The sequence below is a fragment of the Engystomops pustulosus genome, chromosome 1, assembly GCF_040894005.1.
Source record: "Engystomops pustulosus chromosome 1, aEngPut4.maternal, whole genome shotgun sequence".
NCBI lineage: Eukaryota > Metazoa > Chordata > Amphibia > Anura > Leptodactylidae > Engystomops > Engystomops pustulosus.
The window spans coordinates 108,199,937-108,260,884 of record NC_092411.1 but is presented as its reverse complement, the minus strand read 5'-3'; the positions used below and the strand labels follow the sequence as shown (position 1 = coordinate 108,260,884).

General features: G+C 42.2%; 1 protein-coding gene across 3 annotated transcripts; it reads right to left on the bottom strand.

The window, feature by feature from the left end:
• Nucleotides 1-1,105: 1,105 nt before the first annotated feature.
• Nucleotides 1,106-47,150, bottom strand: SLC35D2 (solute carrier family 35 member D2). 3 transcript variants are annotated; one of them, XM_072150828.1, is made up of 12 exons: nucleotides 46,736-47,146; nucleotides 43,423-43,456; nucleotides 42,575-42,661; nucleotides 34,302-34,369; nucleotides 32,927-32,998; nucleotides 25,699-25,767; nucleotides 21,518-21,620; nucleotides 18,972-19,064; nucleotides 17,430-17,497; nucleotides 10,103-10,181; nucleotides 8,950-9,032; nucleotides 1,106-1,658 (listed from the first exon to the last, which is right to left on the bottom strand). In XM_072150828.1, exons 1-12 carry the CDS (start codon nucleotides 46,852-46,854, stop codon nucleotides 1,520-1,522), a joined length of 1,014 nt encoding a protein of 337 aa, XP_072006929.1. In that variant the 5' UTR covers nucleotides 46,855-47,146; the 3' UTR covers nucleotides 1,106-1,519. The 3 variants fall into 3 exon arrangements, with proteins under 3 accessions (XP_072006929.1, XP_072006931.1, XP_072006930.1); XM_072150830.1 differs by lacking the exon at nucleotides 17,430-17,497 and having other exon boundaries at nucleotides 46,736-47,150; XM_072150829.1 differs by lacking the exon at nucleotides 25,699-25,767 and having other exon boundaries at nucleotides 46,736-47,147.
• Nucleotides 47,151-60,948: the final 13,798 nt, after the last annotated feature.

The following is a 60,948-nucleotide window of genomic DNA, read 5'->3' as shown; positions in this document are numbered from 1 at the left end:
TTTTAATATATACAGAAAATGACCCTTTGTGGTGCAGCGTTTATCTTTCTAAGTTTCCAGCTGCCATAAAAAAAAATTCAGATTTCCTGAGGAGTACCGGGCAAAGCCGTTCACATCATACAAGGAAAAAAAACAAGATATTTTGTTCCTGGTTTCCCAATCTTGTTGACTTTTCATGATGAGACTTTCAGTTGTAGTACTTTTGGGACTACTTTTGCTGAGATTTGTTCATTTCTTTCCACTGCATATAATAAGAGGTAATGAATCTTACTGTGTTTCTATCTGTTCTTAAAGCAGTGTTATAGGTAAGCTTTATTAGCCTATTGCTGTAATTCCTTCCACGTAGGTATTGTTTAACGTCCTTTGTACATTTCTTAACCTTCCAATGGTGCAGCAATTTCTTCTGAGGCTCGAAATTGCTCTTTCTATATACGCAGTGTTCACATAACTATTTGTTGCTGTTTTTCTCCTGTATAATTCAGTTTCGATTTCACCCTTTGTATTTATCAGGATGTTCACATCTAAAAAGGGAATTGTAGTTCTACTACATACTCATTATTTTGTGAAATGACTGGTAAACTGAGAAAAAAAAATCCAAATTACAAAAAAGCTGTTACAGTTTTTTTATGCTTTTAATGTGTGGTTCAGATTTCACATCCCCTTTATTATTCTGGTCAGTATGCTCTTATACCTTAATAGATGAAAAATCTTTGCATTGCCATATACTCACACTCAGAATTTGTATTTATACTTCCACGTATGGAGCTGTGTTAGGTGTCATTTTTTGGACAACAAAGCTGTAGTTATTATTGAAATCATTTATGGAAACGTTTGACACGTTGATAACTTTTAAATTTGATTGCTCAAACAATACACTGCAAAACTAGATTAATGCTGTCAAGGAAACTGACTGCCATCCCCTAATGCCCAATGCCCCGCTACTGTTAAGTTGCCGCACTTAAAAAGGTCAACAGCCTGTATAATAAAGTAAACACCCGCTCATGAGCATGAATCCTCTTCAACAATGTGATGTAATAGTATGTCATGTGTTGTGAAAGAGATTATTAAACACATTAAAAGCAGATTTAAGAAGTAAATTAGAGCCAAGTTTTATCATTTTATTTATAATACTGTCTTTATAGCTTGTGGAGGATAGCAAACATTAAGATATTATCCATTATTGTACTGCATTGATGTTAGGTTTTTTTTTCTCTAAAAATGTCTTCTCTGATATGACATGTTTTTTTATAAACATAAATTCCTAAAGTCCTGATAATTCAAGTCATTAAATCTGTAGGAATTGTTGACAAAAAAAAAAGGATCAGAAATTATAGACCCTTTGACTGTAGCTGGAATCTCTGTTGCATCTTTGACTGGCAACACAACATTGTCAACTGCTGATCTTTTAATAAATCTTCATGTAGTCAGAATATTTTATTTCAGAGCCCTGTTAGACTGTGTACCCTTGACCTTTGCAGACAAGTGTTTAAAACAATGTTTTATGCAACACTGTATTGTTTTAGGATTCAATAAGTGTTTTTGTGTTTGTGACCTGTGATAAAGTAGGCTTTTGCTCCTCCAAACTATATGGCTGATTGTCTTTTGATGGTGACACTTCCCATAAAGTTACAAAAGAATATGCTGCTCCACCGGCCATGCTGTAAAAAAAAATAAAAGCTTTATTAAAAGCAATCTCTTAAAACAATCTGCTCATGCATGAACCATATACTCTAGACATGCGTTCAAGAGAACTAGAGCACTGGACTATTTGTCAATGTTTAGAAAACATTATTAAAATGTCATTTAACAAATGTACCTTTACTGTTACCTTTAAAGTAGATGCGATCTTCATTTAGAGCACACATGGGGAATAGGAAAGAGCAACCCCACAATTTTCTTCTTACTATAGTTTTTATAAACTCAAAAGAGACTATAGTAGAGATATAGAAATATCACAGAACTGCATAATATATAATATTAGGAACAACGACAATGGGCCAGGAGGTAAAAAAAACTTTCTTACTACAATGGATTTTTTTCAATCTGATAGAACTGCAGTATCAGAAGGGTAAATCAATGAGCTACAGTGGTATCAACCAGTATCATGTCCTGATGCCACTATATATTTGATAGAAGACTAGGGTTACAGTTTAGGTATACAGCCAAGATTTACACATCTGTGTAATACATGTTAGCTTAGTCATCCACTGGTCCGTTAACCTACACATGGGTGGGTGCAGCACCTTTTGCACTAAGTAGCTAATTTACACAAGTATAAAACCAGAATGTTCTCCAAAATGGCAGATTCTTGGGAAACTTATAAAGTGCCCTATAAAATGCTGTTTTACTTGTGGGGTGATCTGGGAGCTGGTAGACTCCCATGAACTGTAAAAATGTACCATGGCCTAAAGGCAATACTTGTGAACTGTGTGCCAAACACTAATGCTAACAAGATAATTAACAGCAGCTTTTTCCTGGCAACACTCATGTTTTTCAAGGATGTCTGAGAAAAAAAAAAGATATAAAATATAAAACAACATGTGTCTGATTCTTTTCTGGCTAACCATGGCAGAGAATAATATTGTTAAATTCTTTTTTTATTAAACACTATCCTTTGAGAATCTTTTTGTTTTAGGACTTTCCAAATGGCGGAAAAGTGCAAAGTGGTCCCATATTTTGTGCATCTTCAGTATCATTGTAAAGAGAAATATTACACAATGCTTGACATAATTATGCTATTTTTACCCTCCACATCCCATTCCCACAATGAAGACAATGTGAAACATAAAATGGGATGACCTTTTCTAAAATGGGAAATGGATACTGCACATCATGCACAAAAATGGACAGTAATATGTTACCCAGGACTAAACTGTACACTCACCGGCCACTTTATTAGGTACACCTGTCCAACTGCTCGTTAACACTTAATTTCTAATCAGCCAATCACATGGTGGCAACTCAGTGCATTTAGGCATGTAGACATGGTCAAGACAATCTCCTGCAGTTCAAACCGAGCATCAGTATGGGGAAGAAAGGTGATTTGAGTGCCATTGAACGTGGCATGGTTGTTGGTGCCAGAAGGGCTGGTCTGAGTATTTCAGAAACTGCTGATCTACTGGGATTTTCACGCACAACCATCTCTAGGGTTTACAGAGAATGGTCCAAAAAAGAAAAAACATCCAGTGAGCGGCAGTTCTGTGGGCGGAAATGCCTTGTTGATGCCAGAGGTCAGAGGAGAATGGGCAGACTGGTTCGAGCTGATAGAAAGGCAACAGTGACTCAAATCGCCACCCGTTACAACCAAGGTAGGCAGAAGAGCATCTCTGAACGCACAGTAGCAGAAGACCACACCGGGTGCCACTCCTTTCAGCTAAGAATAGGAAACTAAGGCTACAATTTGCACAAGCTCATCGAAATTGGACAGTAGAAGATTGGAAAAACGTTGCCTGGTCTGATGAGTCTCGATTTCTGCTGCGACATTCGGATGGTAGGGTCAGAATTTGGCGTCAACAACATGAAAGCATGGATCCATCCTGCCTTGTATCAACGGTTCAGGCTGGTGGTGGTGGTGTCATGGTGTGGGGAATATTTTCTTGGCACTCTTTGGGCCCCTTGGTACCAATTGAGCATCGTTGCAACGCCACAGCCTACCTGAGTATTGTTGCTGACCATGTCCATCCCTTTATGACCACAATCTACCCAACATCTGATGGCTACTTTCAGCAGGATAATGAGCCATGTCATAAAGCTGGAATCATCTCAGACTGGTTTCTTGAACATGACAATGAGTTCACTGTACTCAAATGGCCTCCTCAGTCACCAGATCTCAATCCAATAGAGCATCTTTGGGATGTGGTGGAATGGGAGATTCGCATCATGGATGTGCAGCCGACAAATCTGCGGCAACTGTGTGATGCCATCGTGTCAATATGGACCAAAATCTCTGAGGAATGCTTCCAGCACCTTGTTGAATCTATGCCACAAAGAATTGAGGCAGTTCTGAAGGCAAAAGGGGGTCCAACCCGTTACTAGCATGGTGTACCTAATAAAGTGGCCGGTGAGTGTATGTTTGAAGCTCTATTATTTCAACCAGTTCCACTAATTCCACATTAACCTAGCAGCTTTGGGTAGGTTATTAAATGACTTATTTATGCAAATGTCCTCATTTATAGAGAGTCTCCAACAATGTCGTGATAAAATGAGTAGAGAGGAATTCTATCTGCCTGAAATGATTAAAGAGACTGCAGCTGAAAGTGTCACTTCAGATGACCCCATCTTCGGTGTCATTCTACTGTCATATTAAAATAATCTTTCACATTTCATCAGGATTTTAGTTCTGTGATCTACAGAACCAGAGATGCAGGCAGTTAAAATTGGAATTGGATTTTGGAACTGAAAAATTAGATTCTTTTCGCATCAACAAATTGCCTTTGGAACATGGGCGTAACTACAGTGGTAGCAGCCATAGCAACCGCAATGGGGCCCTCAGTGTCAGGGGGCCCCACCACCCGACCTGAAACACTAAAGAGTGGAGAATGCGCATCATTATATCCATATTATGCTACACATTGTACATCATAATATGTATATAACATATGTGATGTATATATGCTGCATCTGTGTATATGGTGTATGGCGTCTGCATATACTGTATGTGTGTATATATGCTGTGTGTTTGTATATGTCACTGTATGTATGTGTATATACTCTATATGAGTGTGCGTAAGTGTATAAATTTGTGATTGTAACTTGCATGTGTGAGTATACAAATATGTAAAAAAATTTTAGTGGGAAGGGGGACCCATGCCTAAGCCTGCTATGGGGCCCTGCCACCCCTAGTTACACCACTGCTTTAGAAGTCATTTGATTAGTAATAAGAAATAGTAAACATCATTCATTTTTATTTAGGGTTTTTAGCTTTTTTTCTGTCTGTTCACCGTACCACAAAAACAATATGTTACCTTTATTCTATGGGTCATCAAGATTATGGAGATAACTCATTTACATAGCTTTTCATGGTTGACTTGTTTTGCTGAAACTCTTTTTGTGATAAATTTACTTGTTTTTACATCGCTGTATATTTTGCATCGCTGTATATAAATGGAAATAACAGCTGTACTTATTCTTTGTATCATGTCGGGGTAACTTTTTATGAGGTTGGATGTAAAAATATTTAATGTATTGTGAGTTTCTTTTTACTGCGTTTATGGAGTTCAGTGACAATATTGTATTGTACAACTTGTTACGGACATGCAGATACCCAATTTGTAGGTTTTTTTTTGGTGATTTACAATTTTTTATGTATTTTTGCGATTTTGATATGGAATGGAGGCATCAGGGGACTTTTTAAAAAAAATTTATTTACACTTTTTTTTTCCTGGTTTATTTTTTCCCAAAGGTGGCGGAATTGGCAAAAAAAACTAAGTTGTGCCATATTCTGATGGACTTTACCTTTAAGGCTTTCAATGTGCGGTTGAGATGACACCTCTCCTTTATTTGTTTGGAACAGTACAATCTCAGGAATACCAAATTATGTAGTTATGTCTATATAAGTATAGGTTATGTCTTAATACCTTTAAAAAATGTTTTGATCTAAAACAGTCCATATTCATATGTTGTCACACAGGTGAACGACTTGTTATATCAGCTATAATTTCTTTGATGTGACCCGAACGAGTTGTGCACATGTGCGACATGACATGACATGACCATGGACTGTTTTTTATATTCAAGACAGCAATCTTTCTGATAGATTTTCTTGGCAGCCAGAGGAATGAAAAAGGGTCCATGGTCTGCAATGGACATGTTTTATGTCTCACTGATTGAAACAGAGGCAATAATGCTTTGCGGTACTATGTATTACAAAGTATTATTTCAATGATTACCAAATGAAAAAAAGCTTTTTTAAGTAAAAATAAGATTTTTTAAGCCATAAAAATATATACTACAACAAGCTTAATGGTTCACATATTTACAATATACCATTTTGTTAATGATGCTAAATAAATAAAATGAAGCCAAAAAAAAAAACATTAGTAGCATTGGGTTTTTTTTTTGAAACATTTAAACAAATTATTTGTGCTCCCAAAATGTTGGCAAAAATAGAGTACAGAAAATTATTGGCGCTGCCTCTTCCCCGGACCTCCCCGCCCACTCCATAGGCCGGCGATGACTGTCCCATTTCATGCGGCATCCCTCATGAATACTAGCGTTTCTAGTGTACAGCGCAGTAGTGTTTGTTAGCGCTATCGGAGGTTTCACTGCTGTGTCTGTTTTAGCACTAGGAGCTGCTTACTTTAGTTGTAAAACTTTAGTAAGCTGCTCCTAGTGCCATTTTTGAGGGTGACAGGTCCTCTTTAATATGGTATTTGAAGATCAGAAACTATGTTTATATGGAATAGCATCACAGCTCCATGAATATTTAGTCTTGTGCCACACCAGACAAAACAATTCTACTACTGGTACTTCTTGAGGTCAGGGTATTGATAGAGCAAGAAGAAACTGTGAAATTCATCAACAAAAATTGCACAAAACATTCTTGTGTTGGAAACTTTCAGCTTCAGAGAATGCAAGCTGAGATATATCTCACGTATATCATGGTTCTGTCAGACATGGACCTTTCATGTTCAAGCTACTGAATACACTTAATCTGACAGCTTTAGAAGCTGAAGAACATATGCACTACTTGAAAATAAAGTGGACACTAAAATACCGCAGCCTAGATTTCAAAAAATGAAATATTACAGTTGCAATTCTTTATTCATTACAAAGTGGAACGTGTTCAGAACAATAAAATATGAAAATGATCAATGAAAATTAAATTTCCCATGGAGGTCTGATTTGGAATGATACTCGAAATCAAAGTGAAAAATGAAATTTTAGGCTGATCCAATTTTAGTGGAAATGACAAGTAAATGAGGCTCAGTGGTGTGTGTGGTCTTCACGTACTTGTATGACCTCCCTACAACATCTGGGCATGCTCCTGATGAAACAGTGGATGTTCTCCTTAGGGATCTCCTCTCATACCAGGATTAAAGCATCTGTCAACTCCTGGACAGCCTGTGGTGCAATGTGGCAACCATCAATAGAACAAGACATGATGTCCCACATGTGCTCAATTGGATTCAGGTCTGGGATATGGGCAGGCTAATTCATAGCATCAATGCCTTCATCATGCAGGAACTGCTGAAATACTACTGTCACATGAGACTTGCGTTGTCATGCATTAGAAATATATCATCAGCATATGGTCTCACAATGGGTCTGAGGATCTCTTCGCGGTACCTGATGTGCTAGCCAGAGGTACCCTGGTCACCAAGTACAGCTGCATGGCTTTTCAAAGGAATGCTTCTCCAGACCATTACAGACCTACTGCCACACCGTTCATTCGGGAGGCAGCAAAAAGTTCTCCCGAGCATTTTCAGACTGTCAAATGTGCTCAATGTTAACTTGCTCTCATCTGTTAAGAGCAGAAGGCGCTAAAGTCAAAGCCATTCTTGATTTAAGTACAACACGGACTAGTAAACATCCAGCCCTCATGAAGTCAGTTTCTGACAGTTTGAGCAGACACATGGATATTAGTGGGCACATTTCCACATTGTCTGGTGTACTGGTCTAACTCCTGGTATCTGCTCCTTGCTCTGAACACTTGTTGACAGACACAGCTAACCTTATGGCCACAGAAGGATTTCACAGAAGTACGATGGACTTAAAGTTACTTTGGGGCTAATTTACTAATTGCTCGCGGAGCGCATTTTCGTCGGGTTTCCAGTCGATTTCAGAGTTGCAGCACATTTAACAGGGGGTTTTGGCGCACACGATCGGTTTTTTGCGCGCCGGCTTGCACGCGACTGAAATTAGGGAGCGGGCCGTCGGACAACCCGATGGATTCTGACTACGCTCGGGATTTAACATTTCAAATTGTGTCGCAAGACACGCCCCTTACAAGCACCGGGAAGAAGGTAAAATCCGGCGGACCTCGGCAGGGAAGCAACGGATGCAGAAACATCGGGCGCACGAGCTACGTGAATCACACCGGACTTTATCTTCATCAGACCGTCCAGATTGGGGATTGCGACAGGACCGGGTAAGTAAATTTGCCCCATTGTGTTTAAGGGATTTCTTTTTTTGTAAGCAGCATATGAATTAGAATAAGTCTACACCTTGCCTTGTGCAACATTTATTAAGGGTTTAGACCATTTTTTAGTCAGTTTACCAACTTGTCCAAAAAAAAAAAAAAAAGAGGGAATAGACCCTGTGAAAAGAGGGTGTGGTCTAGCCTGTGCACCAGAAAATTCAGTTCAATCCTAAATTACACCAACTAATAGCTGGTCTACACTATGATTCCACAATCTTAAACTATTCTACTATTCTAGATTAATTATCCAACATCATTTATCTAGCGCAGAATACTGTGGAGTCTAACTCTGCACTGGTCTATTTCATGACACTTTGCTAAATCTCGCCCAGTGTCAATAATGTATAAAAAAAGTAACTTCAAAATGTTTGAAAGACCAATACTATTGAGTTGGTATCTGAACCCTCCAATAGTTAACAAAGATGTTATTAGCGACCTGCCAAGTTTTTGAAGAGTTTCATGTTAGATTTTTAATTTAAAAACAAGATTAAACCATTTTGATAAATGTTAATTCCATAGAAGGATAAAATATGTAGGAAGTGGATTCTTTGACTACAAACTAGCTTCTTTCCCAGACTAGAAATGTGGAAGCCAAATCAACACTACAGTTCACATTTAAATGTCTATGGAATATTTTTTGTTGTTTTCTTTTGTTAAGAAAAATCTGCCCAAACGTTACAAAACCTACCAAGTATGTATTATAGGGAGTCCATTATCAAATGTTACCTTAGATTTTATTAAAATACATAGATATAAGAAATGCAATTAGTTACACAATATAGCAATATTAAATCTTGCATGATACTTACCAAATATTTAAGCCTATGAAGTTTATCCAAGAAAACATATAATCTCCTCCAATAAAAATTCCAATGTAGGCAATTGATACATTCTATATAAAAGAAAAATAATACATGTGATAAACTAGGCTATTAAAGAGTAGTCCTATTGCAGGCATTTATAACTAGTAGATGTGGGTCCCCCCTATATGCTTTCAATTGTTGTAGGGAAACGGTGATCAGAAATTCACATGTTTAATAGTAATTACAAATCTTATTTTATAATTAACATTCTTGCACAGAAGCCTCCATGACTCTATCCTCTTGGTTGGCAGGGAGCCAGGTTAAGGTTTATTATAAAAGAAGATGTGCAATTAGTATTAAAAGGAAATCAACCATGCAAAAAACAAAACAAAAAAAAAAAAACTACAAATATTGATCCCGGGAACAGTCTTTCTTAAGTCACCTAGAAAACAAACTTATAATTTGCAGCATGGGGGCAGAGATGTCCAGTGCTTCGGGTTCCTTATTATGCGTATCTCTCGCTCTGTTCTGCTAATTATACGTTTGTCCTCTGTACGGTGATCGCAGCGTGTCAAGACTAGAGACAAAACCGGACCAGGATCAAGATGAAGAGGAGCGGAGTGGATTATTTGTAGGGTTTTCTTCTATTTTTATTTTGCATGAAATCCTGATGACAGGTTGCCTTCAAAATTGTTAGTCTTATGTTTAAAGCAAGATGCAGGCAAAGGGTGCAGCCGTGGAAACATACCCATATTTTGGTCAGATCCAATGGACTTGCATTATACCTTGCATCATACAGAAATAAGATTCAAGGACTCCCTTTTTGCTGTTCAAATTGCAGCGCCAATGTGTGTCAAAGAATAATTTCAGTTTGCATAAAATACTCTATGACTTGTTCAACCATACTGACTGCAGATGTCACTAAGTGGTTTAGCCTTGCTCTCTGAAAACTGGGAAGGATATCAGATATACAATATTTATCTAAGCTAATACTGGTTAAACTTTTTTATAATAACTTAGGTGGGACATTTATGTTTCATAGATTAGCTCTACTGATATTCAATACCCAAACAAGTCACATCTGGGCCTTAGTAGCTAGCCAGTGATCCCTCTATTTCATTTACATTATAAAAATATAATAAGTACATAGTTGAATTACCTTGAGGGCACCCACAACTGTAGTTGTAAGGGCTGAATTGTAGTAACTGCAGAGTACTATCGAATAAAGTAGTATAAATCTGCCATGAAGAAAAGGGTACAATTTTAAAGTATGGTTGTAAAAAGAGATAAGCAAAAAACTGATCAATGCTTACTAAATAATGTTTGACTACATCAGACATGATAAAATCATTAAGATGTGAAATTAAAGGGGTATTGAGCTGTTAAAGGGGTTATCCATGTTTTAAAAAAATACTGAGGGCAGTGCTGGGACGGGCAATTTAAACATAATAAACATGTACTCACCTTGTCCGACGCTACCGATGTCCCGCGCCGCGGCCGGTCTTCTCTGTGCGCCGGTTTCAATACAAGGGCGCACAGGGAGCTTCTGGGCGGCCGGAAGCTCCCATCCGACACCATCTCCCAGCGCTTACAACACTGGGAGATAGGGACGGATGGGAGGACCCGGCCACATCGCGGACCGGAAGCTCCCTGTGCGCGGCTTCCTGTTTATTTACTGGGGCACAGATCGAAGGGACAGCGGCGCGGGACATCAGCGGCGCCGGAGGAGGTAAGTGGATGTTTATTATTTTTAAATAGCCCTCCCCAGCCTGGCCCTCACTAGTTTTTATAACCCAGATGACCCCTTTAAAGTTCATCTTCCATCAAAATCGAGCATGATAAACCAGGGGCACTTACTATATCTTTTATCCAAATCTCATATTGGCTTTGCCAAGATAAAGCAAAAGCAAAAACAGTAATGATGACATAAGGAAAGTCTTACCCATGAGTCACTCCACACTGTTCAAGTACTGGGGATAACAGCGCCCCTTTAGACCACCCCAGACAAAAGCGATTCTATCCGAAATGCGCATCGGGGGAGATTGTTATCCCCGGTACTTGAGCAGTGTGGACTGACTTTTGCTTTATCTTAGCAAAGCCAATATGAGATAACATTATACATGTGAACCTCTAACGTCTTCTCTTTTGAACTTTTATCATGCCCTCTATATGTATTCCATTCTTTGAATCAGTATAGGAACATGGCAGTTTATTAACTCTTATGCTAGTATGTACCAAAAGTGATAATTCCTTTTCTGTGTACCATTACCTATGGCCTTATGTGTAACTTACATGCTATATTAACATTCTTTGATTATGAATAAAGATTCATATTTTATACCCTATGATTGTCTTGTCTCGACATCCCGTCGTCCATTGTTTCATAGGGGGTTATGATCAGTAATATATTAGCCTTCATGTCTATGACATTGAAAATATTGTTTTGCTTCCTAATTCCTATATAACTACTACCCCATGTAAGTATTTGATCACATGAAATCACAACAGCCTCACTGGACTTCTATTCCTCCCTATGCCTTCCTGGACTAACCCTCCCTGGCCTACATGTGGACCTGGAGGAATATTGCCTTCTTTCTGGGTATATAATAATGATTGCTTATATATATTCTATAAGGAAACTCCCCCCACATACTGAATGTTTGGATATCCTTCTCCTGGATCTCGCTTCATGCATATAACTGTTTAACCCCTTAACGACTTGGCCTTTTTTAGTTTTTTCACTTCCATTTTTCACTCCTCACCTTCAAAAATCTATAACTTTTTTATTTTCCACATAAAGAGCTGTGTGATGGCTTATTTTCTGCGTAACAAATTGCACTTCATAGTGACGGTATTTAATATTCCATGGCGCATACTGGGAAGCGGGAAAATTCCAAATGCAGTGAAAATGGTGAAAAAACACATTTGCAATGTTTTCTTGTGGGCTTGGATTTTACAGCTGTCACTGAGCGCCCGAAATGACAGGTCTACTTTATTCTTTGGGTCGGTACGATCACGTGGATATCAAATTTGTATAGGTTTTATAATGTTTTCATACATTTAAAAAAATTAAAACCTCCTGTACAAAATTTTTTTGGGGGATTTTGCCATCTTCTGGCGCCAATAACTTTTTTATACTTTGGTGTACGGAGCTGTGGGTGGTGTCATTTTTTGAGAATTTTGATGGTGTTTTCATTGCTATAATTTTTGGGACTGTGCGACCTTTTGATCGAAACTTAACGTGTTTATGATTTTTACTGTTTATTTATATTTATATCAGTTCTAGGGAAAGGGGGGGCGATTTGAATTTTTAGGTATTTTTATTACAATTTTTTTTTTTTTTTTTAACTTTTTTTTATTTTTACTATTACTATTTTTCAGACTCCCTAGGGCAGTGATGGCGAACCTTTTGGAGACCGGGTGCCCAAATTACAACCAAAACACACTTGTTTATAGCAAAGTGCCAGCAATTTAAGTAGTAAATTTATTGCTACCTGTTCTACCACAACTTTCAATAATATCATAATAAAACAGTTAAAAGAAGGGCAAATTTGGACTAATATTATAGCATCTTGCCATGGTCCCCTTGTACAGGAACAAATGTAGGATCAAGAGGAGCTCTAAAGATAATCCTCCCCTTTGCACATGTTCTACCTCTTCCTGCAGCCCCAGGCAATCAAGAGAGTGTTGCTTTAAAATAGCACTGCATTTCTTGAGTCGTTTGGGACTGCAGGATGATTCTTTGAGTTCTATGTCGAGTGCTATGTCGATGGCTTGGGTGCCCAAAAATAGAGCTCCGAGTGCCACCTCTGGCACCCGTGCCATAGGTTCGCCACCACTGCCCTAGGGTACTCTAACCCTCGGTTGTCTGATCGAACCTACCATCTACTGCCATACTGCAATTAGCACATTGTTATGAATGGGTTAAAACGAAGTAGCCTTGGGTATTCGGAACACCCGAGGCTACCATGGCGACGGATCACCGCTCCCTGTGACGTCATCACGGCGATCCTTGTTTTTGAAGCCGCCGGCAGCATTGCCGGCGGCGATCGAGGAGGAAACACCCGCAATCGGTGCTAGCACCGATCACAGGTGTTACCGGTAAGCCTTTGCTGCAATATGCAGCAAAGACTTACCGCCTATGAAGAGGGCTCGGCCCTCTCCATGCACCGGGACCCACACCTGGATCCTGCCCACTGCTTAGTTATTGGCTCCGATGGCCTATACCAGTGGTGGCGAACCTATGGCACAGGTGCCAGAGGTGGCACTCAGAGCCCTTTCTGTGGGCACCCAGGCCTTCACCCCAACACAGAGTTTGCCAGCTAGGACTCCTGTGATCCAATACAGCCCAGGACGCAACATGCTCAGCACTATTTTAAATCAACATCCTTGGCTGCCAGGACTACAGGAGGAGCGGGAAGGGCTGGTCATGTTGGCACTTTGCGACATACAAGTAGATTTTGGTTGTAGATTGGGCACTCTGTCTCCAAAAGGTTCGCCATCACTGGCCTATACTAAGGATCTCTGGCAAAGGTGTTGCTTCTGGTTCAACTTAGCGACCATCCATTCCCCAATTACCCCTTTTCTATACATCCTACTCCTTCTCAGGAGTACTTCCCACCTACTTTGTTAGTCTTTGAAGACCTTTTGTATCAAAGATTTAGTGCACCCCACTATCGGGCAGCTTTTGACCTTGGGTTTACTTCTAAACTGCTTGCTCCAGCCTCCTCTACTTAACCGCAAATCATAGCTTACTGACAGTCAATAATGGTCTCGTCTACAATTCCAGATCTCATATCATTTGAATGCATAGCCCTTCGCTGCTCTATGTCGAAATGGCTCATCTCTGACTTGTATTACTTTCTCCTATATTGTGAATTCCCTGAGACTAGCAAACACTGTTACATGTGCAACAACCCTGCCAATGCATAGGGTAGGTAGTTGTTGCGAATAGCGCCCCCTCCATTTTAGGAGCTGCTTAGAGAGACTGATCACCTTGCTAGAAGGTTAACATATCTATTGTCTATAACCAATGATGTGCTGTATTCTTATTGTAAAGCAAGCTGGAAGCTGATTGGAGAGTGCTGCCATCTCACTTGGGGAGAATAAAAACCCCTCGTGGATGGGAGCACATGGTCAGATTAAGTCTGCGGGCTTAGTTAGCATTCTAGAAGCAAGTGTGTATCCAGACACAACACCAGGAAGCAGAGGTGTCTCAAGACTGCAGCCTGACACCTGTATCCAGTCAGGAGACTAGGCTAGTGCAGAGGTCCATTGTCCAGAGTCGGCTCCATCTTACCCAGCCCAGTCTGAAGTTATTACCAGGCTGTGAGTAACTCTTCCTGCGGACCAGCTATCTCCTACCAGCTTTCCAACCTGCTGATGTTAGGCTGTTGCCTGCCATTGAAGTTTCAAATAAAGAACTGTAAGTTGATTTGCACAATGAGCCTCCATGTGATCCCTGGATCAGGCTGCTTCACCATCACAATTCCCCATCTTCCATCACCCAAGGATCCCTAGGATCCCCATGGAGAAACTTATTCCATCAGCCTTTCCCTCCACTTTTCCTGCACACACCACCTACTGGAGACCTGCCAGGCTGTAGACCCGCCCTTCGGTCCCAATACCAAACACCTTGACCATAGCGTGCCCAAGGCCACATAAGCCAGCCACTCCGGTATTCTGGGCCCCAGCTGTCTACAACCATCGAAGAAAGGCTAGGATGGGGGATGTTACACATAGACATATGGGAAAATTGGCTAGGTAGAGAGATTCTGTTATCTGTGAGGAAGATCGTGTAGGAGAAAATCCCTATTGGCTCTCTTTGCACAATCAATATAAAATCCTGATAACATAGTAACACACAAGGGAACTCCTTCACAGCCCCTCTATCCCTGACCTATGCTGGAGGCGCCACTGCCCTGGAGCTTCTTTGTTTCATATTCTCTGGGATTGCTCTAAGATTCTGCCCTTTTGTTCCACAGTAAAATTATTTCTTGAGACAGTCCTAGAGGTCACAGTGCCCTTACAGCATTCCTCCTAGGTCTTCCTCCAGCTAACTTAGGCAAACTTAGCTACACTTTTCTTACAATTACTTACTCCAGCGAAGACTTTGTATTTGCTCTGAATTTGAGATTAGTGGCTCTGCCTTCAGCCTTGAATCTTCACTCCGGAATATCAGATATGAGGAATCTGGAATATCTGCCTGCCACACTCCATGACTAGAAATTTAGGCCCCCTGGATATGCCAGGGAATAGATAATCACAAGCCTTAAACCCATATTTTTACTACCCTAGAGACCCTTTACCCCCCCGCATCTTCCCTCCCCCTTTTACACTTCCCCATGTTCATTGATACAGTACTTTAGTTAAATGCCAAGTATACTGCGTATTTATAAGCCTTTGTATTTCTGCTACTTTCTTTTCCCTATCCTTAGATCCAGGTACAATGACTGCGGTAGTCTTCTTATATTTGTTATCCGTTGCCTCCTTCCTTCTAAGATCAACTTTTAAAATTATTCTAATGAACCAGAAGGGCTATGGGGGCGTTACCAGAACCCTTCCGGTTTGTAGCTTCACAAGTTGTTATAAAGTGCAGGAGCACTTCATCTTCCCACTGTGTGCTGAAACTTCCTCTGCTGCCATGATAATACAGCAGACAGAGCGAGAGGGAAAGTGGTGAGTGAGCAGTAGTGAGGGAAAACAGTGTAACAGCATGTGAAGCCAGTGAACAGAGGCGCTCTGGTAACGTCCCACCATAGCACCTCCGCCTAATTATTATATACGTAAGAATAGAATGCCTAAATTTAAGTAGGATCCATGCAAAATCATGCTTCAATTTGCTCATTGATTACCTTAGATAACTACTTGGCAACCAGCCAGTACCTATAAAAATTAGAACAACTTACTCAAACTGCAGTACCATTTTTAAATAGCACTAAAGAGTAAGAAACTAAATATGTAATATATTAGTGATAATAAAATTGAGGGAAAAATAAATTGATAAATTAAAACAAGATGTATACTGAAAGAAATGTATGATTGTATGACATTTAATAATGATAAACAGTAAGAAACCATAGTGAATTAAACTATTAGGTAACTACGATGTACATACAACAATTGACAATATATACTATAAAGGCAATAGTTTAGCATGGAACGTGAAATCGATAAACGTCCTATCTGTCCATCTGTGACTATTGCACTGGCTCTAGAATGCTAGAACTTCCCTGCACCCCTATCAATCAGATTGTAAAGGTGGTCCTGGCACTCCTGGAAGAAATGCTGTCCGCAATTCATCGTGTGGCCTGTGTGCATCTCAGTCACATTCATGCAAAGACAGAAGAGTTGCAATATCAAGCACAGCTGCTATACTACGATATGGGTATGTACGGTGCTAGGTAGGAAGTCCACATTCTGGGCTCAACTAATGCCACATAACCCCATTTAATGCAATAATTGATTCAACAACTGTGAGGGGAATGTGGCGTATGATAAAGACCACAACCCCCTGCCTCGGAAGATACATCATGATATCTTAGCCAATTGATGTATCTGTTGGGCGGCCCCGCCGCTGGGCAAAACTGCGCCACTTTTCCATAAAAACCTGCAAATAAATGGCGTGGACTATGACGTGGGCATGGCGTAATTAAAAAACAATCACAATTTCTTGCAGTGTGCAAAGAATTGTGATTGAGTACTTCTTTGCCCGTTTTCTGGCACTGATGATTGTGCCCCTTGTCACAGGTGCCCCTACGTATCTGATTGCAGGCACACCCTCTCCATGTCGGTGCCCCGTCCCTCATTTAAAGGGCCAGTGCACCGCTGATTGGCGCTGGCCACTTCCGGGTTTTCCTTAAAATCCAGCTTCTCCCAGAAACCCCCACCGGATCTTAGTGCTCCAAGCCTAAAGAAAGCTATTCCTCTGTGTTCCTTGTGTTCCTGCTCTGACTTCCCGTTGTGGCCCCAGACTTGACACTGACCTAGCACCTCTGCCGCCTGCCCTGACTAGCTGCCTGTTCTTGACTCTGAGGCTGCCTTCTGTTCCTGTACCTCAACCTTTGCTGCCACCTTGGGCAAGTCGCACCTGTGGAACGACCTGGTGGCACCACGTCACAGTAAGACCATCCTGCTTTACAGTTCTGGTGAAGACCAGGTGACACTTAGATTCCGGTCTGAGGCGTCGGCTTGTGTCATCGTCCACAGTGGCCATGGGAGTTCACTGACCCCGAGCCCTGACACCCCTCTTTTTTTTTTATTACGTGAGCTTTTATCTAGATAAATGCTTGACAATATTTTTCAATATAACTGCTAGCAGAATATAGGTCTTAAACTCAATGGCTTGTTTATTTAAAGCCACAGGGGAGAGTTTATCCCGCTGATGTAACAGTTAATAGTTATGACATTAAGCTAATATGGTGTTGCTGGATTAATGTTACATCAAGTATATTAGTATATCATTAAAGGAATTTCTTACTACTTACCCCATCATGCAGGCAAGAAGAAATTGGAAAGCAAAGTAAACATTTGTCCACTGCTTAAAATATACAGCCTAAGGAAACACAACACACATAGAGTTAACCAGAACAGCATAATGTAGTGGTGTTATCAATAAAGAGGAAAGGAATAATGCTTCCTTTGATAGCTTAACCCTTGCAGGACCTCAAAAGCCATTACTTTTTTTAATTTTCCGTTTACAAATATGTGTGTGGGCTCCTTATCTGTGGAACAAATTGTACTTTTTTAGTGGCGCCATTTACTATTCCATGTAATGTACTGGAAAGCTGGGATAAAAGGTTATATTATAGGTGCAACCAAGCCTCTCTCCTCTGCTGTAGTATCCAACTAGAAACCTTTTAATCACATCAAGGTGGGAATGTGCAGCAGACTAGTGAAGAGATCTCATACACCCAATGTTCATGTTCAGATATAATCCTGGAATATAAATGCTTTACTGCTATTTACAACGCACACAAAAGGTTGTGTTACACACCTAAGGGTACATTCACATTAATGTGTGGTTGCCCGGGCGAGCACATAGCAATGTGCTGTATAGGACACAGGCCGTTCTGACAAGCTCCATCTTACAAGAGCTATCTTACAAGCTCTATCTTTTTTGTGGCCACGGCACTGAACTGTGAGCACACACCATAGGTGGCTATGGGGAGATATATCTGGCCGCACATTTGGGGCCAATTTTACTCATAACATACACTCTATTATGTGCTTTTGAGTTTTCTTGGCTATAAATATTAAAAGGTTTCCATAGAATAGGTCCTCAATATGAAGAGGGAGAACAATAACCAGTACTTTGATCAGCAGCTGGAAAAGGAGTTTGGAAAAGGAAGCAGACAGCTCTGTTTTCTGTGTAGTGGTAACACCATGTTACTGCTGATCAGCTCTCATTCGACTCAATTCAGCCACTGCACAGGGAACAGAGCTGTCTGCTTCCAGTTTCATTCTTTCTCAACTGCTGATAACTGTTGGACCCCCACTAAACTGATATTAATGACTTATCCTTATAATAGTTTATTAATATGTTTGGCCCAGAAAACCCCATTAAATTTGAATATAGTATTTTTAATTGGGGATTGTCAAGATTTAGATTCTACACATAAATTAATAATAACAAACATTTTATGAATACTGAGTTAAAGAGTAAGAGAAAACTTGAGTCCTTGAGCACTATCTGCACTGTATCAATACAGACTTCAACGCAAGACTCCAGTGTACTGGGCAGGGAACATTGGCAGGTCTATTTTTTTAGGCACATTTTGATTACTATAAAAATAAAACTAATTCTTCAGACTCCAAAAAGTTATTGTAATATAAATCTTGCCAAAAAACCTCAACTTGCACTAACCCTTATGGGTTTCATTGACCGTTTTTTGTGACGTTTTGAAATGCTGAAAGCTTGCTTAAATAATTTTTTGCCATGTAAAACTTATGCAAAAAAAGGTGCAAAGGAAAACTCACCATGCTTACAAATATTTACATCTATAACATTTAAAAAAAAAAATCATTACCTCCTTAAACTCCCCAGTCCATATGGTCAAAATCAATGTAGGTAAAATCATGAAAGCAGCGTTATAAAAAAGGACACCATATTTACCCAGCTCCTGTAAGACAACAGAAATATTATGTCATCGGCAAGGATGCATAAAAAATGCCTAATTTATTAAGTTAAAAATATCCAGTACATGCAGCAGCATAGAAAGCATTATGGTAAATGGACTTTACAATACTCATTTCTAATATGCGTCACGTGTATTCAGCTGCAAGGGACAGCACACTGGTGCAGTCAGCACGCAAAGGAAAGCGGTCATCTGTTCTCTCTCTTATTCTGACCCAACTCTCTTTTAGAGCAGCTCAATAGGATTCAATCCCAGCCTTTATCATGTTGATCCATACATCAATTGTTGGTAAAATCACCTTTTGTCTATTATGCAAACTGCTTTGGTCATTTTTATTTCTTTGGTTTAGCTGCTGCCTGTGATAGACACAGATAAGGCAGCAGTTACCCCTGAGCTCTCTTTCCGTGTCTACACTACTAACAGGAGAGTGGTGGCCTATGACCACCTGCTCCTCTCAGTACAAGGAACAAGCAACACTACGTGTGGGGTCATCATATGGGCTGTCATTTTAGAACAGCTGTGCAGGAAACTCATGAATAAGCCAGACTCCGCTTCAGGGAAGATGCCGATTGGACTCAGGGCATTTGCATTCTACTTTAGAAAATGAATGTTTAAGTTAATGGACATGGAGAAGGATAATATAGTTATAGGGGCAATGCTTTCTGGTGGCAGTTTATGAAAAAATATATATATATATATTACACTTTTGGAGGTTAATTTGACTCACAGATTCCCTACAACAATTGTCTTTTAAAGGAATAGCATGGACTACTCATGTGAAGCCAGCCTAGCTGACCATTTCCACTCAGATGTAACTGTGTAACAATGAAAAACAGCATAGCAAATGAATGTAGACTCATAAGTCTTCTTAGAGAGCCGTGGGATTCTCTGCCGAGTTCATTCTGTGCAGAATAACTTTTTGCATCATTGCTGTATCCACATGATCAACTCACTGGTACCTAGAGGGCCTTACTGCTCAATCAGAGGGGATAACGAAAGGGTCTTCATTAAGAACGAAAACAACTGGAATCAAATTGTTAACAAGGTGCATTGGTAGACTGGAGCAGAGGAACCTGATGAACAACTGCCAGGAGACATGCAACAGTAAAGGAGGCACAGGAAAATTGGGAGTCCAGGAAGGGCAACCTCAGGTCAGAGGTTGGGGGACCAGCTCACAAGCTTGTCAATTGTATTTTTTTCTGTAGAAAGTAACATTTAGTTCAGTTGGTATTACTTATTTATATACAACAGTGATATACAGTTATAGCTAGGAGTTTATACACACTAGATAAAAAGACACATACGCATGTTTTTCGGATATGAACATTTACCGTTTTAGGTCAATTAGGATTACCAAAATTAGTCATAATTGCCAAAGCCAGAATAATAATAGAGAGAATATTTTGGCATTTTTCTTACTTTTTGCAAAGTCAAAAAGATTATTAGGCCTTTTAACAATTTGAGGCACTCCATATGCTTATGTTATGTCTTTGGAAGCTTCTGAAAAGATCCTCTCTCATTATTCTGGCAATTTGGTAATCCTACTTGACCCAAAACAGGAAAGGTTTATTCTGATTTCATGTCAGATAGTAAGAAAAACATTCATGTGTGTCTTGTAGACTTCTGGTTTCAACTGTACTGTGACATTACTAGGTTTATTGTATTAAGGGGCAAAAAAATAAGATTTTTTGGTTCTGAACTTCATGCTTTAGAACAGTTAAGTTAGAATTGGCTCTGTTCTGTGGTCATGATCTAGCTCTAATCCACTGTAAGAATGAATGAATGAAAGAGTAAACAGAGGTTAACATAATGTATAAACAATTATTTTTTTTGTTTATCTGAAATGTTTATCAGATCAACCTTTACTTTAGATAGGGGTCTTGTAACTTATTCTGGTGCAATGGTCACACTATCTTACTCTACCTCTCCTAAGGGTCATATAAATAAGTAAGTAATAAACCTTCGTAAGAACATGTTACTAAGGACATGCTGACTTGGCTAATGCACATTTCTGTGCGCTATATCTTTTGAAGTGGTGAATGGATCAAAAACCCAAATACAAGCAGCTTATTGATCAAAGGCACAAGTGCAATGAAATGAGGTGTTGCGACACTTGTAGCATACTGTCTGTCATCAGATTTAACTCAGGTAGGGTATGAAATGTCCTTTCTAGAATTCCCTCTTTTAAGTGAAATCTCACCCATTTATCTATAAAAAAAGATAAAGGGGTATACAAGATATATATAATAAAGTCATGTGAAAGATATGTAGAGAAGAGTCATATTCGTCTGTTATTGATCAAGTTTAGAGGTTGCAGGGGAAAGTGCCACTTCAGACATCCCCATCTTCTCCTTTAAATAAAAAGGTGTAAACAAAAAAAAATCCCTACACAACTCAAAAAGCTGAATCCATGGGCATTAGACAAAAGTTAGAATTACCTTGGGATTAATTTTCTCTTTGGTATAAACCCCATAGGCCGCTGTGAATGCATCATTTAACAACACAATGATGTATCCTTCCAAATTAAAAGAAAGATCGAAACTGAAAAACAAAACTCACTTTAACAAGTAGGTTCACATTTATTAAATGGGAGATTTAATGTGTGTATAACCCTTTAGCAAACTTTGCATAGATCAATTGTACGGTGTGGGAGGTAGCAATATTTCTAGACATTGAAAATCTACATTTTACACATTTATCAGTTTTTTCCTCTATAGGTCCTCTCTTTAATTCTCACTTCCCCATGGGCTTATGCATTGCTGGTAGCCGCTATACTGTCTCCTATAGGTTGTACACAGAGTTGAATATCCTTTACATAGTAACATCATAAAGGACATCAGAGTCATTTCTGAGCTCCACAATGCCAGCTTGCAAAGTATTGGCTATTATTCACAAGGACACAGCTCTCATGGTATTTACAATTTTTTAAAAGAAATATTGACATTCTATAAGACGTTGAATCTAAAAAAAAAAAACTGTAAAAGGGCGATTATACAAACTGCTCCGCATTTACACATTTTACGCTTTTGCTGGATAGATAACTTTTATCGTAGTAACGGTCTGTAGTCTTAACTTCATCCTACACTTATAACAGCAACTATACAACACAGAATATTTATTGCAGATTGAGGAAAGCAGTGAGGCTGAATCTATTGGCTGAATATAACATTTGGGGTAAGTTAGAGGGGTTGTCCCACAAAGAAGGTTAGAGGACCTCAGTGATGGGCCCCCACAGATAATGAGAACAGAGGTCAGATGTACCCCAGTTGCACCCTCTCATTGCACCCAAAGATGACTGAAGCAATTGGTTGCACATGTGCTGGCTGCCACGTTCATCTCTATAGAGCTAGCTGACAGAGGTTGCTGTGCTTCAGGGGAAGCGCAGTTCAAATGTGAATTGCTTGTGGAACTAAACAGGGAGGAGGAAGCGGGGAGAAGATGAGGGAGGGTGATGAGTGAAGATGAGGGGACATTAAATTGAGGAGAAGATGACATGTGCTGGCAGAGAGCCAGGTAATCTTTAGGAAAGGATTGGAGTGCACTGGAATTATTCATATGCATTGCAATGGCATATTTGAAATCAAAATGCCTAATGCTATTGTAACCTGTCATAATGTAATAATTACCTTCCTGATGACAGGTTCCCTTTAAATATTTACTATTAACATTCTCAGACTGTCTTGCATTTGCCAGAGTTCAGCCTTATCCTGGTTCAGAAAAGTTCAGGATAAAGTGGTCAAGAGATGGGACATGGGTCAGGATTTATACACCACATTCCAAATTAGTATGCAAATTATATGCATCTCTGATTTTCCTATATGGTTGTCAAATGGCAAATGGAAGTCAGTATAATAAAAGAAATCACCCATTAGAATAAAAATTCTATTTTATAAAATTTAAAAAAAAAAATCAAAATGCACAGTAACAAATTATTATGCACATAGTTTCAAAACATTTTATAGGTTGTAAAGAACTAAAAATAATCATTTGTTGAATTTGGAGCATTAGGAGGTCACAATCACTGTTCAATAAAATTCAATTTATACTCTAATGGGTGATGACTTTTATTATACAGTGCTGACTGTCATTTGTATCAACCATTTAGAAAAATCAGAAATAAATACCACACTTTAGTGACATATGTCACTAAAATATCAAATATAAAGTTGTTAAAGGACACGTCACCTCTAATGACAGCCCATATGCCAACAGTGATCTAAAATACTCTCCCCAGCACCTTGCGATACACCTCAATGCCATTCCAGTGTGTAAAACTTTGATAAACCTCTGACCCAGATTATGAAAATTACAATGGGTCCAATCGACACAACTCAGTAAGCAGCGGTCCGGCTTATTCATGACGAGGCACTCCCTTTGCCTCCCTTCATCATCTCCCCTTTACTCCCCTCTGTTGCAATTTCCTGCGCTTGAGCGCTGAATGCCTGTTGAAGGGGTATTCCAGGAATAAGCATAATTCATACACAAATGGGCCAGTAAAATATAAGCCAGTAAGTAGAGAAGGGTGTGGGTGGGGGACAAATTACAAGAAACAAAATGATGGAGTCACAGGCATCATTTGCATATGGTTTCTTGGGACAAAAAAAAAGAGGATTTTTGCTGTAGCAAGATGTCGTAATACTATTATGAACGTTATATGAAGAGCAGTTACGATGGGCTGGTCAGAAGATGATGAGATAATCATTTGACAGGTGTCCTTTAAAGGGGTATTTAAGACACGTTTCTTAAATATACTCAGGATGACAAAATAACACATTCTCTAATCCACTGTTATTAGCAAAAGTACAGCATTTCACAGATATAAGTCCAACCTGTCTCTATCAGTCCTGGTTTACACAATTTCAATTGTCCCTAGATCCGACCTTGTAACTTCTGACTTGGGCCGCCATCTTGGATTCCTGTGTGACAGCTGTGCTTGTTGAGTTTGTGCGTCTTTCTGCACTGCGCCATTAGCCCAGCCCCCTGCAGTCCCTGCATGGATCTCACACTGACACATACACTGGTTCACTTCCTGCTAGCACATGGTGGGCAGAGACAAACTGCAAACTACAGGTATCTCATCTCTCATCTGTCTCATCTCTCTTTTTAGTACAAGGTCAGAAGTCAGATGAAAGTGTATATACACCTTGTACCCTGATAATGTAACCACACTGTCACCCCACAGAACTAGATGGATAATACAGCAATGTGTCTGCTGAGAGAGGCCCGCCCACACCCTGGGATTTTACACTGAGCAGCCTAGGGAGTAATTAACATTTGATTTATGCATGTTAAAACAAATGGAAATTTGAAGGAAAACTACTATCAAATCAAGCAAGATAAACCAGGGACACTTATTCATGGATCCAGGCACAGTGACTGTGGTAGTATTGTAGTAATCCTGGCGGTGTTACCAGAGTCTTTCCGTGCTGCGGGAGGCTATTACACTGTCTCCCCCTGCTCCCTCAGCACTTCCCCCTCCCTCTGACTGATGCAATGTCACTGCAGTAAAGGAAATGTCAACCCAGAGTATGAGGGGAAAGTGCTCATGCACAGTGTAACAGCCTGTGAAAAACAGAGGGGCTCTGGTAACCTCCCCAAGGAACCCTTCAGGCTCATTAATAGAATTATAAAAGTTGATATTAGCAGGAATGAGATCATGGATAACAAATATAAGATTGCCACAGTCCCAGTTCCTGGATCTATGAGTAAGTATCCATGGTTTATCATACAAGTCAATAAAAATATTAACCATGATTGCCAAAGCTGTCCTCAACCTCTCACCTCCATATATCTCCTAACTAATCAGCCATTACCGTCCCATACATAATCTGCACTTCTCACAGGACCTTCCGCTTCACTCTATTATCATCCACTCTTTTCATTATCGTAGCCAGGACTTCTCCCGTGCATCTCCCATACTCTGGAATTCTGCACCAAATCGTGTCAGACTGTCCCCCACTTTCAAAACCTTCAAATGTACCTGTTTGGGATCGCCTACAATACACATGAACTGCACTGCTCTCTCACCTTGTGACTTCATCTTTCCTCCCATGTAGATTGTGAGTCCTCACTGGTAGAGTCCTCCCTCCACTTGTCTACTGATCACTGTAGCCTTGTATTTGTACATGTTCTTGTCTTTTTTTTTGTAACACATTTTATTTGGTTTTAAATACATAATTAACACATTATATCAATATGGTATAAATGGATATATATATTCTCAAATGCAAGAAAATAACAAGGGAAAGAAACACATGTTCTTGTCTTAATGTAATGTCAGTGAATCACTTATTGATTGTACAGCACCATGGAATTAAAGGGGTTGTCCGAGTATTAAAAAAATAAATAAATTAAAAAATCAGGAGGCTGAGAATATACTAAATGTCCCCCAATGTCCAATAAGGTTACCTAGCATAGAGGCACACAAGTGCTGTATGCAGAGAGATGCTATCTCCTGAAAATTAAACTGTGTACATTGTGGCAGTCCTATTACAATATATCTGTATGCATAAGCCCCAAAAATAGACGCAGTTTTCATAAATATGAAACTGAAAGCAACACTTTTATTACATTTGTGCTATAGAAGTTATTTTAGAAACAGAGTGAAAAAAAATCTTACCTTGCTGCTACAAAAGCTCCAATCACAATTGCTAATATACTCAGAGCAACTGATAATGAATATCTCTTCCTGTGAAACAAAACATAGGAAAATATAACATTTTACTACAGTAAATTCTCAGTGAATTTAGACAGTCTCATAATGGTTTTGGACACCTTAAAAGGTGCTATAAAATAATAACTACTAAACTACAGATTAAAATTATACTCTGTGAACAGTAGATGTCACTGTCTCACACTACAGCAATTTCCCGAGGCTCAATACATCATCCTCCAAGATTATTATGAAGACAAGTTTCTTATATGTACTTAGCACATCAAAATAACATTTTCTCTAATTCACTGTTATTAACAAAAATACAGCATTTTACAGACACAAGTCCAACCTGTCTCTATTAGTCCTGCTGTACACAATTTCAGTTGCCCCTAGATCCAACCCTGAAATTTCAGACTTAGGCTCGGGCGCCATCTTGGATTTTTGTGCAGATGAGATTTCTGTGTCTTGTGCCTGTATCCTCTCCCCAGGCCGTCCTAGCATGGAGCTCACGGACACATACACTGATTCACTTCCTGGCAGGAGATTGTAAGAAGAGACAAGCTGCAAACTACAAGCTACATGGAGATAAGTGATCCGGGGAAAGGGGAATGCAGGCAGGCACATAGCTGTGAGACTGAGAACAGAGATGTAGCAGAGCTGACTCTGTAATAGGCATCCAATGGATCTCATCATCTCTAATCTGTCTCATCCAGATGAAAGTGCATATACACCTTGTACCCTACAGAACTGGATGGGTTATAATGTGTCTGCACCATAGATAGTTTTATTGCTGTTTTAGTTCCTGTCACTAAGTAAAATTGTAAAGTAAGGGGTTAAAATGATCTTTATTGTGTAACAATCACTAGGGAATTGAGAAAACCCCTTTAAATCACATCTGTTTCTATAGCTGGTATACTTACAGCTTTACAGTAGTTAAAGAAAAATCTGTGATATTTCCTATAGTTCTATAGGGAAACACCAATATCTCTATACAAGTACACAGTATAACTATCTTTACACATTCATATTTGTATTCCATTGAGGCCCAGGACACCTTCTGTTTTTCGATTCAGGGGTGTCTGAAGAAATTGCGATATACTGCAATGAAACTGTATTGCAGTGTATTGTGAATGAACTACTCTTCTTTTACAGGCCGTAATAGAAAAAGCTTGAGGACATGGGAGCCGTTCACACGTGGCTTTTACATTGCATTTTGGAACACAATTCAATAGCAGTGGAGAGGAGATTTGCTTAACATGTAAACACTCCATGACATTAGAGTAAGTCATGGAGCTATTAAGGTTTTACAAAGAGACGTCGTAAACAGATTGTTTACATAAATGCAATGTTAACACAAAGCAATTAACTTGATCCTTACCACCAACTGTCTTTTGGTGTCGCTGCAGTTTCTCAGAGGCAGCCAAATACCCTAGTGAGAGGCAGAAACAGTTCATTACTGCTTCTTCTTTCTACTCTCGTCACTGCATAGCATTCCCCATAGTCGCCTTGTTGGCCCAAGACTAGAGATATTTTATGTCAAGACAACTGTCACACACCAAGGAATTCATTTATAAGAGTCATTTTTAGCCCATTTGAGAATGTAAAAAAATATAAATACTATACATGACAAAAAAAAGTCTTTCCTACATTTTGCAATTTATCCCCGAAAAAAAAGTGTTAATTTTTAACTAGCCTTTTTAACTAGCCCTATGTGACAACAAATAAAGGGGCGCAAAAATGTATAAGGAACATGCAAAAAATAGAAGTTATGACCCTCAAACCAATATGTACCAAATTCACTAAAAATGCCCCGGTCATTAACTCCTATTGGACCGCCCACTGACTAGATGTTAGCAGGTCGGAAGTCTGCATCGACGTCTTTAGACGTTGCCGCAGTTTTTTGCCGCGCTACCCATGAGAGCCGGGCAGGGTCTCCGGGTGTCAGAGACACCCAGAGAGCCCAGGGAGAAGGGAGATGCAATTTATTACAGTATCTCTCTTCTCCACTCCTCACAGCATCAGGTGAACGCCAGGGTCCAAAGGGGTTAATCAGACCCAGTACAGCTCTGAGTAATACAAGCTTTCACACATGGTCGCTTCCCCCTGTAACCTAGGCTCTTATAGATGCCCCAGTTACAGAGGAAAACTTGTAACAGGCAAAAAAAAAAAGAATAAATATTCATAAAAAATAATCGCATTTCCCCATATAAAAAAAATCCCCTGTAACACTACAAAAACACCACCATAGTTGCCCGTTTGCCCCACACTATACATATTACTGTATATACCAAAACAACAGAAAGAAAGCAGGGAATTCATTAATAAATGTTCATTTTGAGTTAATTTGAAACATTTTTAAAAATGTACTGTAATTTAAAAAAAAATCCTTTTTTCCAATTTTAACCCCAAATGAAAGTAAAAATAATAAAAAAAAAAGTTAAAAAACTTTAAATGTTTTAGTTAGCTCTATGTGTCCCAAAAAAAAAGACCGAAAGAAAAAAAAATGGCCCTCAAACTGCTGCGTACAAAAAATTTGCTAAAATGCCCCAGTCACTAGAGCCTCCTCAGGGCGCGTCACTAAGGAGTTAAAGCCTTTTCAGGCCTCCTCATTAAGTGGTTAAGCAAATCTCCTCTCCACAGCTGTTGAAATGCGTTTCAAAATGCAATATATATAATGTCAACAGTCTAACCCAGGAAGAGGTACGGCGCCGCCTCGCAACCACTAAGATAGATAAATCACCTGGGCCAGATGGCATACAACCCCGGGTTCTGCATGAATTATGTATGATGATAGACAGACCGTTATTTTTAATATTTGAAGATTCACTTAGGACTGGTTATGTTCCACAGGAATGGCGCATAGCAAATGTGGTACCAATATACAAAAAAGGATCAAATAGTGATCCTGGAAACTACAGACCCGTGAGTCTAACTGCTGTGGTGGGGAAAATATTTGAGGGGTTTATCAGAGATGCTATCCTGGAGTATCTCACTGTGCACAACCTTATAACCCAGCGTCAGCATGGATTTATGAGAGATCGGTCCTGTCAGACTAATCTGATTGGTTTCTACGAGGAGGTAAGTTCAAGACTGGATCTGGGGGACGCTGTGGATGTTGTATATCTGGACTTCTCAAAGGCATTTGACACCGTGCCACATAAAAGGTTGGTATATAAAATGAGACTGCTGGGAATAGGAGAAAATCTGTGTATTTGGGTAAGTAATTGGCTTAGTGATAGAAAACAGAGGGTCGTCATTAATGGCATATTCTCAGATTGGGTTGATGTTACCAGTGGAGTGCCACAGGGGTCAGTATTGGGGCCACTTCTTTTTAATATTTTTATTAATGACCTTGTAGTGGGTTTACACAGTCAAGTTTCAATATTTGCAGATGATACTAAGCTGTGTAAAGTAATAAATACTGAGGTCGATAGTCTAGCATTACAGAGGGATTTGTGGAAGCTTGAGGAGTGGGCAGAGAAATGGTTGATGAGGTTTAATGTAGATAAATGTAAAGTTATGCACTTGGGCCATGGAAACAAAAAGTATAATTATGTTCTAAACGGTCAATTACTTAGTAAAACTGAAGCTGAAAAGGACTTGGGCGTATTGGTGGATGGTAAACTTAATTTTAGTGACCAGAGCCAGGCAGCTGCTGCTAAAGCAAATAAAATAATGGGATGTATCAAGAGAGGAATAGATTCTCATGATAAAGACATAGTTTTGCCCTTATACAAATCCCTTGTCAGACCACACATGGAATATTGTGTACAGTTTTGGGCACCAGTGTATAAAAAGGATATAGTAGAGCTGGAACGGGTGCAGAGGAGAGCAACCAGGATTATTAGGGGAATGGGGGAACTAGAATACAATGACAGATTACAAAATTTGGGATTATTCAGTTTAGAAAAAAGACGACTGCGGGGAGACCTCATTACAATGTACAAATACCTGAACGGACAGTACAAGGATCTCTCCAAAGATCTTTTTATACCTCGGCCTGTGACCAGGACAAGGGGGCATCCTCTACGCCTAGAGGAGAGGCGATTTTACCATCACCATAGACAAAGGTACTTTACTGTAAGAGCAGTGAGACTGTGGAACTCTCTGCCGCAGGAGGTTGTTATGGCGGACTCTATGTACATGTTCAAGAGAGGCCTGGATGACTTTCTGGAGAGAAAAAATATCACGGGTTATGGGGATAAAACATTTATTTAATTCTTAAAGGTTGGACTTGATGGACTTGCGTCTCCTTCCAGCCTTATATACTATGAATATAGACGTGACGTGACGTGTCACACCTTGAGAGGGCCATGCTGTCATGGAAGCAATAAGGAGGAAGCCTGTGAACCCTCTCCATGCAACCTCACCATCGCTATTACATACAGTTACCTCATAGTGCAAGAAGGGGTTAATATAAAGTATCATGGTTATTCTCCACAAAGCTGAATTCTAAACAGTTATTTATGTTGAAATAAAGACTCATTTTACAAGTGGAACCACTGTCGGCTGAACTATCCAGGGCGCCGCCATCTTGCCGAGGATCGTCACTGTGACGTCATCAGGGAGCGGCGATCCGTCTCCATGACAGCCTCGGGTTTCCAAAGACCCAAGGCTGTCTCGTTTTAACCCATGCATTACAATGTGCTATCAGCACATTGTAATGAAAGAGGAAGAAAATCCCCATATACTGCCATACTGTAGTATGGCAGTATTTGATAGGATTGATCAGACAACCTAGGGTTAAAGTACACTAGGGAGTCTGAAAAATAGTAAAAATAAAAAATAAAAAGTTTAAAAAAAAAAAAAAAAAAAAAAAATGATAAAATCACCCGCCTTTCTCTAGAACTGATATAAATACAGGCTGTCCCCTACTTAAGGACACCCGACTTACTGACAACCCATAGTTACAGACAGACCCCTCTGCAGCTTTATGAATGCTTTACTATAGTCCCAGATTGCAATAATCAGCTGTAAGGTGTCTGTAATGAAGCTTTATGGATAAGCCTTGGTCCCATTACAGCAAAAAATGTTTAAACTCCAATTGTCACTGGGGACAAAAATTTTTTGGTCTGGATCTACAATTATAAAATATACAGTTTCGACTTACATAGAAATTCAACTTAAGAACAAACCTCCGGACCCTATCTTGTACGTAACCCGGGGACTGCCTGTATAAACAATCATTAAAAATCATAAACACATTAGGTATCGACGAGTCTGTAAATGCCCGTTCTATCAAAATATAATAAAGATTTTTCACTGCATTTAACCCCGTAACGGAAAATAGCACTTTTTTAGCCATTTTGAAAAATATTTTAAAAATCTATAAAAAGTGATCAAAAGATCGTACAGTCCTAAAAATTATATCATTTAGGGAGAACCAGCACATCAGCCTCCCTCTCCTTATTTCTTGCACACACCACCTGTTGGAGACCTGCCAGGCTGTAGGACAGCCCTTCGGTCCCCATACCAAGCAGCGTGACATCAGCGTGCCCTAGGCAGCAATCGTCAGCCATTCCAGTATTCTGGGCCCCGGGCTGCCTCCAGGCCCAAGAAAAAGGCTAGGCCCCGGTGGGGGGGTGTTGCAAACAGTACCTTCTACATGACTGTAATTGTATTTTCATGGTTCCTGTGTCCGGTAAACCCAACCCTCCACGTGTCCCTTGGCACTGCCATGTCACAACACACAATGTTCCCAGCTGTATCCAGAGCTCGAGTAGTATGTGCGGTGCTGGGTATGTGTGCTAGAGCTAGCCGCACTGTGCATGCAAAGAGTTTTCAAACACAAATGCTTGAACAGTGACATGAATAAGAAGAGAGTTTTACTGCAGGGCCTAGAGTGATGTCAGTAGCATGTGACAGATCACACGCTTCCTGCACCACTGCAAGGTCCCCATGCTGCCACGAATGGGTCAAAGAAGAAATTGTGGGCTGTCGCTCAGTATGAAGAAGAGTCTTGATTGCCAGAGTGAATGTAGGAATGCAGAGTGTGTCCATTTGAGTAAATGTATGTACCAGGCCTGAGTGAATGAAAGTAGCAACAGGGAATTTTTAATTGACAAATATATTTTGCCCTTTTTTTTTAGTTGACTAAATTTGAGTAGTTGCATCACCTTAGTATGATTTTCCATGAACACTACAAAAGATTGACGCATGGTGTAATACTATTTGAATACTTCATGGCCATGTTCCAAATTTCTTAGGAGAATACTTTGTAAAGGTTTCTATCTTAATGTAATATACTATTATTATTCCTGGTTTAACTCATTCTAATTTCCAATAATTTATACATTATAAATATAACCTTTAATATTTCCATTCTACAACCATATCTTATTACATAGTAATAAGCCTCCTCCTTAGCCTGGACAGCTATTGCTATAAGGAGCAAACATGGTTCAACTGGGAAAAAAACATGTTTTGTGTGCTGGTTGTATTACCACATTGAACACTGTGAAGGCAAATTACCTTAGAAAAAAGCAACACTAAATATGTGTCATTGTTACAACCCATCAATTATGTGGAAAGAATACAATTTTCCTATATTCTCTGAATAGGATTATGGCTGGAGATAAAGGTCTAAAACACAATAATCATCTTTTTACTCATCTCTGGTTGCAAGTAATATTTTTATTGTAATTTAAAAGAGGTTGTCCAGTCACAACAAGTTAGCCCCAATCCTTATGGATCACCTGAATGGAAGTCCGTTGTACCCCAAATGCACAGATCAGCCGGACGCACATGATCCCTGCTGCTCTATTCATATCTATGTCACTGCTGGAGGTAGCCCAGAACCATACTTAGCTATCTCTATCAGTTTTATAGTAAGTGGAGTGGCAGCGCAAATGTTGGACCTGACTCTCCATTCCTTTGGGGTATAACAGGGGTACAACAGACCCCCATTCTCATTATCTCTGGGGGGCTGACCACTGAGACCCCCGTCACTCAGGAAGTTACCCCCTTTACTGTGTTGTGACCAGACAATAGCTTTAAGTTAAAGCATTGGTAGCAGTATACATTTAGCTACCTGGATTTTAGACAATTTCAATAAGAGTGCCACTTTAAATACTGTATCACCGTATTACAAGTATAGTGTGATGAATCTAGATCCACATGGAATCACTCTTCTTCAGTTTCCCACGTTTCCATTTCTAGAAACAATTGAAAAAATAAAGACAGACATACTTACTTTAAAATGACCATTTCAAGGATGAGTGTAAACAATATGGAAAATTTACGAAGAACTGTAAACATCGGCAAGCTGAAAAGACACAAAAGATTATACAGGAGTAAGTCTGAGAAGCTCTTAATATTTTCAGAACTGCTGCTGTGCTTTATACTTCATACAAGATCAGATATTGCAGCTATTCCCGTCTTTCAATGTTCTTAACACATTTACAGTTCACTTTTAATACTAGAACAATGTGAAATGTTTACTCAGCTTCAAAGCTAATATTTAATCATTCATTTGATGCAGTTTGTCACTCAGATGCCCACTTCTGTGAAAAGAAGTGCATAAAAGAAAGTCATTCACATATTTGGGGCAGATTATTAGGGACATGTTTGAAATACTGAATTTATCAAAGGATCAAACTTTGTGGTGATCTGGGCAGAAAAAGTGTAGAAGCTTCAAGGAATCCAAAAGAAACTATTATACTCAGGTTTAAATAATTACAGGAACAAAAAAGACAAACAGTCTAGCCCCCTATTGAGCACTACCTCACTTGTTGAACAAGTCAACTTTCTGAGATCTTTCCAGAGCTCAAAGTCCTTTGTAGATTCTACCCATCTGTCTCCACCTGGTCCAAAGTTCACCTTCTTCCAGCAGGACACACAGCACTGTCTTGCTTTGAGCTTTCCCTCTGGAGTTGGCCAGTCTTTGGTTTGCTCTCCAGCTTATACGATTGTATACTTTTATAATTAAAAAATTCTAATCTGCCTTTTTTTTTGTATTATTTATATTGCATTCACTGGGGACCTTTTATTATACCTTCTCCACTAGTTTTGTGACAGAGAAGGCTCATGTATCTCCCTCTCCCTGCTAGTTGTATTGGGTTCTCTGACTTGCATCCCCACTTTTGGCATGTCCGGGTTGGGTGTATGAACGCCCGACCCACTGGATTTATTATCGTGTCCACTTGAAATCCACCAGATGAGACCTGGTCTTAGCAGATACAGGTGCAAGCTCTGCCAGTTCTCTGGTCAGTATGATACCAAATGTTGTTATAATATTTTATAATTTGATAGATAATATAGTTTACTTCATTTTGTTTTAAATGTTATTGTTTTTTACCTATAAAAAAAAGAATTATTATGCCTACCAGTAGCCTATTAGACTGTGCATATGGAATGATGTAATTGGCTGACATATATGGCCAGTTGCCATAGCACCCATCAACAATTATGATTGTGTTGCAGGGGGAGCTATTGGGAAATAGACTGCTGCAGCAATGATAATGCATGGAAAGGGTTAAAGTTAACTTTTGTAACCAAGTTCTTTGTAAATGATGTCTTTAGATGAATACACTACCCAGCTAGGAGAAAAAAAATTTAATATTCCTTACCTTAGTTTCTGTGTGCCTGATAACCCTGTTAAATGATTCCCAATGTATAATAAAGGCAAAGGAAATATCTGAAGACAGATAGAAGAAGCATTAAGCATTCAGTAAAAGGTTGGCGTGACCTAATTAGTCTTTAATTGTTAACTCACACATAGATTTGGCTATACATCTGAAGTGAACTAGTAACAAGCTTTTTTTTTGGAATTTTGTTCCATTTTCCAAGCATGTGTTCCATGTGTCATTTTTTGCAATGAACGATATAGTAAGCGTTATGAAAATATTTTAGATTTCAATTACATGATCCTTTGTATAGATAGTGAAATATCTTCAGTAGGAATGGCTTAACAAATATCTAGCTCTTTCCTTTCCAAATGTGACCCAGATTTCTCTCTCTGCATTGCACTCTAGTCTAAGGACACTTTCAAACATCCAAATAACATCCCAAATAACCAGTACCATCCACAGAACTAGCCTCTGCCATGTGAACCAACATAAACTGCATCGTACAACACTGCATTGAGATCCGAATGACTGGAGTGATACTGCGCCATTCTCATAGAAAACTCTTTCAAAGTTAACTACTTCATATCTCACTATGATGTAGTGAGCTTGGTCGGCATGCCAATGATCAGTCCTGAAAAGTGAGCCAGTACAGGTACTATGACTCATCATCATATAATCTGGACAAATTTTGCAACAAATCTTCAACACATAAGTGTATAGGATGCATGAGTAAGATTTAAAAATTCAGAATATAAATATTCAGTGCATAAAAATACTAATGTCAATAGTGGTCCCTGTGTGATATTTAAAGATAATGGGGGGACATTTATCATACGCTGGCATAACTGCACCAGTGTATGAGAGAGTCCACGCCTCTCCGACGCCAAGAGGCTCCGGCCATGATGTAGCCAGTGGCCAGCTGCACAGAATCTACCTGGCGTAGAATTGCGCAATTAATAAGTGACTCCTCAGCTTGTATGGTCACTAATGTAGCAAGCCCGCAGGCATGGTTTGCGATATCCCACACAACCACCAGACTGTTAACTGCACTAAAATCCGCCTATGTAATACCATTCTAAAACTAACTGAAAAATTGTTATTTGCATTTGTACAACCAGAAAACTAATGGGTCAATAAAGCCATACTGTTCCTGAATCTAGGCTGAGCAATACTCTTAGACACCAAATTTTGTTTCTTTTTAAGGAGAATCTATTTGTGGAATTCAGTAGCTGTAAAGCAGTTACCAAGTTTTAAAAGATATTTACCATCAAAGGCCTCTTACACGCGAACATATGCTAGCCCGGGCCGTAGCCTGGGCAAGCAAACAGCCACGTGCTGGAGAGAGGAGTGGTGAGAGTGCTGATCACCCCTCCCCTCTCCATAGGGAGGTGTGTATCCCGGCCATAAGTATGGGAAAAGATAGAGCATTTTCCCAGAGACAGTAGGGTGACATACGTGTGTGCTAACCAAACCATGGCCAGACGCAATAGGTGTCTATGGGGACCAATATCAGTCCCTTGAATATTCCAGTGAAAGGGACCTGATCCAGGCACCGTGTCTGTGGTAATCTTCTTATAGTTATCATCTATGACCTCCTCCTTTCTAAAATCAACTTTTAAAATTATGGTAATGAGCCGTAAAGGCTATGGGCGTGTTACAGAAGCCCTCTGTGCTCTGGCTTCACAAGCTGATGTACTGCGACAAAACACATCTTAATCTCACCCTTCCCTTGCACTTCCTGTAACCTCAGCAGTAGTGAATGGTGAGCACACATTGGGAGAGGGTTCCTTCAGAATGTAAGAGGGGTAACTACAGGGGAAGCAGCCATAGCAGCTGCTACAGTGCCCAGAGTGTGAGGGGGTCTGGCCACCCGACCTAACACAATAAAGAATGGAGGATGTGCACCATTATTCTGCACATTGTAGAACATAATGGTAGAGATTTATTAATCTGTCGTAGTTTGCACTAAAAAAAAGTTTCTGCACCACATTTATAAGTGTTTTAGACAGTTTTCCTATGGTCGGCAAAAGGGGTGTGGTCTGTGAAAAGGGGGCTTGGCCATAAAGGTCAGTGCGCCAAAAATACTGCTGACCCAACAGAACTTTGTCCTAATTTTCTGACATAAAGTAAGCCAACTAATAGGAGGTGCAGAGTACGACTAGACAGTCTTATACTGCACCAGATTTATCATCCAGCACCAGACACTTACTGTATATGAATCTGGTGCAGAATAAGACTCACTAGTCTAACTCTGCACTGTTTAATCTTAGGACACCTTTTATAAATCTGCCCCAATATATATGTAGAAGTGAACACCTTCCACAGTAAACACCTTAGCTGGCAGCTAAGAAAGGTTGGGGAGGGGACATCAGGACTAGGAGTCTCTCATCTTTACTTTCTGAGTATATACAGTAGATGTGTGTGTGTATATAAATGTATGGATGTGTATGTGCCCTGTATATGTGATTTGTATGTGCATGTGTGTAAATCCTCTATATGTGTGCATATGGTTTATGGTGTTTTTATACCATAAGTATGTATATACACTCACCAGCCACTTTATTAGGTACACCTGTCCAACTGCTCGTTAACACTTAATTTCTAATCAGCCAATCACATGTAGACATGGTCAAGACAATCTCCTGCAGTTCAAACCGAGCATCAGTATGGGGAAGAAAGGTGATTTGAGTGCCTTTGAAAGTGGCATGGTTGTTGGTGCCAGAAGGGCTGGTCTGAGTATTTCAGAAACTGCTGATCTACTGGGATTTTCACGCACAACCATCTCTAGGGTTTACAGAGAATGGTCCGAAAAAGAAAAAACTGAGCGGCAGTTCTGTGGGCGGAAATGCCTTGTTGATGCCAGAGGTCAGAGGAGAATGGGCAGACTGGTTCGAGCTGATAGAAAGGCAACAGTTACTCAAATCGCCACCAGTTACAACCAAGGTAGGCAGAAGAGCATCTCTGAACGCACAGTACATCGAACTTTGAGGCAGATGGGCTACAGCAGCAGAAGACCACACCAGGTGCCACTCCTTTCAGCTAAGAACAGGAAACTGAGGCTACAATTTGCACAAGCTCATCGAAATTGGACAGTAGAAGATTGGAAAAACGTTGCCTGGTCTGATGAGTCTCGATTTCTGCTGCGACATTCGGATGGTAGGGTCAGAATTTGGCGTCAACAACATGAAAGCATGGATCTCTTGGCACTCTTTGGGCCCCTTGGTACCAATTGAGCATCGTTGCAACGCCACAGCCTACCTGAGTATTGTTGCGGACCATGTCCATCCCTTTATGACCACAATGTACCCAACATCTGATGGCTACTTTCAACAGGATAATGCGCCATGTCATAAAGCTGGAATCATCTCAGACTGGTTTCTTGAACATGACAATGAGTTCACTGTACTCAAATGGCCTCCACAGTCACCAGATCTCAATCCAATAGAGCATCTTTGGGATGTGGTGGAACTGGAGATTCGCATCATGGATGTGCAGCCGACAAATCTGCGGCAACTGTGTGATGCCATCATGTCAATATGGACCAAAATCTCTGAGGAATGCTTCCAGCACCTTGTTGAATCTATGCCACATATAATTGAGGCAGTTCTGAAGGCAAAAGGGGGTCCAACCCGTTACTAGCATGGTGTACCTAATAAAGTGGCTGGTGAGTGTATGTGATGTTTAAATGTTTGCTATGTGTGTATATGCTGTGTGTGTTTGTAATATATATATACATATACACACACACTGTTTGTGTATGTATATACTGTATGCATAAGTGTATAAAGGTATATATTGTGCATAAATGTGTGTGCCTTAGCGTGTACATGTATTTAAGTGTGCAAGTGTGTATAAATGTTTGTGTATTAGCTTAGAACTGTATGTGTGTATATAAGTATATAAACATGTGAGTTTACAAATATGTATATTGTTTTAAGGAGAAGGGGGCACCATGCAGAAGTCTCATTTGCATACTTTTAAAAGTAGGTTTTAGAAGGTAGGAGGCCATGGATAACAAAGATAAGAAGATTACCACAGTGCCTGGTATCCCTGGTTGCAGATTTTCTTCTAATCTGAAACCAATACATTGTGGTAAACTAATACTCAGTTTCTTGAAATCTCACATAAGTGCTTCTATAAATAGGTAGCATAGCTATCATGTAATTTGTCCACCTCTGTTATTTAGGGATTATGTCCTATAGATTCTACTCTGCCCCCTTCCTTTATCACTGCACCTATAATGACCAGGTTAAAGTTTTGGAATAGATCCAAAATAATAAAATAATAATAAAAGGGAAAAACTGATGCGTAACTATTAACTCCTGTGTTTGGCGGAGAAAACTATATCAAAGGCCTTATTAATTTGGCCATTTTTCCATGTCTGCATACTATCTGTAATTTCCATGGATAGCAGATTGACCTGTAATTGTCTAAGTGGCTATTTGTATGACAATTCTTTCCCTGATCTTTGGTCCACTGGAAATAAATTGCAGTATGTACTATTCTTGCACCTTCTACCACATATTTCAATAGAGGTAAACTGGACGGCACACGGATGACATCTGCATATGGTCCTTTTTGTTTCTTAAATTATGCCATCCTTTGCCATCTACAGGCAGTCCCCGGGTTACATACAAGATAGGGTCTGGAGGTTTGTTCTTAAGTTGAATTTGTATGTAAGTCGAAACTGTATATTTTATAATGGAAGTTCTAGACAATTTTTTTTCTTTTGCCCCAGTGACAATTGGAGTTTCAAAAATTTTGGTGTAATTGGACCAAGAATTATCAATAAAGCTTCATTACAAACACCTTACAGCTGATCATTGCAGTCTGGGACTATAGTAAAGCATCCAGAGAGCTTCACCAGAGGTCACAGTGGGCAGAGGGGTCCGTCTGTAACTATGGGTTGTCTGTAAGTCGGGTGTCCTTAAGTAGGGGACCGCCTGTATTGGCAAACAGAATCTACAGACTGCGCACATCAACATTTTTTGTGCATAACTGACAGGTCCATCTGAATGAGCACAATAACTGCATGTGTAAATAGAGCCTACCACCACCTGAACATCACTAATTCTGTATGCAGTCTCATGAGGATCTTCATACAGTTTTCCTGCATGAATATCCACACCATGGCTCTATGGATTAAGGTGCAATAAATCAAAAATTGTGAGCTTCACAGAGCTTTTAAAGCAGGAAACCTTGGTACACTCCCATTTATTTCCACTTCTGGATGCAAAAGTAGACACATATATTTGCACACAAGCAAAAGAATTGTCCGCTCATAAACACATGATCTGGATTTGGAATTAAACAAAACATAGGGGTTCTCCTTACTTCAGTTTTAAAGTGTTTTTTAGTATCTGGAAGTGTTAGCTCTGATGTAAAGAATGGTCTGCATCTGGTTTTGGATAATAGAAATGTGGTTGCATGGTTATCGTGAACAAGTCAATCATTCATTCCTGGTGCTCCATCCTTCTTATGTGTTTTTTTTTCTTAACATAATACACAATGGATTAGTTTCAAGCTGGGACAAATGAACCTGTGAACCAAGCAGCAGCAGCAGAGGGAGCGGGGCCTGTATCATAAACCTTTTTCCTGCAATACTACTCCATGGGAGTGCCATTTTACTCTCTTCTTGTTTTCTATTAACCCCTTATCACCGACATATTTTTTCATGTTTTCAGCTTAGTGACCATAGATTTTTAGACTCTGACATGTGTCACGATAATTGGTTATAACTTCGGGACACTTTAACATATCCAGGTAATTTTGAGATTGTTTTCTCGAGACGCATTGTACTTCATGTTAGTTGTAAAATTTAAGTGGTAAGTTTTTGATTCGTTATGGAAATGAAAAGGTTGGCAAAAGTTCCGAAAAATTCTTCATTTTAAAAGTTTGAAATGTCCTGTTTCCGGGCAGATAGTTAAACTACCCAAAAAAGCTAGATAACTAAAATTTCAGGGAAATTTCCGGGTCTGCTTTATGTTGGAATTATATTTTATGCAACCTCTCATTTTTCAAGGATGTTATGAGGCGCAGAACTTTAGCTGCAATTTTTCTCATTTTCATGAAAATCGCCAAAACTCACATTTGGAGAGACAACTCAGCTTCCAAGTGACTTTAACCCCTTAACGACCTGGCCCTTTTTTGTTTTCTTTCATTTCCGTTTTTCACTCCCTACCTTCAAAAATCTATAACTTTTTTATTTTTACATGTAAAGAGCTCTGTGAGGGCTTGTTTTCTGCATAACAAATTGTAATTCAGTGCTAGCACTTAAGTGCTAACACCCGGTTGTTACCATTAAGTCTTTGCTGTAATATGCTATGGAGAGGGTTTAGCCCGTGAGCCCTCTCCATGTACCCGCACCCAACTATTACAGCACGGTAAGGGATTAAAAGGCCTAAATAATAGTAAAACTCCATAAATTACTCCACTATAGAAAATACACCCCTACAATATATGTAAATACAACTTCTATTAAGTCTATTAACCCTTTAAGTGCCTCACATGGGTTAAAACAAAATGGAAATGCGATTTAGAAACTTGAATTTTTTTGGAAAATATTTTCATTAAGGCCAAAAATGATAGATTCATAATGAAAAAAATTATTAAATGCTCTGTAAAGCGAGTGTACCAATTCTCCATATGTGGTGGTAAACTGCTGTATGGGCACACGGCCGGGCACAGAATGAAAGCAGCACTATTCAGAGCATATTCTATAAATTTTTTTTTTTTTGGTAATGCGAACATATGAAAGCTTATTATTTGCGATATGAGGTACAATTCCATAGAAAATTAATTTTGGGGGTCTAGAGCTTATTTGTGAGATTTTATTAACTATTTCAAGGGGGAACACAAACAAAATCATCAATTTTTATTTGGATTTTAAGCACTTTTTTTCCTGCTTACCGTAACATAAAAATAATATTTTATCTTTATTCTCTGGTTCACTACGATTACAGTGATACCTCATTTATATAGGTTTTCTTATCTTTGCTACATTTTACTGAGCAAAATCACATTGTTTTACTATCGACAACTTTTCAGGGGCATCACTTCTATATTTTTCTATTGACATATCTGGTTGAGGGCTTATTTTTTGCGAAAAAAAAGGCACCTAAGTTTTTTTGATCACTTTTCACAAATTTTTTTTGATGAAAATTTTAACGTCGTTCACCGAGCAGGTTCAATAATGATTTAGATTAATAACTGAATATTAATTCAAACAAAAAGTAATGCCAAATATATACGATTTGTGTTTTTTTTGTTTTATAGACTTTATTTGGATTTTATATGTAACTGGGGTGATTAGGGGACTTTTATTCTATTTATTTAATTATGAAATTCTTTTTACAGTGTTTTTTTAAACTTTTTAATTTTTCCACACTTGGTCGGGTCCTGTCAGGAGGGGAAACACGGCATAAAGAGGAGCCGGCAGCCTCGGGGCACACCGGACCCTAGAGCTGCAGCACGACTGGTCAGATTCCCCAGCAAGCTCACTTGGGGGGGTGGGAGTCAGATCCACGGGGGGATAAACTTATGCTTGACTGCTGTGTGTTAGGGGTTAAACATCCGGGATCGCAATCCCAGGATTGCATCCAGCCCGGGGCTGGGCTGTGATGACAAAGAAAATGGAGCAGTCATCACAGAAAATGGTGCAGGCTATAGCTTGGCATGGAGGTGGAATAAGGGGGGAACATTTTGCAAATCCCAGCAGTGTGCCAAGAACTTTGACTTTATCAAGGCTTAATAAATTCCCCACTATGTCTCAAAGACTTTCAGCAGGATTCCTTGAAGGACATCTAGATGGTAGATGTCCAGCATTACGTGCCTGTTTCCTTATGCACAAAGTGAAACAGTTTTTAGTGCATAAAGAAACGGTACATTTGCAAAGAAAACCATTTTTTTTAAAATTATGTAAATTTGCCTGAGCGCCTCTCGGTTTTTAATTTATTCTGGTCCCCCCCCCCCTCCCCCGTTGTAATTGTACCTCCTGCTCCTGGCCTTTGTGAGAGCACACGCCCCAGCTCTCCGACGTCCCCGACTGGCTCCTGACCATGGCAAGACAATTACAGCATGGAGCAGAATAAATTTAAATCTGGCAATGCTGAGAGGTTCTAAGGTGAAAACAAATTCAATGCCTCCGACTAATTTACATATTTGCTTTGTAAACCTGCCGTTTCTTTATGCCCTAAAAACAGGTCTGCTGAGTACATAAAGAAACGGGTACGTAATAAAAAAAAATTTTTTTCGGAAACAAGGTAAATACTTGCCCTTTTTGGTATTTCTCTGTCAAAATCTGGGAATGTGATGATTCCTTTCACTTTTCCTATGTACAATATAAGAATTGTGAATCCCATCTAATAAGACAGAGACATAAGATAGTAATTAGTATCTATACAAGGCAACTATTTCAATTGAAAGTCGTAAAAATGCTAAATAAATGGTGATTTGAAAGAATATTTCTGTGATTTTGTTATTGATAGTTAGGATGGACCAAGTAAATTATAATGGCGAGAGGTCTGACCCCACAGCTGCCATCCTTCAGTTGATTGAAGGTGCCCTTAGTATCTACTTCTGTTTACTGAGCTTAGCAAATGAGCCTGACCAGTTTTATTGGTCAGTAGCCACAGTGCAGATGGCAAGCAATTTTTAACTAGGCCAACAAAATAAATAGAAAATTCTGTTAGGTGTTAAGTGTGGTGTATATGTAGATATTGAGAATAGTGCACATGGTGTGTATTATTAGATCACAGATAGAAAAAAGGCTTAAAGGAAACCGTGGTCTGCTTTCGGCGCACCATGCTTGCGACCACTTCCTATTCAGGTGCACGCACAGTTGCGCACATGGTGCGCTGAACACGGACCACTGTGCAGTGAAGCTACTTGTATATAAAGATTACTAAAGCGTTTAAACGCTTTACATCAGTTTAAAAACATAACGGAAATAAGCGCTGGCAGCAGCTCACAAAGAGCTGGTGCACGGCATTTGCAGTTTATACCCACCATCGGAAGTGGTAGGTTTCCTTTAAAGATTTTTTTTATACATACACACACAAGTATCATGGCACCACTTTATTTCGTACGTTCTTTGTACTGTAAGATTCACTTGTACACCTACCTGCCCAACTCCAAGAAATGTGGAAGATGGAAACCTTGATAAAATAAAAAAGCAGTGATGATAAAGCATATGTTTTTTATATAAAAGATACATTCCATAAGAATTAACAAATGTACAATGTCTATAATAAAAGTACCAATTATTAAAAGACATCTGTCATCAGGTCTCTGTAACTACAGTATTTCTGTCACTACTTCCTGTTGGAGCAGCACACAAGGATTCCATCCCAGCCTCTTTCTAGTCAATTCATACAATAATCATTACAAAATCATCTTTTCTTTATTATGTAAACTGGATCACTTTAAGTGAATATATATTTACACAATTTGTTTTGCTAAAAGTACTTTTCATTTTAAAGTAAGTGAAGGCAGGTTATAAGAAACTGGATAACCCCAGTAAAAAAGCCCATTTTACACATTGAAAGGGTTGTCACATGAAGGCAGACCCTTTCTGTAAGCTTTGATAAGGCATAATAATATCATTAACCCCTTACCGATATGTGACGTAATACTACGTCACATGCTATGGAGGGTGCCGAGCCCTCTCCATAGCCAGTAAGTCTTTGCAGCATATTGCAGCAAAGGCTTACCGGTAACACCCGTGATCGGTGCCGGCACCGATCACGGGTGTTTTACCACTGATCGCCGCCAGCAAAGGTGCCGGCGGCATCAAAAAGACGGTGACGCGCAGGCGCCGCCATCTTTCCGTGGATCGCCGCTTCCCGTGACGTCGGGTTAACCCATTCATTACAATGTTCTATCAGCACATGGTAATGTATGAGTAGTAAAATCCCCATATACTGCCATACTGTAGTATGGCAGTATATGATAGGATCATACAGACACCCTAGGGTTAAAGTACCCTAGGGAGTCTGAAAAATAGTAAAAATAAAAAAAAAAGTTAAAAAATTATAATAAAAAAACCTAAAAATTCAAATAACCCCCCTTTCCCTAGAATTGATATAAATATAAATAACAGTAAAAATCATAAACACATTAGGTATTGCCGCGTCCAAAAATGCCCGATCTATCAAAATATGATAACAGTTTTTCACTGCGTTTAACCCCGTAACGGAAAATCGCGCCCAAAGTCGAAAATGACACTTTTTTGCCATTTAAAATTTTTTTTCAAATTCTATAAAAAGTGATCAAAAGGTCGTACAGTCGTAAAAATGATAACATTGTAAACGTCATCAAAATCCGCAAAAAACGACACCACCCACAGCTCCATACACCAAAGTATGAAAAAATTATTAGCCCCAGAAGATGGCAAAATCCCCCCAAAAAATTTTGTACAGGAGGTTTTCATTTTTTTAAATGTATGAAAACATTATAAAACCTATACAAATTTGGTATCCCCGTAATCGTACCGACCCAAAGAATAAAGTAGACATGTCATTTGGGGTGCACAGTGAAATCCGTAAAATCCAAGCGTTTTTTTTACCAATTTCACTGCATTTGGAATTTTTTTCCCGCTTCCCAGTGCACGGCATGAAATATTAAATACCACCATTTTGAAGTGTAATTTGTTACGCAGAAAATAAGCCATCACACAGCTCTGTTCATGGAAAAATAAAAAAGTTACAGATTTTTGAATGTGGGGAGTGAAAAATGAAAACGCAAAACCGAAAAAGGGCCGCGGCGGGAAGGGGTTAAGTAAGGTCCCTCAGGACACCATCTTTTGGTCAGTGTGGATTCTGCTCCCATGAACAACAAATCATTTGATTACACATCATGTAACACTACATGTTACTACAGTAAGTGCAATGTATGGTTCCATAGTGTGGAATTGTTGGTCTGGTTTACGGGTGCAGTTACACATCGTGATGCCACGCGTGGCATTTTTGGACCATTTTAAAGCATGCGTTTTCAGTTTCACAGCTGGCTACACTTCTAGAAATGAAGATAAACAGGTTCAAAGAAGTCAAACGCATGGTAAAGATTAAAAAATGCATGCATTTTTAAACACATGCTTAAAAACTGTCCAAAAATGCCACATATGGCATCACCCTAAAGCATGCGTTTCAAAGCAGGTGAAGAGAGATTTGCCTAAATACACAGCTGTTAACACAAGCGTTTACAAAACGCAATGGGGCTGATTTACTAATGGTCGTCGGAATATCCAACGATCTCCGATGTGCGCTACATTTAGAAGGGCTTTTTGTCGCACGCGTCCCGTCGGTGGCGTGCCGTCGGATGATTTAACAGATTCAGACAACATGCAGGATTTAACATTCAAAATTGTGTCGCAAGCCATGCACTTACATGCACCGGGAAGAAGAAGGTGAACTCCGGCAGACCTCAGTGGGGAAGCGACACATGCAGGAAATTGGACGCATCTTAGTGAATCGTGGCAGCTCTGAATCCTCGTCGGACAACGCACCTCGGGTATCGCGACGAGACGGGTATGTAAATGTGCCCCAATGTGTGAATGCAGGCTTGGGGTATCTGCACACGTTTTGTATTACCTACAGATTTGCTACAAGGAATTTCTGTGTCTGCAAATCTGCAGCAGCAGTGCAGTGTATGAGATTGATGGCTATCCCATACACACAATGCAGAAAAAATCTGCAAAAGAAAGGCCTTTCAGCTGTGGAATTTTCATCTGCAGCAAATAAACGGCTTGTCACTTTGTGGATTGTGGTGCGGAATTTAACTTTTGTAATTTCGGCAGTGTCTGCATCACAAATAAGCTCATTGCATCTTCTCTTTGATGCGGAATGGCTGCAGGATAACCAGTGGGATAAATCCTGGAGCTAGTCCAGAATGTTTACATATACACAGCTGTATGGGGGACGTATATACGGTCAACATATATGTGCCGTATATACATCCCCCATAGACGGCAACGGGCTCACGGCGCCATGCGGGAGCGGTATGGTGCCGCATATGTGCAGCGCCGTACCATTCCGTAGCCCGGAGAAAGATTGGACATGTCAGCGCTCACCCCCAGCTCCTCTCCTAGGTGCCAACGTCGCCTGCCGTACTACGGTACAGCGGGCAAACGTTCATGCAAATGTAGCCTTATAACAAAAAATCAGAAGCAGAAAAACTAAACTGCTTTTCTTTAAAACAAAAGATTACAAAGACGTTAGAAGTGACAGTGATCCCTGTCAGATATGTTAAAACAGAACAGATTAACATTTCCTTAGTATTACTGCAGTGTGGCTTTTTCCTTCCGTGTGTATTCCGAGCCCAACCTTTGCACTATAGCAGCCAAATAGATTTCATCATAAAATCACTTACTACTCACCGATTAATATCATAGAAGAACTACCCAGTATTACTGAGTCACTGTAAGATTTTCTTCCTACCTGTAGCTGGTGAGAACCGTCTTGTTAACCAGGATAATGAGGAATGAGCTCACTCCATAGAAGAGAGCTGAGAGGAGCCGTGCTCTTTGGGTGGTCACAACTTCTGTTTTGGGAGACATGTTGTTCTGGGTGAATGTCCGGCTGGCCCAGGACACTGGCTGCTCTATAGTCCTGGCACAGCCATGCTGGCTACGTAATGTGACAGAGTGAGCAGAGTCACCTGGCCCCACCTTCACAGGACAGGTGTTCTGGAGGGTGGAGGGAGTGACTCACACTGGGAGGAACACTCACAGAGCACCAGTCATAGTGACAGATCCCACATACAATACACTCATAGTGCTGCACTTATATCTCACATTCCATCCAGCCCTATGCACTTGCATTATAAACAGGTTAGGTGAGAACATGAAGCCTTTACACATGTCATGTTAGAAGTAATCCTGATAAGGGTGATGTCACACGTTCAGTTTTTCAGATGCAATTTTTGAAGCCAGAAGCAGGTGTGGATCATAATGGGTGAGACAAATAATTGAAAGGTGCTGCTCCTCCTCCTACTTTTACTCTATTCCTGGTTTGGGCATCAAAAACTGCATCTGAAAATCTGAACGTGTGACATCACCTTAACTGAGAACATTTCAACCAGGAGTTTTACACTTGTAATTGATCATCTTTATCTCTGTACATAGCTTAAGAATACTCACAACATATAATCAAGATGGAAGCCTTCATATTTGCTAAAGGTGGCAATTTTTAACCCCTTAACGACCTGGCCCTTTTTTTGTTTTTTTCATTTACATGGTTAAAACCTGTGATTTGCTGCAATATGCAGTCTGTGAGCCCTCTCATACACCCGCAGCCGGCATGTGACGTAATAGTACGTCTCATGTCGGTAAGGGGTTAAACTTCTACAGGAAATCTGTTATTAAAATCTATCATGATGAACCAGTGACACCGAGGGTACAGTCACACGTCATGTTTAAAGCATGCGTTTAAAAACGCATTGCAACAGCTGAAAAGAGATCTGCCTAACTAAACAGCTGTTAACACTTACATTTACAAAACGCAACTGTTAACTTGTTAATGCATGCGTTAACATCACAGTAACGCATGTGTTTGTTTAATTAGGCAAATCTATCTTCAGCTGTAACAATGCGTTTTTAAACGCATGCGTTAAATGTGACATGTGACCGCACCCTCACTCAAAGATCCAGTTACTGTGACTGTGGTAATCTTCCTATATTTGTTATCCATGACCTTTTTCCTTCATGTTACTTATTCTGAAGGGCTCCTGGGGGTGTGACCAGAGCTTCTGCATGCTGCAGACTCACAGGCTGTTAGACTATCTCTCCCTCTCGTCCCTTAGCACACCTCCCCTCCCTCTACTTGATGTAATTTCACTGCAGCAGAGGAAGTTTCAGCACACAGTGGGAGGGGGAAGTGCTCCTGCACATTGTGAAGCAGCACCAAGACCGAGGAACCCTTCAGGTCCATTAGCATAATTTTAAAAGTTGATTTTAAAAGGAAGGAGCCCATAGATAACAAATATAAGAAGATTAATACAGTCAAGTACCTGGTTTATAGTAATAGATTTTTATGGTAGTTTTACTTCAAAGACCAGGCCATTTTCCATTTCATTTTTACATGCTGCCCTCCCAATGATGAAATACCCTGCAGCCAGCCCCTCCCACTGATGAAGTGACCTCCAGCCAGCCCCCCTACTGATGAAATACCCTGCTGCCAGCCCCCCTACTGATAAAATGCCTTTCAGCCTGCCCCCCTACTGATAAAATACCCTGCAGCCAGCCTTACCTACTGATGAGTACCTTGCTGCCAGCCCCCTACTGATGAAATGTCCTTCAGCCAACACCCCTACTGATGAAATACTCTGCAGCCAGCACCCCTACTGATGAAATGTCCTTCAGCCAGCCCTACCTACTGATGAGTACCTTGCTGCCAGCCCCCTACTGATGAAATGTCCTTCAGCCAACACCCCTACTGATGAAATACTCTGCAGCCAGCACCCCTACTGATGAAATGCCCTGCAGCCAGCCCCTCTTCTGATGAAATACCCTGCTGCCAGCCCCCCTACTGATGAAATGCCTTTCAGACAGCACCCCTACTGATGAAATGCCTTTCAGCCTGCCCCCCTACTGATAAAATACCCTGCAGCCAGCCTTACCTACTGATGAGTACTTTGCTGCCAGCCCCCCTACTGATGAAATGTCCTTCAGCCAACACCCCTACTGATTAAATACTCTGCAGCCAGCACCCCTACTGATGAAATGCTCTTCAGCCAGTCATACCTACTGATGAGTACCTTGCTGCCAGCCCCCCTACTGATGAAATGTCCTGAAGCCAGCCCCCCAACTGATGAAATGCCAAGCAGCTAGCCCCAACTTCTGATGAAATGCCCTGCTGCCAGCCCCCATACTGATGAAATACCCTGCTGCCAGCCCCCCTGATGAAATGCCTTTCAGCCAGCACCCCTACTGATGAAATACCCTGCAGTCAGCCCCCCCTACTGATGAAATGCCCTTCAGCCAGCCTACCTACTGATGAGTACCTTGTTGCCAGCCACCCTACTGATGAAATGCCCTGCAGCCAGCCCCCCTACTGATGAAATGCCAAGCAGCTAGCCCCAACTTCTGATGAAATGCCCTGCAGCCAGCCCCCCTACTGATGAAATACCCTGCTGCCAGCCCTACCTACTGATGAAATGCTCTTCAGCCAGCCCTACCTACTGAAGAGTACCTTGTTGCCAGCCCCCCTACTGATGAAATGCCCTGCAGCCAGCCTCCCTACTGATGAAATGCCAAGCAGCTAGCCCCAACTTCTGATGAAATGCCCTGCAGCCAGCCCCCCTACTGATGAAATACCCTGCTGCCAGCCGCCCTACTGATGAAATGCCTTTCAGCCAGTACCCCTACTGATGAAATACCCTGCAACCAGCCCCCCCTACTGATGAAATGCTCTTCAGCCAGCCATACCTACTGATGAGTACCTTGTTGCCAGCCCCCCTACTGATGAAATGCCCTGCTACCAGCCCCCCTACTGATGAAATGCCCTGCAGCCAGCCCTACCTACTGATGAAATGCCCTGTAATCAGCCCCCCTACTGATGAAATGCCCTGCAGCCAGCCCCCCTTCTGATGAAATACCCTTCAGCCAGCCCTACCTACTGATGAGTACCTTGCTGCCAGCCCCTTACTGATGAAATGCCCTGCAGCCACCCCCCCTACTGATGAAATACCCTGCAGCCTGCCCCCCTACTGATAAAATACCCTTCAGCCAGCCTTACCTACTGATGAGTACCTTGCTGCCAGCCCCTCTACTGATGAAATGTCCTTCAGCCAGCCCTACCTACTGATGAGTACCTTGCTGCCAGCCCCCTACTGATGAAATGTCCTTCAGCCAACACCCCTACTGATGAAATACTCTGCAGCCAGCACCCCTATTGACGAAATGCCCTGCAGCCAGCCCCACTACTGATGAAATGCTCTTCAGCCAGTCATACCTACTGATGAGTACCTTGCTGCCAGCCCCCCTACTGATGAAATGCCCTGCAGCCAGCCCCCCTACTGATGAAATACCCTGCTGCCAGCCCTACCTACTGATGAAATGCCTTTCAGCCAGCACCCCTACTGATGAAATACCCTGCAGTCAGCCCGCCCTACTGATGAAATGCTCTTCAGCCAGCCTACCTACTGATGAGTACCTTGTTGCCAGCCACCCTACTGATGAAATGCCCTGCAGCCAGCCCCCCTACTGATGAAATGCCAAGCAGCTAGCCCCAACTTCTGATGAAATGCCCTGCAGCCAGCCCCCCTACTGATGAAATACCCTGCTGCCAGCCCCCCTACTGATGAAATGCTCTTCAGCCAGCCTACCTACTGATGAGTACCTTGTTGCCAGCCACCCTACTGATGAAATGCCCTGCAGCCAGCCCCCCTACTGATGAAATACCCTGCTGCCAGCCCCCTACTGATGAAATGCTCTTCAGCCAGCCTACCTACTGAAGAGTACCTTGTTGCCAGCCCCCCTACTGATGAAATGCCCTGCAGCCAGCCCCCCTACTGATGAAATGCCAAGCAGCTAGCCCCAACTTCTGATGAAATGCCCTGAAGCCAGCCCCCCTACTGATGAAATACCCTGCTGCCAGCCCCCCTACTGATGAAATGCCTTTCAGCCATTACCCCTACTGATGAAATACCCTGCAGCCAGCCCCCCCTACTGATGAAATGCTCTTCAGCCAGCCATACCTACTGAAGAGTACCTTGTTGCCAGCCCCCCTACTGATGAAATGCCCTGCAGCCAGCCCCCCTACTGATGAAATGCCAAGCAGCTAGCCCCAACTTCTGATGAAATGCCCTGCTACCAGCCCCCCTACTGATGAAATGCCCTGCAGCCAGCCCTACCTACTGATGAAATGCCCTGTAATCAGCCCCCCTACTGATAAAATGCCCTGCAGCCAGCCCCCCTTCTGATGAAATACCCTTCAGCCAGCCCTACCTACTGATGAGTACCTTGCTGCCAGCCCCTTACTGATGAAATGCCCTGCAGCCAGCCCCCCTACTGATGAAATGCCCTGCAGCCTGCCCTACCTACTGATGAGTACCTTGCTGCCAGCCCCCCTACTGATGAAATGTCCTTCAGCCAGCCCTACCTACTGATGAGTACCTTGCTGCCAGCCCCTCTACTGATGAAATGTCCTTCAGCCAACACCACTACTGATGAAATACTCTGCAGCCAGCACCCCAATTGACGAAATGCCCTGCAGCCAGACCCACTACTGATGAAATGCTCTTCAGCCAGTCATACCTACTGATGAGTACCTTGCTGCCAGCCCCCCTACTGATGAAATGCCCTGCAGCCAGCCCCCCAACTGATGAAATACCCTGCTGCCAGCCCCCCTACTGATGAAATGCCTTTCAGCCAGCACCCCTACTGATGAAATACCCTGCAGTCAGCCCCCCCTACTGATGAAATGCTCTTCAGCCAGCCTACCTACTGATGAGTACCTTGTTGCCAGCCACCCTACTAATGAAATGCCCTGCAGCCAGCCCCCCTACTGATGAAATGCCAAGCAGCTAGCCCCAACTTCTGATGAAATGCCCTGCAGCCAGCCCCCCTACTGATGAAATACCCTGCAGCCAGCCCCCCTACTGATGAAATGCTCTTCAGCCAGCCTACCTACTGATGAGTACCTTGTTGCTAGCCACCCTACTGATGAAATGCCCTGCAGCCAGCCCCCCTACTGATGAAATGCCAAGCAGCTAGCCCCAACTTCTGATGAAATGCCCTGCAGCCAGCCCCCCTACTGATGAAATACCCTGCTGTCAGCCCCCCTACTGATGAAATGCTCTTCAGCCAGCCCTACCTACTGAAGAGTACCTTGTTGCCAGCCCCCCTACTGATGAAATGCCCTGCAGCCAGCCTCCATACTGATGAAATGCCAAGCAGCTAGCCCTAACTTCTGATGAAATGCCCTGCAGCCAGCCCCCCTACTGATGAAATACCCTGCTGCCAGCCCCCCTACTGATGAAATGCCTTTCAGCCAGTACCCCTACTGATGAAATACCCTGCAGCCAGCCCCCCCTACTGATGAAATGCTCTTCAGCCAGCCATACCTACTGATGAGTACCTTGTTGCCAGCTCCCCTACTGATGAAATGCCCTGCAGCCAGCCCCCCTACTGATGAAATGCCAAGCAGCTAGCCCCAACTTCTGATGAAATGCCCTGCTACCAGCCCCCCTACTGATGAAATGCCCTGCAGCCAGCCCTACCTACTGATGAAATGCCCTGTAATCAGCCCCCCTACTGATAAAATGCCCTGCAGCCAGCCCCCCTTCTGATGAAATACCCTTCAGCCAGCCCTACCTACTGATGAGTACCTTGCTGCCAGCTCCTTACTGATGAAATGCCCTGCAGCCAGCCCCCCTACTGATAAAATACCCTGCAGCCAGCTTTACCTACTGATGAGTACCTTGCTGCCAGCCCCCCTACTGATGAAATGTCCTTCAGCCAGCCCTACCTACTGATGAGTACCTTGCTGCCAGCCCCCTACTGATGAAATGTCCTTCAGCCAACACCCCTACTGATGAAATGCTCTTCAGCCAGTCATACCTACTGATGAGTACCTTGCTGCCAGCCCCCCTACTAATGAAATGCCCTGCAGCCAGCCCCCCTACTGATGAAATACCCTGCTGCCAGCCCCCCTACTGATGAAATGCCTTTCAGCCAGCACCCCTACTGATGAAATACCCTGCAGTCAGCCCCCCCTACTGATGAAATGCTCTTCAGCCAGCCTACCTACTGATGAGTACCTTGTTGCCAGCCACCCTACTGATGAAATGCCCTGCAGCCAGCCCCCCTACTGATGAAATGCCAAGCAGCTAGCCCCAACTTCTGATGAAATGCCCTGCAGCCAGCCCCCCTACTGATGAAATACCCTGCTGCCAGCCCCCCTACTGATTAAATGCTCTTCAGCCAGCCTACCTACTGATGAGTACCTTGTTGCCAGCCACCCTACTGATGAAATGCCCTGCAGCCAGCCCCCCTACTGATGAAATGCCAAGCAGCTAGCCCCAACTTCTGATGAAATGCCCTGCAGCCAGCCCCCCTACTGATGAAATACCCTGCTGCCAGCCCCCCTACTGATGAAATGCTCTTCAGCCAGCCTACCTACTGATGAGTACCTTGTTGCCAGCCACCCTACTGATGAAATGCCAAGCAGCTAGCCCCAACTTCTGATGAAATGCCCTGCAGCCAGCCCCCCTACTGATGAAATACCCTGCTGCCAGCCCCCCTACTGATGAAATGCCTTTCAGCCAGTACCCCTACTGATGAAATACCCTGCAGCCAGCCCCCCCCCCCCCCTACTGATGAAATGCCCTGCAGCCAGCCCCCCTACTGATGAAATGCCAAGCAGCTAGCCCCAACTTCTGATGAAATGCCCTGCTACCAGCCCCCCTACTGATGAAATGCTCTTCAGCCAGTCATACCTACTGATGAGTACCTTGCTGCCAGCCCCCCTACTGATGAAATGCCCTGCAGCCAGCCCCCCTACTGATGAAATGCCTTTCAGCCAGCTCCCCTACTGATGAAATGCCTTTCAGCCTGCCCCCTACTGATAAAATACCCTGCAGCCAGTCTTACCTACTGATGAGTACCTTGCTGCCAGCCCCCCTACTGATGAAATGTCCTTCAGCCAGCCCTACCTACTGATGAGTACCTTGCTGCCAGCCCCCCTACTGATGAAATGCTCTTCAGCCAGCCATACCTACTGATGAGTACCTTGTTGCCAGCCCCCCTGATGAAATGCCCTGCTACCAGCCCCCCTACTGAAGAAATGCCCTGCAGCCAGCCCTACCTACTGATGAAATGCCCTGTAATCAGCCCCCCTACTGATGAAATGCCCTGCAGCCAGCCCCCCTTCTGATGAAATACCCTTCAGCCAGCCCTACCTACTGATGAGTACCTTGCTGCCAGCCCCTTACTGATCAAATGCCCTGCAGCCAGCCCCCCTACTGATGAAATGCCCAGCAGCCTGCCCCCCTACTGATAAAATACCCTGCAGCCAGCCTTACCTACTGATGAGTACCTTGCTTCCAGCCCCCCTACTGATGAAATGTCCTTCAGCCAGCCCTACCTACTGATGAGTACCTTGCTGCCAGCCCCCTACTGATGAACTGTCCTTCATCCAACACCCCTACTGATGAAATACTCTGCAGCCTGCACCCCTACTGATGAAATACCCTGCAGCCAGCCCCCCTACTGATGAGATGCTCTTCAGCCAGTCATACCTACTGATGAGTACCTTGCTGCCAGCCCCCCTACTGATGAAATGCCCTGCAGCCAGCCCCCCTACTGATGAAATACCCTGCTGCCAGCCCCCCTACTGATGAAATGCCTTTCAGCCAGCACCCCTACTGATGAAATGCCTTTCAGCCTGCCTCCTACTGATAAAATACCCTACAGCCAGCCTTACCTACTGATGAGTACCTTGCTGCCAGCCCCCCTACTGGTGAAATGTCCTTCAGCCAGCCCTACCTACTGATGAGTACCCTGCTGCCAGCCCCCCTACTGATGAAATGTCCTTCAGCCAACACCCCAACTGATGAAATACTCTGCAGCCAGCACCCCTACTGATGAAATGCTCTTCAGCCAGTCATACCTACTGATGAGTACCTTGCTGCCAGCCCCCCTACTGATGAAATGTCCTGCAGCCAGCCCCCCAACTGATGAAATACCCTGCTGCCAGCCCCCCTACTGATGAAATGCCTTACAGCCAGCACCCCTACTGATGAAATACCCTGCAGCCAGCCCCCCCTACTGATGAAATGCTCTTCAGCCAGCCTACCTACTGATGAGTACCTTGTTGCCAGCCACCCTACTGATGAAATGCCCTGCAGCCAGCCCCCCTACTGATGAAATGCCAAGCAGCTAGCCCCAACTTCTGATGAAATGCCCTGCAGCCAGCCCCCTACTGATGAAATACCCTGCTGCCAGCCCCCCTACTGATGAAATGCCTTTCAGCCAGCACCCCTACTGATGAAATACCCTGCAGCCAGCCCCCCCTACTGATGAAATGCTCTTCAGCCAGCCCTACCTACTGATGAGTACCTTGTTGCCAGCCCCCCTACTGATGAAATGCCCTGCAGCCAGCCTCCCTACTGATGAAATGCCAGGCAGCTAACACCAACTTCTGATGAAATACCCTGCTGCCAGCCCCCCTACTGATGAAATGCCCTGCAGCCAGCCCCCCTTCTGATGAAATACCCTTCAGCCAGCCCTACCTACTGATGAGTACCTTGTTGCCAGCCCCCCCTACTGATGAAATGCTCTTCAGCCAGCCCTACCTACTGATGAGTACCTTGTTGCCAGCCTCCCTACTGATGAAATGCCAAGCAGCTAACACCAACTTCTGATGAAATACCCTGCTGCCAGCCCCCCTACTGATGAAATGCCCTGCAGCTAGCCCCCCTACTGATGAAATGCCATGCAGCTAGCCCCAACTTCTGATGAAATGCCCTGCTGCCAGCCCCCCCTACTGATGAAATGCCCTGCAGTCAGCCCTACCTACTGATAAAATGCCCTGCAGCCAGCCCCCCTACTGGTGAAATACCCTGCTGCCAGCCCCCCTACTGATGAAATGCCTTTCAGCCAGCACCCCTACTGATGAAATACCCTGCAGCCAGCCCCCCCCTACTGATGAAATGCTCTTCAGCCAGCCCTACCTACTGATGAGTACCTTGTTGCCAGCCCCCTACTGATGAAATGCCCTGCAGCCAGCCTCCCTACTGATGAAATGCCAAGCAGCTAACCCCAACTTCTGATGAAATACCCTGCTGCCAGCCCCCCTACTGATAAAATGCCTTTCAGCCAGCACCCCTACTGATGAAATACCCTGCAGCCAGCCCCCCCTACTGATGAAATGCTCTTCAGCCAGCCATACCTACTGATGAGTACCTTGTTGCCAGCCCCCCTACTGATGAAATGCCAAGCAGCTAGCCCCAACTTCTGATGAAATTCCCTGCTGCCAGCCCCCCTACTGATGAAATGCCCTGCAGCCAGCCCTACCTACTGATGAAATGCCCCGTAATCAGCCCCCCTACTGATGAAATGCCCTGCAGCCAGCCCCCCTTCTGATGAAATACCCTTAAGCCAGCCCTACCTACTGATGAGTACCTTGCTGCCAGCCCCTTACTGATGAAATGCCCTGCAGCCAGCCCCCCTACTGATGAAATGCCCTGCAGCCAGCCCCCCTACTGATGAAATGCCATGCAGCTAGCCCCAACTTCTGATGAAATGCCCTGCTGCCAGCCCCCCCTACTGATTAAATGCCCTGCAGCCAGCCCTACCTACTGATAAAATGCCCTGCAGCCAGCCCCCCTACTGGTGAAATGCCAAGCAGCCAGCCCCCCTACTGATGAAATGCACTGCAGCCAGCCCACGAGTGTAAAAAATTATTAAAAAAATAACTTACATACTCACCTCCCGATGCTCCGGCCGACATAGCGCATTGACGTGTGTTTTCTTACACATGAAGAGAATAAGGAAGAGGAGCCACGGAGAGCATCGGGAGATGAGCCGAGTTGGAGTGTATACGGTATTTACTAAAATTTTTGTGCGGAAAATGCCAACAATACAAAGTTTGGTCGTTTTTTTCCAATACGGTATGAGATGATTTGTATATTTTGATAGATGGAGAAGTTTGATCTTGTTTACTTATGAAGGCATTCTAGGGAAACTCGCCTCTGCCTTTCATTTGTTGCTTTTTATAGAAATTTTATTTATTACTTTTGTCATATTCAAGTTATTTCTGTGACTATTGTGGGTTGTTCTTTTATTAAACAAGGGGAACCAACAATTTTGTCCTTGTGTGTATAAATTTTTTTTTAAAAAATGTCTGTATCGCCTTATTCAGATACCAGTCCATATTTTATACTTTGTTGTAAGGAACTGGGCAAGTGGGACAAGCTGACATTTTCATTGACGTAATTTTGGGAGCCATACAGTCTTTTGATGACTACCGTATATACTACCATATAAGCCTAGGGTAGTATAAGCCTGCTCTTCAGCCAGCCCTACCTACTGATGAGTACCTTGTTGCCAGCCCCCTACTGATGAAATACCCTGCTGCCAGCCCCCCTACTGATGAAATGCCTTTCAGCCAGCACCCCTACTGATGAAATACCCTGCAGCCAGCCCCCCCTACTGATGAAATGCTCTTCAGCCAGCCATACCTACTGATGAGTACCTTGTTGCCAGCCCCCCTACTGATGAAATGCCAAGCAGCTAGCCCCAACTTCTGATGAAATTCCCTGCTGCCAGCCCCCCTACTGATGAAATGCCCTGCAGCCAGCCCTACCTACTGATGAAATGCCCTGTAATCAGCCCCCCTACTGATGAAATGCCCTGCAGCCAGCCCCCCTTCTGATGAAATACCCTTCAGCCAGCCCTACCTACTGATGAGTACCTTGCTGCCAGCCCCTTACTGATGAAATGCCCTGCAGCCAGCCCCCCTACTGATGAAATGCCCTGCAGCCAGCCCCCCTACTGATGAAATGCCATGCAGCTAGCCCCAACTTCTGATGAAATGCCCTGCTGCCAGCCCCCCCTACTGATTAAATGCCCTGCAGCCAGCCCTACCTACTGATAAAATGCCCTGCAGCCAGCCCTACCTACTGATAAAATGCCCTGCAGCCAGCCCCCCTACTGGTGAAATGCCAAATGTGCTGAAAAACTCGACTTCTACACATGTATATACGTTATTTATAAAAAAAAATTTATGTGTGTGAAATGGCAACAATTCAAATGTTTGGCTGTTTTTTTCCAATATGGTATGACATGGAGACGGATGATAGATGGAGTAATTTGATCTTTACTTATTAAGGCATTCTAGGGAAACTTGCGGCTGTATATACATTGTGTGAATACGGCCTAAAATGTAGTGTAGGTATTCTCTTACTTGGGGCCAGAAGTGTTTGGTCACAATGCTATTATGGCATCACAGTTTCCATTTCTGACAGCACAATAGCCGTTATTAGATAATGCCCCATTGTGACATAAAAAATGTCCCTATATCACAATGCACCATTATGACATTACAATGCTAATTTTGACCTAACAATAATCATTGTGACATCACATTGTACCTTTTTTGCTCTATCACAATGACAACTTTACAATGCCCCAGAATTACCCAGAATGACATCACAGTTTGGAAGTTCACCCTGAGGATTTATTTATTCTGTTACTCCTTATTATAGTCAGCGAAGGCTTTAGTGGCACATCATTATTATTTCTCACGGTTGGCCACTAGAGGAAGCTTCAGCTGTGTGCTCTTTCAATGCTCAAAGAATACACGTGCCCCGGATCTTTTATCCAGTGCCCCGAATATACTGCACACCAACTACACAGAGGCACAGCTAGCTGAGGAAGCAGAGTACTTGCCCTGGCAGCGCTGCTCTAGTCACTCTCAATGCTGCTGCCATACTCTGTGTGAATTGGGACGCTTAGCGTGCTGGCCCCGCCCCTCCGCTTGGCTCCGCCCCTTTTCCTCGGCCTGAATGTGTCCTGCTCTTGGTCAGGTTTGCAGTGAGAGTGAGCTGCCTCCGTCCTAGAACAAGGAGCAGGTTAGTGAGTGCAGTCTGCAGGCAGGCCCCCTGCTCACAGCTACATGAAATAAGTCACTCCAGGTCAGTGAGAGGCAGGCACAGGTGTAACCTATAGCCCAGCACTCCACTCCCTCACATCAGTGACCCGAGATGTCACACATACATGTATGCATTGCGGGGCATTAATCAGCACTTATATGGCAGTTTCTGTCATAGAAGCACTAAAATAAGTTCTTACACACTGCAAGAAATTGTGATTATTTTTGCGGCAACACCACCTTGACGCCATGTGGCGAGGCTGCTGGCAGAGTGGGCAGGTAAGGGGCAGTCCTCCCCCATGCCTGCAGAGGTACACTGGGGTCAGACCTGGAGATGTTCTGCCTGGTGGCGCATATACATTATAGGATTTTACATTGGTGATGTGACTACATAGCTACATATCACAGGAGACTCGGTGACCTGACTACATGGCATCTCCTGCTTCAAGTAGTTCCCCATAACCACCATAACAGAAGATACCATATAATGATGTAAACACACCTCGACCCGCACAGCAAGATGAATGTATTGGGGTTTATTTTTTTTAATCATACATAGGGGATGAGTGGGAATTAGTAGAGGCCATATTAGGGGCCATAGGCATTAAGGGTGGGTGGCATTATTGCATGTCAGGTCACATTTAGAGATGTTATTAGATGTGTGGCACTGTAATGGTGTAATGTAAAGTATGGGGCCATTGGCTGTGTGGGAGCTGTTATCGAGCAGGTTCACTATAAATTGTGGGGGCCAGAAACACAACAGTGTACTATGCACAAACCAGAATGTGAAGTATGTATATGTGTACTATATTTGGGGGCCATTACAAAGTCTTGGGGTCAAAATCAGGACAGAATACCGTGTAGGGCCACAACAGGCATTATATAGGGAAGGAATGATAAAGAGCCTTTTACAGTGTGGGGAATAAAATGGGGGGATGTTACAACATGTTATGCTAGGGAACATTATTTGTGTGTTACTACTATTTTCAGGAGGCTCTCTCTGTAGCAGCATTGCAGTATTTGGTGGGGTGGTGTTGGGGATAGCAGCAGGATAACACTGCTAGGGGACCAGGATGTATGGAACAATGTGAAAGTGAAGAGCATACTGCAGCACATTTGTTAACCCCTAGGGCAGTGATGGCAAACCTTTTAGAGACCGAGTGCCCAAACTACAACAAAGACCCGCTTATTTATCACAAAGTGCCAATACAGAAATTTAATTTGTGATTTATACTCCCTTCTCTCTCACAGCTTTCATTGATACCAGCACCTGAGGACACCAATAAAGCAGAAAATAGTCCCAGGTAGAGCTGTCACTTTAAAATACCTCTATGCACAGCAAGTCCTGGGCTGTCTGGGACTGCAGGAAGATACCTGGAGTCATCTCTGGTGATGGCCTGAGTGCCCACAGAAAGGACTCTGAGTGCCACCTCTGGCACCAGTGCCATAGGTTAGCCATCACTGCCCTAGGGGCACCAGGACGTTATAGTACGTCCCCGGGGCTAGATGCTTAGCGCACGGGGACATTCTATAACGTCCTGCTTCTGGCACCGGCTCACGAACGGAGCCGGTACCAGAAGCAGCGGCTGTCAGCTGTCTAGTACAGCTGACAGCCTGCGCTAACACCCGCGATCGGAGCCGGCGTGTAAGGGTGTTTGCGCTGTGGATCGGATCCCCCGTGCCGCTTACCGGGGGATCCGATCCACTTCTGGGCAGCTCCGAGGACTGGCATGTGCCCCGGAGCTGCCCGGTCTCCATGGCAGCCAGACCCCTTCCGGGTCTGACTGCAAACTGTCTGAGCATGCGCAAGCTTGCTCAGACAGTTTACACTGCTCTACAATAAAATAGTATTGTAGAGCAGTGTATTGAACTTAAACCAGTGATCAGAGCATCACTGGTTCAAGTTCAAGTATGTATAAGTAAAAATATGCAAAAACACTTAACACTACACATTATAATAAATAAAAAATAAATACATAAAAATATAAGCCCCTAAAACAGTGGTGGCGAACCTATGGCACGGGTGCCAGAGGTGGCACTCAGAGCCATTTCTGTGG

Excerpts from the sequence above, each read along its gene's own strand:
- SLC35D2 (XM_072150828.1), bottom strand. The coding sequence starts at position 46,854 with ATGTCTCCCAAAACAGAAGTTGTGACCACCCAAAGAGCACGGCTCCTC. Across the intron at positions 17,498-18,971 it reads GGACTGGGGAGTTTAAGGAG|GCTGTATATTTTAAGCAGTG; the intron begins GTAATGATTTTT and ends GTGTTTCCTTAG. Across the intron at positions 10,182-17,429 it reads CTTCTTGCCTGCATGATGGG|ATTTATACTACTTTATTCGA; the intron begins GTAAGTAGTAAG and ends TCTTCATGGCAG.